The sequence below is a fragment of the Tetrao urogallus genome (assembly GCF_951394365.1).
Source record: "Tetrao urogallus genome assembly, chromosome: 1".
Classification (NCBI taxonomy): domain Eukaryota; kingdom Metazoa; phylum Chordata; class Aves; order Galliformes; family Phasianidae; genus Tetrao; species Tetrao urogallus.
The window spans coordinates 129,021,845-129,093,933 of record NC_136813.1 but is presented as its reverse complement, the minus strand read 5'-3'; the positions used below and the strand labels follow the sequence as shown (position 1 = coordinate 129,093,933).

The 72,089-nt window shown below is 39.8% G+C and overlaps 1 protein-coding gene across 6 annotated transcripts; it reads left to right on the top strand.

The window, feature by feature from the left end:
* Window positions 1-18,672: 18,672 nt before the first annotated feature.
* On the top strand, window positions 18,673-58,501 carry BCAT1 (branched chain amino acid transaminase 1; the record flags this gene model as incomplete). Of its 6 annotated transcripts, XM_079549312.1 has the most annotated exons (11): window positions 18,673-18,741; window positions 19,422-19,493; window positions 34,599-34,799; window positions 37,965-38,075; window positions 38,922-39,041; window positions 41,215-41,378; window positions 43,020-43,162; window positions 49,235-49,320; window positions 51,013-51,153; window positions 52,363-52,437; window positions 58,460-58,501. In XM_079549312.1, 11 exons carry the CDS (start codon window positions 18,673-18,675, stop codon window positions 58,499-58,501), a joined length of 1,224 nt encoding a protein of 407 aa, XP_079405438.1. The 6 variants fall into 6 exon arrangements, with proteins under 6 accessions (XP_079405438.1, XP_079405439.1, XP_079405440.1 ...); XM_079549313.1 differs by lacking the exons at window positions 18,673-18,741; window positions 19,422-19,493; window positions 37,965-38,075 and having other exon boundaries at window positions 34,611-34,799; XM_079549314.1 differs by lacking the exons at window positions 18,673-18,741; window positions 19,422-19,493; window positions 38,922-39,041 and having other exon boundaries at window positions 34,611-34,799.
* Between the last annotated feature and the right edge of the window lie 13,588 nt (window positions 58,502-72,089).

The following is a 72,089-nucleotide window of genomic DNA, read 5'->3' as shown; positions in this document are numbered from 1 at the left end:
CTGTTTCTATAATCTGTCTCCAGTGCCACACAAGAGAGAATTCCTATGCATCGCACCAGGCACAACCTGACACTTCTGACAGCAGAACTGAAACGAACAGCATTCTACAACTACTCTCAGGCAGATCAGAGGGAGAAAACGTTTATGAAAACAGTAATGGATGAAAAGACTGAACTGCAAGATCAGTAGAGATGAAAAGAAGCGCACTGTGAACATTATGCTAGGGTTTTCTCTCAAAAACTCCCTGTGGTACAGGTGTCCCAGCAGTAGGTTGGCCTCTGCCATTCGCTGCCCTGCCTGCAGCTGCTGGCGACCTGCCTGACGGGTGCCAGAGCAGAAAGGGCAGCGCTGGTAGAGCTGTAGTGAGGCACAGGGCGGCGGGAGGAGGCCGCAAGGCACACGCTGGGACGCGTGGCGATGCCGTCTGGCTGTAACCAAGGCGGGCCCGTGGGTCCTTGCGGGGTTCCCCGCCAGCGGGAAGCAGAAGGCCGGGGGAGCTGCCGTGCGGTGCCAGCTGCGAGGTGCTCGTCGTCAGCGAGAGCGGGAGGAAATGACTCAGAGCGCGAATTTCTCAATGCTTGCTGAGGGAGAGGGGACAAAACGACGGCACTGCCCGCGGCACACGCGTCCATCCAGCCGCTCGGCTGCCTGCTCTCGGTGAGCGCAGCAGGGCCGGGCCGGGCGGGGCGGCCGGGAGGTGTGCGCGCCTGAGGCGGCAGCGAGGCGGGGCGGTCGCGGCCCCTCGCCGCTCTCCAGCGCCCGCCGCCGCGCGCGCCTCCCTCCCTCCGCCCGCTGATGCAATCGGAGCCCGCGAGCGGCGGCGGCGGCCCCGGCAGCAGCAGTCCCAGCCTCGGCGGAGCTCGTGCGGGGATCGGGCGGCGCGCGGTCCGCACCGCATCGCATCGCGCGGGGAGCGGCGCCGTTCGGCAGCACCATGAAGGTAAGCGGGACCGCTTCTCCGCGATCCCTTCGTCCGTCCTGCGGGAGATACGGAGTGGCAGAGGGACTTTCCTCGGCGAACAAAGGAAGCGGTGGTTCACGTTTCTGACGCTCTGATGTTGCTTTGCGGAGCAGAATTCTGTCCCCGAGATTTATCGTTTGAGACTCGGAGGCAGGATGCGGTGTGGTTCGCTTTCCATGCTGTTTCATTGCAGGCAGCGTACGTGGAAAAGAAATAATGAGTAAGGAGGGGGGAGGGAGAGCGTATCATTCCCTCCGGGGGATTTCTTACACTTTATTCGTACTGTGGGACTCTTAATGACTGAAAATAAGAGAACCATCAAGGGCACGATCTGCCGGCAGGCACTGTGCCTTCTTATGCCCACGAGGTCTTTATAGGTCTCGGGGCTGCCCTGCTACTAAAATAGACCACGGGTAAAACCCGGTGACGTGTTCAGAGGTTTTGAGTAATTTCGGGGACAGCTTCAGATAACGGAAGAGCTGTTGGGAGCGAATGCTAACGTGAGAGATGAGAATCTGTGGGAACTCTTCTTTTACCAGTCATGCTTATGTTCTGCTTAGCGAGGCTGATCTGAGGATTAAATGGAAGCCTTGCTTGTCAAGGCAAACGGCATGGAGGTGGCAGGGTGCTTCCCACACCCAGGGAACATCACAGCTCCTTTATACCCTGTGGGGCAGCTTCATGAATGAAAGTCCTAGGGTTTTGAAGAAGGTCTATGCTGGGCTGACTGTGAACTTCACAGCTACAGCCTGCTCCCAAAGTTAGCAGGTGAGGAGAACAAGACTGGCTTATTTGCTATCCTTAGTTAGCTCTAACAGATGGAATGTGGGTACAACAGGTATGTGACTAGCAGGGATCTTCAGCTGTTTTGCTGCTGCTGACAAGCGTTACTCTCATCCCACCCGAGGGCTTGCTAGCATTTCTCTTCCCTGGGTGGGTCTGGCAGTGATGCAATGCTCCAACAATGGCAGGTCTGGAGCAGGTGAGTGCTTTGGAGGAGCGTGAGAAGCCCTGATGAGTCCCAGCTGCACTTTCTGCATTTGGAGAGAGTGGTGAACCAACGGTAGCAGAAAAGTGATCTGGAACTGCTCAGGGAAAACTACCAAGTAGCTTCTCCCTGCCAGTGTGTGCAGGGCCAGAATACAAGCCTGCCAAAGAGTGAGACATGTCACATTTTCTACCTCTTATGTTGTTGTACTTGCTGTGTGTTGAGGAAAGAGGGCTTGATCCTGGTTTCTTGGGGCATTATCCAGCACCTGACAGTAATGTTTTGGCATGCCCATGCAAAAAACAAGTAGCAAACAAGCCATTGACCTGCTTGCTTTCTCACAGCAGTGCTAACTGTGCTATATATTTTTACTGTGGAGAATACAATACGAAGCAACAGCCGCAGCAGAAAAAGATCTGTACAGTCCATCACTCTCAAGTCGTGTAGCCTTGGGCAAGTCAGCTCTGTCTGAGCCCTTTACCCTTTATTTGCCTTATCTGTTCAGACTGCAAGCTCTTCAGGGCTATGGCTGTCAGTGTGTATTTGTAAAGCATGCATCAAAGGTGCAGAAAATTACCATTTGATTATCAGTTCTTGAAAAAGAAAAATGAAAAAACCCAACCCAGTACATTTATAAAGGTACCAGTAAACAACAGCATTGTTAAACTGCTAATCCCTTCACCTCCTTATTTATCATTTCCTGTCTTTAGTCTCATCCATTCCTTGCTCCATTTCCACCCTTACCTCTCTTTTTCAGTCCTGCTTGAAGGAATCTTATGTATAAGAAATGAATTGTGCTGATGGTTTCTGCAGCCCTGCCTTGTCCACTTATTGCACTGATTGCTGCTGACAGGCCTAGTTCTCCTAGCACTGTGCAATCCAGTGGATGCTCTGATTTTTTCCATAGAAACTGAATGTTGAAATTTGCTAGAAAGTCACATGCAAAACAGAAGATTACAAAATTAGAGGACAGCTTTAACACAGTTAAAGCGAGGACCTCTACTGCTGATGATAGAATGAAGGAACTAAAGGGTTAGCTCTGTTCACAGAATTTGCACAATTTGCCTTCGTAGGCCGTGCTCCTGGGAACTGGCATCTTCATGTCACTACGGTGACATAGTGTGCACCCTACAATGTTAGATAGTCTCATAGAACCATAGAACAATTCAAGTTGGATGGGCCCTTAAAGACCATTCAGTTCCAACCCCCTGCCATGAGCAGGGCTGCCAACCACTAGACCAGGCTATCAGGAGACCCATCCAACCTGGCCTTTAATGCATGCAGGGAATGGACATCTGCAGCCTTTCTGGGCAACCTGTTCCAGTTCCTCACCACCCTCACAGTGAAGACTTTCCCACTAACATCTAACCTAAATCTCATGTCTTTCTTAAAACCACTCCCCCTTGTCCTGTCACTGTGTGCCATTGTCAAAAGTTGGTCTCCATATAGTTCCTAAGATCCCTGTAGGTAGTGGAAGGCTGCCACGAAACATCCTTAAAGCCTTCTCCAGACTGAACAAGCCCAGCTCCTTCAGCCATTCTTCACAGGATAGGTGCTCCAGCCCTCTGATCATCTTTGCGGCCTCCCCAGGACCTGCTCTAAAAGCTCCACGGCTTTCTTGTGCTGAGTGCCCCAGGCCTGAATGCAGTACTCCAGATGAGGACAGAGCAGACAGCAACAATCACCTCCATCTCCCTGCTGGCCACCCCTCTTTTGATGCAGCCTAGGACACAGTTGGCCTTCTGTGATGCAGGTGTGCACTGCTGGCTCATGTCCAACTTTTTGACCACCAGGACCCCCAAGTCCTTCTTCTCAGGGCTGCCTGAATGAGTTTTTCTCCCAGTCTATACGCATGGATGGAATTGTAGCAACCCAAGTGCAGTATCTTGCACTTGGCCTTTTTGAACCTCATTAGGTTCTCCTGGGCTCACTTCTCAAGCTTGTCGATGTCCCTTTGGATGTCATCCCTTCCTTCTTTGGTAAAAAAAAAAAAAAGAAAATAAATTATATGTATATATTTAGTCCACATGTGAGCCACACACAGGCCACGAGCCAGCCGCATGCAAGCCATGCACCAGGCATTCAAGCCACTCCATACTGATTGTGACATCTGATAATAAATCATGGGTTCTCAACTGTCTCGATGCCTGTGATGCAGAGATTAATTGTGTGACCTTTTCCTTAAATGTCTAAATTCTGGCGACACTTGGGCATAAATCAAAGTAGTGTGTGACCATAATTTGTTAGTCACTGATACGCCTGCAATTTGATATCTCCACGTTTTACATTGCGATTAAATGAATGGGTGGTCCCATTTACCTTGGAAACAATTTTATTACTTTATGACTTTGTCCATTAAAGGGGCAGGTAGTGTTACCTCGTAGAAAAGAGCACCTGTTGTAGAATGACAATTTAGCAAACATTACCGTATGCTCCTGCAAATGAAAATCCAGTGTTATGCTTATGGAAAGGCATTTAATGTTGCCCGTTGGTGTGTACTAAACAATCCAAATGAGTTAGTTTCAATTGCTTAATTCATGTTGCCTTTAACGCAATCAAGTTTTACCTATCTGCTTTTTGTACATCTTGGCCCATAGTTTATTATTGTTTCCACAAATTAATGCCGTAATGCCCTACAAGAGAGTTGCTCATTTACTTATCTTCCCTTGAGGACTGAAATTTGATCCAAGTTTTATTTTGGAATATACCCCATGCATTAATGAAGTGCACCATGTGACTTCTAGTTAGGTACACAGCTCCTGCTTGTTCAGTTTCCTTGGTAGACCATTTCAAACACCATTTGATAAAAGGGCTCACTGTAAGCACAGAAGATAGACTGCTTTTTTCTGGCTTATGAGCTGAGGTTTAATTCCATCAGGTACTAACGTTCACTGAGATCAGGGCCACACAAACTATGTATGCTTGTTTAATTATTAAGTTATTGTCTTACACGTCATCACTTCTGGAATAAATACTTGAATTTGTGTTATCCTTACAGAGAATTACCTTTTTTAAACTTTGATGTTGAAGGGCTGAGAGAACTGAACTTCTTCAATCAGAAGAAGAGACTTTGGGAAGACCTAACAGCTGCCTTTCAGAATCTCTAGGGAAGTAGAGAGATGAAGCTGGGCTCAGCAATGATACGTGGCAGGAAAACAAGCAACTACAGCTTAAACTGAAACAAAAGAGACTCAGGGTAGAAAATACTGTGCCCATAATGAGAGTCAAGCAGTAGAATGGGTTGCCAAGAGAAATTGTGGTCTCCATCCTTGGATCTCTCAAAACCCAGCTGGCTAAAGCCCTGAGAAGGCTCATGTGAGCTCAGAGCAGAGTCAACTCTGGGAGCATTGGACTGGAGACCTCTGCAATCAGGTCTTGCTGTGATCTTGGGCTCTGGAAGGAGTTCCTCAGTAGAAAAGCTTATCAACTATACATCGACTATGTATATTTTTTAATCCAGTCTTAGTCTTTCACACAGTAGTTTAGGTCAGTACATGTTTCTCCAGGGCTCTACTTGCTAGCCTTTTCACAGTTTACAATGAACTCTGCCCATAGATGGTCTTGAAAGTCACCAATATAGAGACTTTTTTTTTCAGAAGGTCATTTCTTTAACATGTCAACACAGTAGTAATAATTCGTTCTTCTGTAATACTTCTCTTCACAAGATTACTACCTTATTTCGACCTTTTTTTCCCCTCTTGGGTCTTATTAGCTTAATTACCGTTTTAGGACCCGTGGTACAGTTGATAAGTACTCCCAGAAGTGTGCCTGCCACTGAGGCAGGGAAGAGGAACGTACCTCTCTCTTACATTGCTAACACCTTTCCTCGAATTGCTTGTGATTTTTTCTCCCATCAACTTTCAGTAGCCAAGGTGGTACTTTTTCATAGAAGCAGAATAAATTCTGTTTTTGCTAGATGCTTTTTTATTGCAGTAATTCTGTAAAGAAGAATCATTGTAGGAAATGGCCATAAGAAGGGAAGAAGTATAACAAAACTTCCAAGAAAGCTGGTACTGACTTTATGGGAATAGCTAAGAGATTCAAAGGTCTTCCTCTTAGGGCTGATTGATTGATTTATTGCTGCTGGCTTTTTAAATGTAACTTCTTGTTGAAATAAATTATTGACCAAATTATATGAAGCACCTAAAAGATTAAGATACCTTCTTGGATTCTTCAGAGTATGAAATATAAACTATTAGATCCTAAATATAATACACAAATATGCCATATAAAATTGCATTATTTTCAATAAAATAATTGACAAGGCTTTATATAACTGCCCATCATTATACAATATATAGAAAATTGTATGAAGTTCACTTGAAATTAGCAACAATAGTATAATTCCTGTTGAAGTGTGCAGCTTCTCACTCTAATCTAAGCAGTAAAACAATAGCTAGCTTTAGTCAAAAGTCAGTCTTTCTGAATCCAGCCCTATGCTGTGGCATTAAACTTGGAGAACAAAACCAAAAAAACCCTTAAAACTGCAAAAAAGTATTGCCTGAAGCATAGTGGTGAAAGGAATACTGTGGTTGTGTAATATTGTGAGTGTAATGTGAGCCAAGTTTACTTCTTCCCTAGAATGCAGCAGTTGCCGCATAGGGCGTTACAGCACACAGTGACTGCATGGGTCTGGTTTCTGCCACAGCTGTACAGATCCATGCACGCAGAAAAAAAATGATGCTGTATTCACGTGCTTATGTATTAGAGACACTTATGTGTCATTGTTAAGCATTTGCTTTCTAAGCAAGGAGATATGCTAGTTACCTATTTATATGTACATGGGAACTAAATTGCAGACTACCGTAAACTGGATTAACCGTCTTTAGAAACAGCAGCGCAGTTTGTGAGACAAGCAGAAGTAATTTTTCCATCCTAGGAAGTCTCTTGTTTTTGTAACTGTAAGGGAAGTCTGTTCCGTTGCTCAGCTGTATTGGGTTTGGTTCAACTCTTCCTGTATCTTCCTAACTTTTTCTGAATCAGTGTTTTTTTCTAAATCTGATCCTGTGCTATGGCCCAGTCTGTGGCCATAGCTTAGTTCTCAGCATTTCACAGGGCTTTGTTGAATACAAAGCCAACTTCTGCAGTCTGTGCCTTTTTCGTATTAACAGGTGCCTGTGCCAGTAGATGATTTGAACATTTATAGGTTGATGCTCTTCTTGAACCCAGAAACAGCTCAGTAACATCGGCGTTCATTTCTAGTTCTCCAGTGAAGTGAAAATGCTGCATTTACAATTGTTTCCTTTCAGTTCTTCTTGTAAGTGGTTCTCACACAGCCAGTGATGTTTTCCTCTTGTCAGTTGGCCAAAACACTTATTGTGAAAGATGCATGAAATTAATGTTCTGTTCTGCCATTCCTAAGTGAGTTGGATTCCAGCAGGACAAATCAGACCCCATCTGAGAGTGTTTTAAGATACCTTTTAGTTCCGTAAGTTCAGAAGTAATGGAGACATTCCAAGTCAAGAGCACTGATACTCATGTAGGTTGGACAAAATCCTTGGTTCCTGGAGTTGTTTTAAGTCATTTATCAATTTATAGCATGGGAAGTTGATTGTTGATACAGATGTTGAATCATAAGAGGACAAGCTTAAAAGAATTCCAATAAAAAGAATAAGTCTTCTTACCTTTGAAATATTAAGAAATGGAACTAGTCCTAAAGTTATTTTTTCTAATAGAAGCTTTATCACTCTTAACTTGTGATGACCATGCCATAGTTTTGGCAAAGGGCTGGTTTCCTAATGTGAGCTTAATGCTGACACCTCTACAAATACCTCATCTGTGACCAGACTGTTTCAAGGACACTTTTAATGTGCTGAGTGTTATTTTGTTCTTGAGTTTCTCTGGGCACAATCCAGTTTGCTCCGGGCACTGTCAAAAAATAATAAGTGATTTCAGATAAAGTACTTGCTTAGAGAGTGTTTAGAAAGGACATGTAGGGTAACCTTATTGCTAAAGCATGACAGCTAGAATTTTGGAGTGCTATGAAGCATGATTCTTCCATATCTTTGAGTTGTTACACAGAGGAACATGCGCTAAACAGGTGGAGTGTCTGACTTTTCTCTAGTCGAGAAGATTTTTACTTCTTTTGAGCTGACATCATCAATGAAATCATCTTTTTGTGGCTTTTTTATGTTGTTCATGCTGTGTTTTTCCACGTTCAAGCAGTACTGTAGTTTTGCCTTTTTTGGATTGCTATAATCTTCTGTATGACAGTTTACATTTGCTTAATGTGGTGGGCTAGACTTACTGCCTCTTACTGAACTCAAAGGCTGTAGAACAAGAGAAGTTCCGAGCATGTTCTGAGCTGGGTGACTATGGTGCAAACATACATTCCCACTCTGCAGGTTGTTGTTGATTTGAGTAAGAAAGCAAACATCAGCATGGATACCGTCTTTAAGCATGTTCCCAGGACTTCTCTGCAGGTTAACTCTGTTCCTAATGCCCTTCATGCAAAGAGAAAGGCTTCAACTTTCTTCCCATTTTGTTTTGTCCTGTTAATTGAAAATTTAGTCAGTGTTTGAACACACAGCAAAGGACAATCACAAAGATATAACCCGGGCTTTGTTAATAGCCAAGGAGAGATCTCCCATTCCTACAAACCAGTTATGCTCTGTTTAAAACCCAGCTGTGCTAGTAGAGACAGGACGTCAGCCGCCATTACCTGTGTGCTCTTACACAAGAAGCATTAGCTTCAAGTGAGGAGTGCACAGCCAAAACCACATCAATAACTGCTGCTTGTTCTTCCCTGGGAAGAGCTGCAATGGATGTGATGGGTATGTCTGCTTAAGGAAGAGGAGCTGTGGATTCAGTTCCTGGGGAGCTGTGCACGCCCTGTGCCGTCATCTGTCAGCCTCCCCAGGAATTCTCTGAAGCAACTGCCAGCACGTGTTGAGGTGTGCCAACAGGGCAAGCTATGTCTAATTTTTCTACCTGTATAAGAGTTCCTTCATTTAAGCGTTCTGGCTATGAAACCACTATTCATTTGTTAGGCTGCATTTTTTATCTGGAACAAGCATAGAATGATTGCAGGCATTGTGGAGACTAGCCCACCATCAGAATTCAAGAAAAAGCACAGTATTTGCAACACCTTAAGCCAAAGTCTGCTGGATTTCTCTTTTTCAGTTTTTTGGGGGTTGTGAGGTTTAGCTTTCATTGTGCATCTCATGTACCTCAGTCTACTGCAAGCTTTGGAAGTTCAACCCAGGGTCTTCCTGCAGCATGTGGCAGCCTTCTAGGCAGAGCAGAGATGTAGGTGTTTGCAGTTCTGCCTGCAAGCCCAAAGCAGGGACTCTGCTCAGCTATTTCAAAAGACCACTCAGGTGCCTGAGGAGGCAGATAATAACAAATTCTCCTCTGAGTAGATGTGTGGTTTTGAACTCATTCAGATCCTAGGTGAGATAGCTGCTGCTATGCTTTATCAACTTCATCTGCTGGACACATAACAGCTAAACAAACTGCTTGGGGAGCAAGGAATGGGCAACACTGCACCACAGGGTTAATGCAATTCAGAAATCATCCTTCTCATGCTTTTGCACTGGTGGTATTCGATACTTGGTGATGAATTAAATAGGCTGTGCAAAGTTATCAGGGCAAGATGTGATATCAAGCCATCATATGTCTGCCCTTTACAGACCAGCAAGCACATGCACTGTTGCATAACATTTTATTGTGCTTAGAGTTACTCGAAAGCCAGCTGCATAAGTTACTGGTTTATTATTTCTAGTGGGAGTGTATGCTGGATTTAAAAAGTTGCTCCAAGAGTTTTGTTTGTGGTTTTTTTTTTTTAATTATTTCCCCAGAGCTTCTGTTTTCAGTGTGGTATTCAGCATTGCTCTGTGTCTTACATAAACCTTTATTCCAGTGCAAAATGGACTTAAATGGGACACGGTCTAAGCACTCAGAGAATAGCTACAAATGACCCTTACACAGGCCAGAGATTTAGGCCAGACCCTGTATTTCTTTTGATTCCTCAGTAGTTATAAGCAAGCTAAGCAAGCCTGGAAAAACAGTATTGTGACCTTAAGAACAGGATTTCATCTGCTGGATTTTTCTTTAATCATGTCAGTTCTCATATTGGAATTCATTGCTGTATCTGCTGTATTGTTTTTTTTTTTCTTTTTTTTTTCTTATTGGTTTTTTTTGTTGCTTGTTTGTTTTTCCACCCTTACAGTCTACAGTGATTTATTTTCAAGATACAGAAGCCTTGGTTTCCCCCACTAAATTATCTGCTTCCAGTTCTGTACCCTCAGTAGCTCTTCAGACAATGAATTTGTTTGTTTCCTCTGTGAATGCATTCATCTTATTCACATTATCGTTTGGTAATTACATCAAGCCACTTGCTCTGGTAATCAGCTGCAAATCTGTGTGTGTTTTCTACCATCAGAGAACTCATAAATAAATTTTAAACTGTATTTCATGCATCTTTAAATCAGAGCTGTACTTGACCTTTTCAGCTGTACCAGAATACAAAATGTGGGCAGTACAATTTATGCTGAATCCCTGAGGAAAATAAGCAGAATAAATTTCATTGTGCTTAGGCTCATCTTTGCTAGTCTAACAGTGTAGTTAATATATCCCATAGATCTGATCAGTATTACTATTAAATCTTATGGCGCTAATTTAATACCTGGCGGTGTGGAAAGATGATGAAAGGAGAATACTAGAGAAAAGGTAATGAACACAAGTTTCTTCATGGTTAACAGCAAAGCTCTTCAACTGTGGTAGCGAAGAGTATAAGGTAGCATTTATGCTCTTTCCTGTTGACAGTATGATGTGAAAGATCCCCTATCAATGGGAATGGGGCCTGAACACCATAAAACCATGATGACTTTGAGGATTTTTGTTTTGTTTGAGCAGTAACCGTATCGCATAGCCATAAGATGCTATCCGTTTAGAAAACAGATGCATTAATTTATAGGCCAAAAAGATCCAGCTAGCTGCTTTAATATGCTTTTCTCTATGCCATTCTAGCAAACAATGCACTCGTTAAAAACCTAATTAATGCTAGAGCAGGCAAACAAACCAACAAAAGAGGCACTTAGAGGCACTGTTCATAGGAGTTAGAGATGGAAGAGATCCATTAGGTCATCTGCCTATTCTCATAACAGGAGAACAGGGCTGTTTTCTGCAATCAGAAGAGGGTAGTGAACTGAGCAAGGGGGTGAGGAGACGGAGAGGAGGAAATGGTCCTGAAGACCGATAGCAACAGGAGGGTCATAAGAAGGAAAACCAGCAAGGATGGGATGGGATGGGCTTAGAAAACAAGGTTAAAGCAGATTGCATTTGGAGGTTATTTGCAAAGAGGATTTCTTTAGAGTGCTTACCTGTTTCTGTAAAGAAAGTAGGATTGTTATGATTGTGCAGAAGATGTATCAGGACAGCACTAACCACGGAAAAAGGGTCACTGAACACAGATGTACAGCAGCTTTGTGTTCTGTACTGACCTGTGTTGATGGTAAGCTTTCTGTACTTTCCAAACAGGAATGATCACGCCGTATTGCATAATTTACAGCTCATTTTGTTAATTTTCTGAAGTATCTGGTAATTTTATCCTGAAGATTAATAGATTCCTACTCAGGTTCTGCTATCTAAGCTGTGAGTTAATAGACTATATTAATTTACAAGTTAGTTTGTATTTCTGTTGAGCTCTTTTCTCTCCACTAGCCTTCTTGATAAACCAGTTTGTCCAGTGTGCATTTTTTTGGAGTTGCAGAAGTAGTTCTCCTTCACCTTGGGTAGTCTTCCTGCCTTTCAGGTAAACAGATGCAGACTTTCTTGTACAATGAACTGGGCATTACTGAGCTCATGCAAATATTAATTTCAGCACTGAGTCAAAGAACTGGCATTCTCTCCTGGACAGGTTTCTCCCTAAAGTGCTGACAGCAGTGACTCTACATTGGCAACATACTCTTGCTTTTATTTAATCTCATGACACCAAATTAATCTGCTTTTAAAATTGTGACGTAACTAGTAATGTTACTAAATATGACTCTTGGGCAGATTATCCAAATATTTCCATTGTTTTCTGGTCACTGTTTATAGGTTTTTCTAGCCAATAAGTTGTGTTCAAACAATCTCAATTATTTTATTTAAACATAATAAAAACAGTGGTGCTTGTTTTGAGAGAAACACTTTTCAGTTTATTTAAGCTACTTAAAATGCTTTCTATTAAAGCAAACAAACTACTCAAGCCAGAAGATAAGCCTGCATAGTCTTTTGGAGTACTTCAATGATAATCTATTTAAATTCAACTTTAATTTATATAGTGCAGCTGTCTTGATTAAAAAAAAAAAATTCTTGTGAGTTCTAAATTCTGATACTCTCACACTAATGCAAAATCATAAAGATCATCATTAAATTGTGTGGAAGCTTTATTCTTCTGCTCTGCTGGATGCCTCATATCCAATGTTATTACATTGTGTTACCAACATTAGTGCCAGCTCAAAGAGTAGGATTGAAAGCAGCCATGGTAAGGTGATAACGCTCAGCTATCAGAAGACATCAGTGCAGATATGTCAGATAAGAGTACTCCTTTTCCATTCCTTTCCTTGGAAGTGCAGAAAGCAACGCAAACAAGAATTCTTGGTGAACTAAGTAAAAAGCTAAGCACCAAAGTTGCTCATGCTGAATTGTCTGTTTTTTTCTTTGGTTGGATTTTGGTGTTTTTTTTTGTTTATTTGTTTGTTTGTTTGCTTATTTTTTTGCTTTCCCGTGATGCTGAACTGTGTGTATATTGAGGCGTACCAATGGAGCTGCTCTGGGATTTGTGCTGTGTGTGTTGTTTGAATACATTATTGAAGACTGTCAAGCCAAGAATGCTCCAACCTAAGATACCTCAAAGGTATCAGTTTGGCTAAATAAGTGGTTAGAAATACAAGTTAAGAATTAGTCTTCTTGCTCCTTCTGTCTTGTTGATTTTGAAAAGTGTAGATTTAAAAGAAGTGAGAGGAAGCTTCTCTGTGATAGTGTGTAGTAAGACATGCTAACATGTAAATGACTCAGCCTGATGAACCTACATGGTGATACTGGCTTAGTAACAAATGCCTGTGTGTGCATGTTCATGTACATGCATGAGACAGAAATACACTTAAAAATATTTTTATATCGTGCAACTGTCTATGACGGCTGAGGTAAAAATGCCTGTCTGTTAGATTCCATGAATGAGCTTCCCCAAGCTCTGGAAGTCTTTAATCATGGTCATTAAGTAAATATCTTTTTAGTTGGTATTAAAAATGGTATGATGTGACTCAGTCCTACAGTATCCAGAATTTCTCTCAGACAGTGAATGGATCTTATTTTTAGAGCTATGAACATCGTTAATGTTGTTTGTTGTTGTTTTTGTTTTTTTTTCCCCTGCAAATTCATCTTCTGTGTGTTGTGGCTGCCAAATCATGTTAGCATTTTCTGGGGGTAGATGAAAACTGTTTTAAAGACACAGAGACACACTGTATGACTGTAGCAGTACACAGAATGGGTGTCATTTCTCTGTGTTGGACTCTTTTACATCTGGAACAGAAGGACAACTCCAATGTTTATGGCTTGGAATGCAGGGGTACCTGTCATCAGACACTTGATTTGGCTTGCCTTAGGCAGTACTATACTGTAAGATGTATATTAAATTTATTGATCTACTAGATTTCTGGAATCTGATAAGTATTTTAATTTCACTGTTCTCACTGTGTAAATCAGAGCATGAAAGATTTCTTAGACGCTTAATAACCAGAAGCAAGCAAGGGGAAAAGCAGTCAGACTATGTTTTAGCTTGGAGAAATGTCTCAGAAAGGTCTTTATTGACAACTGTTTTTCATATGACATTTGACTGAGAAGAATTTTCTTTTCCATCTTCACTGGGCCTGATGACTGTACAGGACATTCTTGCTTCTCAGTTTCCCTGCATGGCAGGAGATGGGGCCACCTTTGCAGAAGGAACCAGACACAACTGCAGCTGTGTATCTCTGGCTTATTTGCTTCTTCGTGTTCTTGCCTTCCATGATGAGCCAAGAACTGCCAACGAATGCTTACCTCCAGTTCCTTCCTAGGCAGCAGCATGTTCAGTTTTTGGTGTCCCTGTCCCTGGCACTCCTCTGTCCTGGATGCTGGTGCTGTTGATGAAATTCTGACCCTGCAGAGATGTTGGAGCTGCTCGTGGTTTGTCGATATTTACAGTGGTTTTTGCACAGAATTTGAGATTAAATACTTACAATCAGTTTATCAAGAAAGCTGATCTAATACTTGCAGTCTTCCATTTTGTAATTCTGGAGAAAATACCTGAGAACACTGCCAAAAACAGAACGAACAATGATGAAGATTGGCAACACATGAGCTCAGTGGGAAGGTGGAACCGAAAAGACTATGAAGGAATTCGTGAAAGTGCAGATCTTAGATATTAGAGCTGTTTGGAAAAGCTGCCAGTAACAATTTCCTAGCTGAAAATGTGAACTCTATGGAAGTTACATGCAATATATTTATTTGCTCCTGCCTTCCACTCGGGAAAGTTTTCTGTTCCCCAGTGGTGAGTAGAGTTAGCAAACATCATGGGAAAATAAGCACAGTACTGATAAAAGAATCCTGTTTCTTTGAAAAAAAAAAAAAGATAAAGTACATATTGAGGCAACTGTAATTTTTTTTTTTTTTTTTTTTTTGGTGAACCAGTGCCAGTTTTTTTATTAAATGATGTGTAATACACTGCAGGCTAAGGAAGTGCAATTTGCAGCTTGAGTTGAAATCATCTTCAGTTCGTATTTCATAAGTGAGAACTAGCCTATGGGATAATGGGGTAGCTAAATCCTAAGAACAACAGTTTGACACAATCACAGTTTATAGATTAAGTGATCCTAAATGAGAATGTTGTCATTGGTTCTACCACTGGGTCTCAAAAGCCACCTAGTGTGAGGGCGTAGGAGGAACTTGGACTCATGTGGTCTGGCTCTAGGAGTATTTAGGCAGTATATCCTTTCAGGTAGGGGTTTGGTGACCTGACTGCATAAAAAAAGTAGGTTCTCAGATTTGAAGAAGCCATGAGCAGCAGGAGGACACCATAAAAGATGAGCATAACTAGAGGTGTGGAAAAATTGAAATAGTGAAGTTGATTGCAAGTCAGTATTTTGGTTACAGGGTCTCATGTCTGTAACAGCCGAGAAGCATCGATTGGAACATCCTAATACTAAAAGATATTGGAAACTCTTATGTCTGATGGACCAAATGCAAGGAGTGAATGTTTGGGTTTGGAGACAATCTAATGGATGAAAACTTTAAAGTATGAAAAATGCTGGTAAGTGTTACACAGGAACAGCAGTCCTTTGCATGTTGGGATGAGACTAATGCCTATAATCATGGAATCATGCAATGGCTTCTGTTGGAAGGGACCACTAAGATCATCCAGTTCAACCTCCCTGCCATGGGCAGGGCTGCCATCCACCAGTTCAAGCTGCCCAGGACCCCATCCAACCTGGCCTTGAACACCTCCAGGGATGGGACATCCACAGCTTTGCTGAGCAGCCTGTGCCAGGATTTCACCACCCTCTGAGTAAAAAATTTCTTCCCAACATTCAACCTAAATATCCCTTTTTTTTTAGTTTAAAAGAACAACTACATATGCTATGAAATGTTGCTAGCTCTGTACAACTTCATGTGACACCTTAGGAGCTACCTTCATCCTTATGTAATGCCTTGATACTTCGGGCTGACACAGGTTTTAGACAGCTGAATCATTTTGAGGAGACATTGACCCAGTGGTTTAAATGTATCTTTAGGATAACATCAGTGTTGTAATGGATGCAGTTTTAAATCTACCATGCTATTAAACACAGAGGGCATATTTATGCTTGGCACATCTCTCTTGGCAATGTTGGCACTAAACCAGGGAGCAATTTTCTCTATTGTATTTAACAACATGTTTCATATTTAAAAGCCATGCATGGAGCCATTAAAATATGACTCCAACTATTAGAAAGCAATTGTGGTATGCCTTTCTACTACTGTGGGATTAACTCAACATAATCTCAGTGTGGTTAACAAAGGCAATTAGCTACTTGCTTTAAATGTAAGTTAAATCTGTGAAACTGAATGACTTAATGGAGAACGGGATTGGCCCCATGGCACATGCTCAAAAAATGAGCTGTTGACTTCATTGAGTTCAGTGAGAGCTGTGAACTAAATGGCTGAGCCCCTAAAGACCATTCCCATAGGCAATCCACACTTGAAATTCACCTACAAGCTTTAAAGATGGAAGAGAAGATGAAACAACATCCAGCTGCTGTCTCTTCTGTCAGACACTTTCTTTACGATGACTTTGTGAAGCAGAGATGGGAAGAAACTGAAGAATCAGGACTGAGTACTTATTTTAATGGCGTACCACGAGTACCATGATTGCTATTGCCGGTAATTATTAGAAAATCCAATTTTATGTTCTAGATATTAGACAGATGTCACAAATGGAGCTAAGGCTGCTTGAGAAGTCTGTGCTTATCCTGCTGGCAGTTGATGTAAACACAGCCTCCATTCTGATTCACTGCAGCACAAATAAAATTCAGTTGGCTTAATTAGTCCTATCTTAGTAATAAGTACCATCTTAATAGTTTGATCTCCTTCTATGATAAGGTCACTGCTTAATGGATTAAGTGAAGGCTGTAGATGTAATCTTTCTGGATGTTAATGAGGTCTTTGATAGTGTCCATGCATCCTTCCTGACAAACTGTCCAGCTAGGAGAGCTCATGAACAAGCTCACACTATGCTGGGTGATCAGCTGGCTGAATGGCAGAGCTCGGAGGATTGTAGTGAATGGGGCTGCATCTGCTTGGTGATGGTTCACCAAATGTTCTAGAGCCAGTCCTGTTCAGCATTTTTATCAGTGATCTGGATGCACAAGTGGAGTGCATTCTCAGCAAATTGGATGATGACACGGATCTGGGAGGTGCTGTTGAATTCCTGGAGGAACAAGAGGGTATTTCTTGAAATTAATAGTTGATATTTTGCTGTTATTTATTTGTGTATCTCTACAGATAGAAGTCTAGAGATCTAGAGCTTGGTTCTTACCGAAGATCATTAAATTGATATTAGAACCATTGCTTCTACTTTCTTTTGAGAGATAAAATTTGATCTGAGATTTCACCATTAAAATAAGTGAATGAATGACGAAAAGAACATGACAACTAAAAAGATTTATTATTAAACCATTTAATTTCCAGAGCCATTAAATAAATAAAAAACTAGACAACAGAGAAGGTTTATTACTTAAACATCTTTTCAGAACTATCTATGACCTCTCAACTTATGAATCCTGTGAGTGATGCTGCTGTTCCCACTGTCTGCAGTGGGTTCTGTGCTAGGGTGTCCAGCCCGTCATCTGCACGTGCCCTGTGAGAGCTGCAGGTGCAATTTGGGCAGTATGGGACTGCCCATAAGGTGACATCGGCATGGCTGCCACCAGTGTTGCTGTTGCAAGGGATGAGGTAAGGAGAGGCAGGGCTCAAGGAGCCTGCAGCTTTGGTGCTTGTGGGTGCCAGGAGGTTTCTGCTGCAGTAAGCCAGTTGTAGAACTGGGTACTGTGTAAGATGGAGGAGCACAAAATGGCACCCGAGGTCTGGCTGCTGCTTGGTGGCAGCAGGGAGTGGGCCAAAGTGTGGCACTTTATCCTCCCTGCTGCTGCAGCAGGGTATGGCAGGGTTGGAGCCGTGCTGGATTGGGTGGTGGCTTCCTTATGGTGCTTCACTGCCGCTGTCTCTGTGCCTTCTTCCTTTGCCACTGCCAGTAGGCTTTTCTCTTGCCCTCTTTTAAGGTAAGGTTTTAGCAGAAATTATGTTGGTGCATCATAAAGACATTTATGATTTCTTTCAGCAGATCCTCCTTTAGTTAATGAGGAGAAGTCTGTAGTTGTGATTGCATGCCTCCCTATAGAAGGTTGAGCGGGAAGAACAAAAAAGAAGAACAACAGAGGAACAGAAGGGCTGAAGCTGATGGAATGAAAAGTCTGGAGGGTCATGATGGCCTCTCTGGGATTTTGGGAACAGAGAGAGAAGGAAGTGAGATCTGTAGCTGGGTGTTTGCTTTATCTTCTGTTGGTAGCAAGCCTGCTATCCATTAAAGGCCCGATGGAGATACCACTCTTTTCTCCTGTCTGCCGTACTCCTATGGTCTGCAGAAAGGGGGAAAATCATGCAGTTTGCTTTGTGTGCGTCCTGCTTTGCATCCCATGCAGCTCCAGCTCCTAGGATGTGGTGGCTGCTACAGATTCTGGGGGCCAGGTCTCCCTGGCACTGCCACCCACCTTGCATCCTTGGAGTGAAGTCTGCTCCCTGGAAAGCCCTTGAGGTACCAATATCAGACTGACCACAGGTTTCCAGTGTGCTTTTCCTTTAAAGAAATGAACTTTCGACATGGGGCTTCCTGGGCTGGGGCTTCCCAGCTGAGGCACAACACAGCTGATCAATGAGCCTGTCAGAGGCAGCTACCAAGTGATGAGGAGCCCAGACCCTTTTCTTGCACAGCTGATGCCTTTCAGCCTTGGCATCATCATCCCTTAGTGCCTCTGTCCTTCCTCACTGTTTCAGGCAGCCCTGTGACCAGTCTGACTGTCCCCGTGCCCACCCATCCCCTGCCACATCTCAGCATCTAGCTCACCCTTCCTCCACCCTCTCTCAGCAGTGGCTCTTCCCTCTAGTCATTCTCCACCTTCCCTTTGTGGCCCATCCCCCAGACATCAAAGATGCTGCTCAGAAACAAGAAATGCTGTCAAGCTTTTTTTGTCTCCTTCCATGCATGCTGTTGGTTTTAATATCACTGGCAAGGAAGGTGGTCCTCAAGCAGGAGGACCCACAAAGGCTGATGCTTTGAAAACAGGATTTTTGTTGTAGATAGATGGCTTGCACCTGTGCTTTTTGACCTTCTGTTGCTGAACAGAACAACTGTCACTTCTTTTCTTGTAGTTTTTTATTTTAATGTGATCAGTGGCAGGACAGTGAAGTTCAACATAATAGGTAATTCAAAATACTTTGAGTATGTATTTTTATAGATGAGTGTTCCTTATCACTGCCTTTGTTTAATAAAATCTTCCTCTCTCTTCTGTTCTGTTAGTCAGGCATTTCTGAGAAAAAGGAAAACCAAATCTTCTGGGATGAATGCCTTAGTAGAGGCAATGCGATCTGATGAAAATGTGTAAAAACATAATGTATTTACTCAGCTTTGAATAAAAGGTGTGTGATGCTGTCTATAGCCTTACTGCACTTCAGATTAATAATCCAGTCTAAGATGTTGTCACTCCTGCTAAAACTCAGCTATGCAAAGTAATGCAACTGAAGTAATACTGGAAGACGTAAGCCTGGAAGGCGGAAAATTATGCTAAGAAACTACCAAGAATGATCTTTCCAATATATTTACTGATAATTCATTCTATACAGTCTCTCTTAAAAATAATTAATTGAATGTGTATCAACCTTTCTGCAACACACATTGAATTCTATTTGTATTCCTTCTAGGGCTGTCAGAACAAGTGCATGGCCGGAGGATGTTCAGAGGAAGCAACAAAGCACATGACTGAGTCTTTCAAGGTACGTTGTTTGCTAGAACTTGAGTGCCTGAGGGATTTCAGTTGGTGGTGTCAGAGAGCATCCACAATGTGGCTGTGACCGTTTTGCAGGTGTTCTTTGTGTTGGTTTCTTTAAATATTATAATTCTGTAAGAAATTCTGTAAGTTTTTTTGTGTTTTGTTTTTGTTTTTTTTTTTTCCCCCCAAAGTCTACGTAACACTTTATTATTTGATAAACTTTAGCATCATCAATGGTTTTCAAAAGTAGTTTTTTTCCATCTGGTCTCAAAATTGCAGACCTACAGATCTCAGGACAGTAAAGCGCACAACAGCTCTGGCACGTTTTCAGCACTCAGCTAGCAAACAGTGCTATGACAGTAAGGAATGCTGAGCAGCTGCCAGGAACTGATGTGAAAATGAATCTATTTTTCTTTAATTTTATGTTTCAAACTGGGCTCAGTTAAGATACCATGGTTTTCCTTTGCCTTCTTACTGAACGTAGTATGTTAACTAGCAATTAATTTCAGACAATGTATGGACACAGATGTCAACTTAAAATTTTCTGTTGGAAACATAAAGTCCATCAAAATGTGTCCTTCTAAATTCTGCCTTATGTTCTTATTCCTTTTTATTCTCCCCTCTCCTTTATACTTCTTGTCTTTATTCCTTGTGTCACGCACGTAATTTTTCGTCCCCTTGCTTTGCCTGCTCTACAGTCTTTTAAAAGCCTCATCTATCTCTTGCATGTGTTTAAAAATAATACTCCAAAACTGTTGACCTCTCTTGTGCTTTTTCAGCAGTTCCTTTCCTGTTATTCCTGTTATTGTCAGCAGTAAATGAGATGAAATTCTAACAATACACTTTGTAACTGTAAAGTTCTTCCTGATTTTTTGGGCAGTGTCATGTTGTGTAGTCTTCTGAATTATGCTTAAGTAGTTATTTCCTTTTTAGCTGTCATGCTTTAACCAGTATGGAAAATAAATGCTGCAGAGTATGTGTGACCTCCTTGATAAGATTTATTCTGCTGCTAATCTCATCAAAAACAGCAAAGAAAACTTTAGAGCCCATGACTACAGGATTAAGACATGCAGCAACACGCCATCTAATTTTTTTCCCCTATTCTCAACCTTTCCCAGTTCCTCACTTCCTCATTTGTTTGTATTGTGTCTCTCTGGGAGTTTTGCACAAGGTTAGTTTTTTTTGTTTGTTTTTTTTTGTTTGTTTTTTTAGCATGACTTTTTAGCCCAAATATCTGCTTTGGCAAGTGGAACATAAACAGGCATCCATCTAGTTTCGAAACCCCAAGATTGCGCCTGTATAGACTGCAGAATTTTGTGGATTTGCCTTTAGCAAACAGACAAGATAGATCTCAATAGGTTCATTCAGTAGAGTGTACTAGTGTATTTAAAAGACAGAAGTTGCTTTACAGAAAGGAGAGTCTTGTGTAACTCTACTGTTTCCTCTCAGTTGTTGGCGGAGTCCAGAAGGAGCATAGGCAGAGTGACAACAATCTCTGTTAGTGTTTGGGTCATAGGTGAAGTGGGCATAAATTGAAGTAGACTTGAGACAGATTTAAATTTTACTGGCAGTCAAAAAGGTCCTTTTCCAAAGCTCCAAATATTGAGTGGCACAAGGTTGGATTTAATCCAGTTCATTTTCCATCTATGCTCGTATGTCAGCCAGCACAGCAAATCATTTTAGTATCCTGTGTGAGGGGAAGTATATACTAGCAGGTGGGACAGATGGTCATAAAGGGAATAAAGCTAGAAAAACAGCTGGCCTAGGCTGAAGTCTAATTTGTAAGTCCATTCCTGCCTTCTGACTGTGTTTCTGCAGATTAGCTGCAGTCACCAGAAAGGGGTGCAGCTTTTCAGAAAATATTGTACCGCAGGGCACGTGTGTGTGAAAGTTAGGGACTATTGCAGCTGCTTGCTGTGTCATACGGAATTGTTTGCAGACTGTTTAGCTTCATTATCAGATTATAAAGAAAAAAGCTTCATAAAGGAAAAGTAACATCAGACAAAAACAAAATAGCCTGGATTAATTCTAGGGAATTTCACAAGCACATCTGGGAAAGAAGGTTGTTTACAACTTAAACGATACATAGCGGTATTTCAAAAGAATCAAGTTGGCCCATGAAGCTGACTGTGCTAAAGCAAGCATCCAGTAACTGAGATAATCCAAGTTTCTGAGAATGGAAATGCAGTTAAAAGGGTATGGTATTGTTTTATGCTTGTATAAAACATACTATTTAAAGTGGATGATGTGAGTGTTGGAATGCCACGTTACCTCTCATTTCTTTTTAGAATGCAGTGCTGTGCTTTCTATGTAGAGAGAGCTTTCTTGACTTTTATTGTAGTTTCTATCTGACTTTAAAAGATGGAATCACAGTGTCCCTATATATTTGCAAAGGAAGGAAGGAATGTAACATACAGGATCTAGGGAGCAGTGAGTCACTATGCCAGTGGATTGCTGTTTTCAATTCTCATGGACTTCTGTTAAGTCAGTAGGTCAGAACTGGCTTTGTTTGTATTAACTGTGACAGTAATTCCTTAAGTTGACTCACTTTTCTAGTTAAAAGTCTAATCTGGACTGCTCTGTGATTTCCAAGATACTGACGTATTAGAGTTAACATATGACCAGTGATCCTGGAACAGATAAAAAATGTTGAAAAAAACAGCATTTGCTCTACAGTTTCCTGTATTGTATAAAACGTTCAATCTCCAGGAGTTACCTACCCAGCGCTTTCCTTCCACTAGGGTGAAATCTTCCTCTCTCCTTTCACATGTATGAAAATGCATACAAATGTGAAAGTACATATATAAACTGGTTGTGGTTTGTGACTGTAATCTAAGAAGCTATACTTGAAGCTTTTGTGCATTGTGAGCACTTCTAGGAGGAGCATTGAAGCCTCTAACTGAACATGTAGTCATCCTTTGTACCACTGAATGTATTTCAGAATGTTGAACTGAAAAATGCACGTATCTGATTTTGCTATTGTACATCATTTTGTGTTCAGTAGTACTTTGAAACAGCCATTTCTAAGGGACTTCACATCGACGATTCAAAATTTGATAAGCTCTTCAGTGCATTCATTCTTCTCATTGTATTACCACAAGGCAGAGGATGTTGTATGAGTAACGCAATGCTGTGTTTCCACATTCGTTCTAATTTGCTTTCTCTCAATGTGTGTATGAGCTCTGATTTTGAATTCATAATACCAAAGGCATCTTTGGTTGCCTTTTCTTTCTCTCATGTTGTCAATCCCTACAACGGAAAGATAATTTTTGTTTTTATGCAACTGTCATGGGATGCCTTTTCTCTTTTGGGAAACTGATATGTGAAATACGGTAAGGATGTATTATATAGTCTGGTTTTCCTTGTTTTGATTATCTGAAGCAATTTAAAATTAGCTGGAAATCTAATTAGCTTTTCATTGTGTTGCAGTTGTTAATGGTGCAAATCAGCTCTTCTAATTTTTAAAAGCAAAATGGTGCAGACCTTCCAGGGAATACTGGCTGTGCCAAAGCAGAATGAAGTAGCTGTACTTCATGAGTGGATCTGGATTGATTTGCTAATCTTATGAGTTGTGGCAGTGTAATGAAATATGTGTATGTGGAGTTTCTGTGTGTGAATGAATGGCTCCTCATGCTATTCCAAGTAACTACGAGCGTTCATGCACGGTCCCTGCAGGCAGAGCCAGTCCCAGGCTCCATGCCAGTGGGATGTGAGTCCGTGGCAGACTGAAGCTATGTGGGCCAGCCAGGACAGTGCTGGGCTCAAATAATCTCTGCTGAGATCTTGGACTTGCTAGGCTGAGAGCAGTGCTATGCTAATATGTTTGCACGGCTTCCAGTTTGACACGAGCTGGTGTCTAACTATGCAAGACAGCAGATAGAGTAAATTTGCTGTAATGATGTATGTCTTAGTATTTATTCCTTGTATTGCTGTGGCATTTTAGAGCCCAAGCTGTGATCTAACTGTTGTTGTGCTAAATATTTCACAACTTACAGCATGAAGATTATTTCCTCACTGTAGGTATAGCCTGCAGATAAATAGCCAAAATCATTGACAGTTTTTTCCACCGAGATCTAAAGCTGTAATGTATTTTACCTTTGAAATATGAAGAAAATGAAAATGTAATTCCACAGAAGGCAGACACTGCCAATTAAAGCTTTATGTACACTGATTTTTTTTTTACAGGGCTCTTAACACAGATGTAGCTGTTCCTTGTAACAGGACCTTCAGCTGCATGTTTTGAAACACGTAGCCTTTCACTGAATGACTGTGAGCTTGGATGGCTTTGTGCAAAACATTGTGCTGATTCTGTTTCTCTGCCTTGTTTCCCATTCTTGACAAATAATGTAATAGCACTGAAGATAAAGGTTGTATCTTCGTCTGGAAATATATTAAAATTGTAAATAAAGTCATATTACAGGACTAATCTAGGCGGTTGAGATTTAAGTTATATATTACTGCATTATGCCGCTTTTCTTGTTAAGTACTATATGTTAGAAAGAGTTGGAAACATTCTTCTTTTTTCCTGCAGAGGAAGATATCCCTATTTTCAAAACTGTATTTCAGTGGAAACCTCCCTAACAGTAGCATTTCCTACGTTTGTATTAATTAGACTTCGTTATTTATTGTGATTCACTGCCATGATTACACCACTCACTGAAACTCAAGTGACCCATCCATTCTGACATACCAAGCAGCTCAGCTTTTTTTTTCTTTCTTTTTTTTTTTTTTTTTTAGAAAAACATGGCCCTTATGAAACTGTTGCTGACAAATAAAGAATAAACAGTTCTCCAAGGCCGTTGTTGTTTAAAGAAAAATGTTTCCCTGCCGAATGTGCTTCCTTCCCTTCCAATGCAGCAATTACAAGCATAAAATGTAACATTTAAAATTGTCGTTTGATGAAACATCTATATAAATTCTGAACTAATTGGCTGTGTCATGGTGGCATAGCACTGGGATGTTGTGAGAGTTCCACTTCTTCAAGAGGTTGGGAAGAACATAGCACTTTTGTTCTCTTGTTTTGTTTTTTTTTAATTTGATCATATGGATCAAGAGAATGCTGAAATGTTTTTGGACACAAGATGTACATGCACTGTAGTTAGCAAATCCTGTATAAGGCTAACAAATATAAAGCAGTTTTACATGGTGTATATATTTTCATTTCTCTTCCTCTCTCCTTTGTTCTCAATTTGTCATGTTCTGCCAAAATCAATTAATTATTTACCTGTCAAAGCATATGGGCACTCAGTGAGGCTTTTCATCATGTTGCAGTTGTTGATTCTTCTGTTCCTTTTTTTTTTTTAAATGCCCCGTGTTTCCATTTTAAATACTCTATTAGACCTCATTTTGAATGTTAATTGATCAGATGAAACCCAATGTGTTGTTTCTTAGAACGACATGTCAGCTAGTCCATTTTCCTTCCCACTCACAGTGGGACTGTCACTGGCACCTGATAAGGTCAGCTGTGATTTATCTGCTTAGTGCCCTGCTGCCCTTCTCTGAGAAAATGTGTTTTTTTTCATGACCAGTCTGAACCTCCTAAGCTGAAGCTCTATCAGTTATTGTAGGCTGGGTCACGTTTGTGTAATTTCTGTGGCAGTGCACAGCTTTAGCCACTGTTGGCCAGGTTAGCAAGCTAAATGCCAAATCTGTTGTTGTAGCAGTCTTTAGGTTTGTAGCAGTATTTAGTGTTTGTGACGTGGCCGTTGGTTTAGAAAAGGTCCATCTGATTTTATCTTGAATCTGCTGACTTAGCTTTCCATCACTGGAAATAATGTTTGCCTTTTTTCATGTGTTGGATTGAAATGATTGGAGTGTAATAATATTATTAGACTGCAGTTTCTGAATGCATGCACCCTAGCAGAGGTTATACGTGCTGCAGAATTTCTTCAGGAGATTTACGATCAAATATATGTCCTTCACTTTCACCTGCCAAGCAGGAAACCAGCTACAGCAGAGAGAAAATTAAGTACCAAATGGTTTCTGACATTCTGCATCCACACAGACATTGCACAGAGCTGAGCAGCGCAGACTCTGTGCACAGGTGGAGGATGCACTGATGTTGGTCAGTATTGCTGTTGTCATTTGAAGGCAGATTGATTTTTCTAAATCAAGACTGTTGTCATCCAGTAGTAGCAGTAGATAGTGTCACCAGAGTAGCCAAGAAGTGCTGCTGAGCAATGGCAAGTATAATTCACCAAGATTTCTTCGTGGTAGGCTGAGGAATGATTTCCCAGCAGTCTACAGTTAGGTTTCTTTTGCTATGGGGCACCTCATCTCTACAGCAGCATTTGACAGCTGCCACAGCTTTATTCAGTTTTGGCTTGAATGGAGTTGGTGGCATGAAGGAGTTCTGTATTTGTCTCCAGATGACTAACAGCCCCCTAATCGCTACAGGCAAAAGCAAATAGGTTTTCTGAGCTGTAATAGAGAAACGGATATTCCCATTATCTGAAGTTGTAGGATTTGCAAATAAAGCTAATTGTCATCAGCAAAGAACTGGAGCTTTTAGCAAAGATAAAAGAAAAATGCTGGAAAAACAGCCAGAGAACAGTTATGCTCAGTTAAGTTATAGCACAAAGAAAGAGATACTTTATCTTCTTTTAAGTAGGAGCTTAAGAGCACGGAGATTGTGCAAGGCTCTTAGATAATTCTTTTTGTTTGTGTACTTATTTTTTCCCAAGGTGTGAAAAATAGTTTTTAAAATGCAAAATTTTAGCAGGGATTCCTTACATATAACTATGAAATGCATACAATGTGTGTTGTTTGTACTCATTTCCAAGAAGTCTTTATTTTCCCCAAATCTCATTGTGTTATGAAGTCCCAGGTCTAACATTAAATCTTTTCATTGTTGAACACATATAAACAGGAACTGAGATTTAGGAAGAGAATTTATTTTTTGGGTTTTTCTTTTCTATCAGGCTCCACTGGCCTTTCTGCTTGCTTCTGAAATCATCCCTGTCATCTACCTTTCGTGAACTAATGGCCTACAAGGCTAAAAGAATTTTATCTTAATCTCATATGTAGTACCTGTTTGTAGGGAACTACTGAATAGAAGGAATTTGCAAAACAGGGCAGTTTCTGTGGCAGATCAAACTGTGAAATTTATGGCAATTTATAAAACTTTCCTTCTGCCTACCAGCATGAGAAAGATGGAGTAAGAGAAAAAGACAGGTATGGTTAACTGAGATTTTAAAATTATTCCTTTAATCTCTGCAGAAGAGACTGTATGTGAAAGTACTTTATATTCCCAAAGGAGTTTTTTATTTTGAAATTCCATAGGAAATGATCCTTGTAGTTCCTTTTCAGCTTAGGATATTCCATGGAATGCCTCCTTTCCATAAATCCACCTTCCTGCATGTTTGCAATCTTATTAAACTAGGGGTAAGAAGATTTAATTGTAACTGCCCATTACTTGGGCATATGAGATTATGATTCTATTCTTGGCTGTCCACATAACATGTTTGTGAGTGGCCAGGTCACTTAGGCCAAATATTTACAATTTCTTTGTCTGAAATTTAGGTTTACAATTCATTTCTTCTATCAGTAAGGCTTCTTAAAACTAATGATGTGTGAAATAGAAATTACAGTATTTTCAGAACCCAGGAACAGTAGCATCTCTAATTTTTGTGCACCAAATTTATACTTCTGTATTTTTCATGCAGCATTATTCAAACATCTGAAGCACTGCACTGCTCTACAAAATTGTGGTATAAGTGAAATATCACAGATCTTGCTATTCCAGTTATGTGTCACAGGCCTCAGCTTGTGTTAGACTCAAACCTTCTTCTAGGCAAATGTTCTAAAAATGGAACATTGTGTTTATGCTACAATGGAGAAATACAGCAGTTGTAAGCAAGCAAAAGCACAGCAGCAGTAATAATGTTAACCAAAGTGCCAGAGGTTTTGAGGGAGCAGTATATACTAATAGTAAATAACATGAATAGTGTAAGTAGTTAATGTGCTCTTTTAGTAGGAAAGGGCCCTAGTCATGTATTTGTGGGAATGTTTGAATATGAATCTGAGAGGACTTCCTGTGGAAGGAATCGAGCTATTACAGAATTGCTGACTGTGATTTCACTTATCATTCTATATGGAATTGCTTCTTTCTGAGCAAAAGCTCCAGTATATCTACATTGTAGACATGAAGTGCTTTAAGTGCCAAAGAGGATTTTATGTAACTAAGCTGACCAGCAGTAGCAGAGAGCTGCAGCAAGTGGTCTTTCAGCCTAGACTGCATTAAAGCCTGCTCATACTCCCTTCCTGCCACCTGACAAGTGTTAGTAAACAGTAATAGTTAACATGACCAAAATGTAATAAGGCGTCACTGTCTCATTTTTGTTACCATGAGTAATGGTCCAACGTTGTGGTTTACTTTTTAGGTACTAGTCATATTTTAAATGTTTTATGTAATTCTTTGAAAAATGAGATACTAGATGACTGTTTTTAGTAGATCCAAAAATACCATTGGCTGGAGATAGACCCAGTTAAAATGAAATTAGAGTTTTCTTTAAGATTACCTTGATATCAAGCAGAAGATTTCCTTGTGATCTGCAGAAGTTCCTTTTCTTCATCTTTCTTTAAAGATATAGTAGATTTATAATAGATTTCTATATAGTATATAGAAATAGTTGACTTCTGAAACTTGTATCAGTGGAGAACAAACTAATGAGCAAGGGACAAAGACTGTAACAAAAACTACAATGAACAAACAACAACAACAAAAAAAACAAGAAAGGATTCCTAATCCATTTAAGTTAACCAAAGGAATAGAAATGCGTGTGGCTGTTAAGATTCAGGTAGTTTTGCCTCCCTTACAATCCAAACTTTTGCAAAGATGGAGGAAAGGGCCTTGATTAGCTTAAATGACCTTTGGATCAGATCAAGGGAGTTGGTGCAGGACAACATTTGAGTAAATATGGAAAAACTCAAAATGTAGTTAGTGCCATTGAAATCAATTGCATTTTGCTGTATCCATGTGCTTGTGTGTTTTGTAGGCCTTTTTTTTCTTGTGCTTTCTCTACAAGCTAGCCTGACTGTAGCTTTCCAGCCCTTTAATGTAACTTCTGATGCATTGTGGGAGCTTCAGATTGCATTTTAAGCGTGCCCTTTTCATCCTCCAAGGCAAGAAGTTTAAGTCAGTTCCAACCAAATATCTGTTACATCATTAGAGCAAGACAGTTTTTTGTGCTGCCTGCCTACTATTGCAAATCAAACATTCCTGCATCAGAGATGGAGCATCCATCAGGTGAGGGGAAAGGTTATAGAAGTCAATAATGTGCTTCTTTCCCTCCTCCCTTTCTTCCTGTTGCTTGAGGGGCGCAGCAGAAGTTCATCCTTTAGTTTGACAAATATTTGATAAATATCTCTTATGAATAGTTTAGATACATGCCTTGCAGAGGATGGCGTCCAGACAAAGCTAGACAAAGTCCTTCTGGCCATATTTTTGGTTGCTTCCATGATTGATTCACAAGTGATTCAGAGCCTTGCCTCCCTTTTGGTTTGTCACTTGTTCTGTTTTTTATTACGCAGTGTACTGTCAACCTGATGCAATATTTCCAGGCCCTAGTCCAATTACATGTGCTAACAAGTATTCCCAAATGGAGTTTCATGGAAACCTTATGTTGAAAAATTTCTGGGTATTCTCCCTGAGGCTGCAGAATATAGTTTTATATTTTGGTTCTTTCTCTCTCTCTCTCTCTCTCTTTTTATAATAGGAAAATTAGAATTTTCTTCCTGCTTGGCATAAGTTCCATTTTCAAGCCTCAGGCTCTGCAATAATTTAAAATAGTAATGACAATAAAGTGATTGTAGGATAGTTTATTTTACTGTTTATACTTGTAAACTAGTAATAAATTCCTAAGAATTTATTTAACTGTCTTATTCTGTTTAGAGTTAACATAATCATTATTGATCTTATTGTTTATGCTTAGACTTTATTACTGTGATCAGTCGTACCTGTCTTAGCTCTGTGCAGAAAGTGATGGTCTCTGCCCCAGAAAACAAGCAGTCTTTTTTAAAGAATGTGACATGAGAAAATAAACAAAAGCAAAGGGCAGTGGTTTGCCCAAGATCAGCACAGAAATCTCTCATTTTTTGCTTAAATAGACTGTACTGCTGTCATGTCTGCTAATGACTAGTGGATAGAGCTGAGAGATAGTAAGTCAGGCAAATTGAGAGCAAAATAAGAACTGCAAGAAGAGGTTGCCTCCACTGGAGCAGTATTCAGTGTTTCTATTTCTAAGGCAAGACGTAGGAATAGGCAAACAACTTAGTGTTTGTTTTCTCCCAGTGGAGGAGAAAATAACTGGTTACCCTAAAAAGATGCACAGCCCTTGTGACCTTTTCCCACTTCCTGCAGCAGCACTGCGGCTGTCTGGTCTGATGCCCTGATGGAGGAGCTGGCGTGTCATCCCTGATTTCTCAAGTTTGGCAATAGCTTGGTACAAGCTATGCTCGTTTGTTCGGTACTGGCTGTTAAACATGATTCACAACATCAGCCTACAGAAAGTAGGACTATGTGATGAGCACTCTTCTGGATCAGGTTGCTGTTCTCTGTGGCAGCTCAGAATAGCTGCTCTGTGGAAGCACTTCTGTGTTTCCATGCTAGCCTGAACCCTGCCACAGGAGGCTGCTGGCCTGGTGCCCAGTGACAGAACAAGAGGCAGTGGGTACAAACTGGAAGATAGGAAGTTCCATCTGAACACAAGGACGATATCATTACTGTGAGGGTGACAGAGCACTAGAACAGTGCCCAGGGAGGCTGTGGGCTCTTCTCTGGAGATATTCAGAACCTGCTTGGACACTTTCCTGTACAGCCTACTGTAGGGAATCTGGCTTTAGCAGGGGAGTTGTGCTGGATGATCTCCAGAGGTCCCTTCTAAACCCTACCACTCTGTGATTCTGCAAGTATCCATAGGATGAGCTTTCTCAGCCTGCTGAGAAAATTGCTTAGGTCAGCAAGAAATAGGGGCAACATTCCGCCACCTGCACCTTGACATATGGAAGGAGATATGGAAGAGCCTCTCTAGTCGGCTCTTGTGAGGCCCCATCTGGAGTACTGTGTCCAGGTGTGGAGCCCTCAGTACAAGAAAGACATGGAGATTTTGGAAAGGGTCCAGAGGAGGGCGACTAAGATGATCAGGGGGCTGGAGCACCTCCCCTATGAGGACAGGCTGAGGGAGTTGGGCTTGTTCAGCCTGGAGAAGAGAAGGCTGCGGGGTGACCTCATTGCAGCCTATCAATACCTGAAGGGAACCTACACCCAGGAGGGGAGTAAACTCTTCAAAAGGGCTGACAATAGCAGGACTAGGGGAAATGGATCCAAGTTGAAGGAGGGAAGATTTAGGTTGGACGTTAGGGGGAAGTTCTTTACAAGGAGAGTGGTTAGGCCCTGGAACGGGCTGCCCAGGGAGGTTGTGGATGCCCCGTCCTTGGACGTGTTCAAGGCCAGGTTGGACGGGGTCCTGGGCAACCTGATCTAAATGTATATGTTTGGCCCTGCTAGGCAGGGGGGTTGGAACTACATGATCCTTGAGGTCCCTTCCAACCCGGGTGATTCTGTGATTCTGTGAGAAGGAGCTAAATGAGCTACAGAAGAAAGGTGGCGATCCGCTCCTTGACACAGCAAGGCCAAAAAAAAACCCAACTTGCTAAGATAAGAGAGCATTTCAGATTCCAGAGGCTGTGGAAAGTGGCTTGTTGCTTCGCCTAGTTAGTATCCCAGCCTGCTTCCCCAGCACTGCTTCTCCATGCAGTACACATGTCCTCTCCTTAGCCTGCCACACAGAGGCAGCCTCATGTTAAGGTGGACAGGCAGAAGGTGTTGAGGGAGGTAGCTCTTCCAGCAGGAAGAATGGATTCCTGAAACAGGGTTGTGTGTCTTGGGAAGCATCCAAGAGAAGGCAATGATGAAGATGCAGCAGCCAGAAGGGCTGAAGGGCAGGAAAACAACATCCTCAGCTCTGGTGCTCTCCTCCTCATAACTATCTCGTTTTGTCCCCTGATCTGAACCCCTGAGCCTGGTTCTGCTCAGCTCCTCCAGCTACACTTTGTTGCCTCTCCCCTCTACAGTAACTCCTTGTGTTCTTTGTAATCTCTTCCTCAAAATCTGCTCTGTGTCTGCAATCACATTCACAGGAGCATAGCCAAAACAAGTTACTCAATTTTGTCTATGCTTCCTTATCTGTTACTGCATCAGAAGGCCCTAATCTTTCCTAAGATATGCTTAAAAACTCAGCATAACTAATTAATAATTAAAGTTGCTTTGTGATCTTAAATGATTCACTTTGACTAGCAGTCAGGGAGGTTACCCGTTTCACAAGAGATTAGTCTTATGGTGTGACGTTGGTGTTTTGAGGATGTCTGCTGAAACTTGCTATTAGGGTTAGGTACCGTGTAAGGCTGCATTACAGCTGAGACTGTTAGTTCTGTTTGTACATACAAGTAAATGACCGAAATGTTTGGCCCAGAATAGTGCTTTGAAAAATTCAGGTGTGTGAAGTGAGTTACCCATTATACTCAGTACAACTGCTCCTCAATATACTGCTTATGGTCTAGTAGTTTCTGTGTGGTGAAAACAGCCACACCTAATGACATTTGGGAAAGAGCAGGATGAAATAAATAATCTCTCAACCTGGACATCTCTGTAGGGTTTAGTAATGGGCATAACAGCTCGGACTGTCCAGAGGCTACTGTCAGCTCCAAATCCCCTTATGCCTATTGCAGAGGCTGGATAGAATGAACACCAAAGTGACATCTTGGCTACGGGCACAAGAATATCTTGCTACGGCTTTGGGTAAAATTGACACTGATCAGCATGTCAAGTTAATTTGACTTAGTTCATAATTTGCAAGATGTGTTTTGATCAAATGATGAATTTTAGTTTCAGGAGGTCATAATACATCTTCATTGTTTGGGCTGGTTAAAGCTTTGCTCTGGAAGTCATGTTGGTATCAGCAGGCGCTTCTCAGATAAGAGGCCAAGGCTGCACTGTGCGAGGAAGGGATACCCCTAAGGATGGGCTCTCCAACCACTCCCAGCCTCACTGGTTTGATTGCTTGGCATGATGTTATTATCACTCACATAACAGAGACTCTTTCCGAGGATCTTTTGAACTCCAGGTCCGTCAAGCTGGAGGAATACCTTTGGTGACAAAACTGGGTCAAATAAATACCAAATGCACCCACAAAAGGATATTTGTGCTTATGGCTGCAGCTTGCTGTTCCCTCTGTGTGCACTTGTGGGCCTGTTAGAAGAGCCACTTTAAAATCCTTCATTGCCCTTAAAGGATATTTGTTAATAGTTAAGCTTATCAAGCTGTATAAAAAGCTGTCTTACAACTAGCTGTGGTGCTGCAAATGAGGATGAAAGAAACTGGTAAAAATCAGCACATGGATGGGATTTGTAAAGGGTCAAGACTGCATACGATAATTCCCATCCTCAAACCAGTTCAGTGTAAAGGTAATCACCTTAATGAAAGTGACCTGAGCTTAGACAGGAGTCCTGACTTCAGGGAGTGCCGTTAATTCCACTGGCAGTATGAATTCTTTAGAAGCTGAGATTGAAGCATCTTTGCCCTGAGATGAAGCCAATGATGTAATTGTGTTCTAATTTCTTACTTAAGCCCCATCAACAGCCTACTCCTCCATAAGTGTTTTCCTCAACACAAAATTGCATTGTGTAGAACTCCAAACACTCCTTTGTGGCTTTAATTTTCATTCACAGTCTTCTGTGATATTTTTTTCAGAGTGCATAATAAGAGGTTATAAGGTAAGATTCATTTTTATTTTCAAGACATCGTTATTTCCTGCTTTTTCCATTGGAGCATTGACTGTCTGCAGGATAAAGGGTTTTAAGAGTATTTATATACTCTTGTAAAACTCAAGAGTTTTAAGAGAATTTGTTGTTTCCTCAGTTTATGCATTAGTTCAGCCAGGCTAATGCACTGTAATATCCACACAAGTCCTGTAATTGGAGATAGTTTGAAACAAGCTTTTAGCTACTCATGTGCTCCGGCTCTAAGTTAATTTCACATCTAAGCTATTAGAGAGAACAACAGCAACAAATACTGCCAATATGAAACAGGCCACTGTTCATTAAAGACCTCTCGAAAACCAGGTTATTTACAGAGACGAGTGTGTGTGTGCTCTTTATCAAAAGTTTGAGACTGATCTTTTTGCGTTTTGTAAAGTGCATGCTGGGTCTGAAAAGTCAAAATCAGTGGTACCTCTGGCAGACCTGTTTATTAGTGCTCATGCAAGTACTTGAACAAGTATCTGGTTACTTGCATTCTAGTCTATTCTTTATGAGCACAGAAGAGTAAGGTTTCTCGTGGGGGTCTGCAATGTGTTGTGAGTCTTGTTAGAAAAGAACATGGAGCTTCACATGGGATTGCTTTTTGAGTTCTCCCTTGCTCTCTGACTGGAACAGCTTAAATGTTTAGATACTGTAGAAAGGAGAAAGTGGATTGAGCTCTGTGCACTTCATAGCCTTCTCCAATTGTTTTACTCCTTTATGTGTATGAGGGAGAGTGACTTGCTAGAGATCTTGCTTTCCTTCTTCCCGTTGTTCTCAACAATGACAAACACCATCCAAGCTTCTATAAAAAACTTTACCTGTTTCCCCGCCTAAACCAGTTACAAAAATCTATGGTGTATTTCTGCGGCTAATCTCTGCAGCTTGCAAGGGAAAGTTGCTACTGTTCATGCAGGGAAACATACAGCCTTCTTTCTAGGAAAATACAAATGTGGCAGACGTGCTAACATGACCCAAGTAATCTGCTGACTCTGATCTCTGTCGTAGAAATTTTTGTCTGGTAATTTTCTGTTTATCTGTGTGTTTTGTTGTTTTTTCTTCACCTTGTACTGCTTCCTCTACTTAAGAGTGCTTCAGATAATGCTAACACCTTCCAGTCTAAGCAGCGCTCTACATGTACACGCACAGAAATACCTTACCAGTTACCTAGAGGTAGCCACCGTTAACAGTTCTGTCAATTAATATATTTGCAGATTTGAAATATTATATTTGTCCATGTTCACTGATGTGGGCTCATTTTTAAATAAGTCTGATTTCATTATTTTGTGTACATTTTGGTTTCATGTTCCTCCAGGCTTCAGACTTGATTATCACCCCAGCTACGACTCTCAAGGAAAAACCAGACCCAAGTGGTTTGGTATTTGGAACTGTGTTCACTGATAATATGCTGACAATTGAATGGTCCTCGGCTTCAGGATGGGAGAAACCTTGTATTAAACCACTTCAGAACCTCTCCTTGCATCCAGCCTGTTCATCTCTGCATTATGCTACTGAAGTGAGTACTGAGTCCTTTTGGAAACCTCGACTTTGTTTCATTAGCTTCTGAAACCATCGCTTTGTAATACACGGACAGTTAATGCCTTAGTATCCAGGTACTTTTTGAGCTGTTAGTGATGTCCTTCCAGAATATTTCCCTTATTTATAATAGGATTATGTTTATGTTGATAAAACTCAGATTTGACTCTGGTGTGTGGAGTCCAGCTCAATTTCATAGCCTGCTTGAAAGTGAGCACTTTCTTATATGGTGTCGAATTCATTTGATGAGGCATTCAATCTCACTGTCAGAGGATCAGTCTAGTTGCTGTCGTTGATGTAACTTAGTGAAGCCCTGGATAAAACTGTTGAGATTCTAAGAGCAGCTTTAATTTGGGGACTGAATGTGCACTTTGTGAAGCTAATTTTAAGTTGTTTTGAAGGTCCATGGCTTGGATTGTAGGATAGACTAGGCAGATGCTTGTTTCCAAACAAGTCTGGAGAGCTCCAGACAAGATCTGAGGCATTCAGCATATCCAGCTATATTCAAGCAGAAAATATTCAACAAGGAACTTTGGAAAATGAAATGTTGAGTCGGAAACCAGCGTGGTTAATAGTTTCCATGCCTAGCTGCTTTCTGTCTAAAGCTGCTTTTTGTGTCTCCAGAGCAGCTTTGGCTGTACTCACATCTATGTGAGAGCCTTGCTAGGATACACTGAACTACATGTGAGCGTAGAGTGGAAATGGAAGCCTGCTTCTCCTTCCACCTATGAGTAGGTGGGGGTCTGATGTTAGTGGAGATGATTATGCATCTTTATTATTTTGTCTTTTTTTTTTTTTAATTATTATTATTATTTTTTGGTAATGGAAGGGAAGGATCAAGCATTTCCCTTCTTTCCCTTCTTATTTGAGCTCCTACCTTCACCGTTTTTTGCGTTTGCTGTTTTTTCTCACCTAGTCACCAAGCCTCCAAAAGTCCTGTGTCAATTATAATAGGCCCTTGTCATTAATGGTGCAGCTCTTGATCTGCCCAAGGAGCAAGAAACCACGCTGGAGTCCCAAATCTATATTTCACTCTTAGTAGCATATTACTTTAATGCTTGGCCTCTGGCCCAGTTTGAAATCATTGCTAATATGAATATGCTCTTATTTTTTTCCATTTTTTTATTCTTTTACCCTTACTGCATCACGTTTCCTCTAGACAAGAGGACAGACAGAGGAGAATCTGGTGCCAATGCTGTGGCTCAATGAATACGCAGTGGGTATAATAAAAATGATGAATTTGGCATTCCCTCCCCTTTTTCCTTGCCCTTCATGATGCAGTGTGATAGACTGGATCTGCTGAACTTCAGATCCAGCTCCTGTGATGTACAGATGCCAGACAGTATTGTTTGCACACTACTGTAGTGACTAACCATCAAGCAACTGTAACAGTTGCTTTTATTCACGTTAGGCATTTCTGGAGCACATCACTGTCTCCCTTTGTAATGAGCAAGAGGTTTTGCTGAGCTCTGGAAGGTTAAAACTTTTTGGAACAAAAGATTTAACAGCTTGAGAAGACTTTGTGTTTCAGTACTGAAGTAATTCTTATTTCTCTCAAACCATTGATCAAATCTTAGTAGTAACATTCCTTCCTTTTCCCTTTCATTAAAAGTTCTATAAATGTTTTTGGGAGAAGGGTGGGGGGAAACAACTGTTCTGTGATAAGAACATGTAGCATTATGGAAATGTGGTATTAGCTAATAACACAATAAAAATCATATCCAGGTATCAACCGTTACACCAGCTATGCCATTGCTTACTAAGATAGATATTTGTTTTATTTATTATTTTTCTTGTAGCTGCAATCTTAGGAACTGTTTAAATTTCAAAACAATGTACAAAACTTTTAGTAAGGTTGGCATTAAGATAGAAATATGGTACAGATTGAAGACAAAAAGTGCTGGGTTCTAATTCTAGTTCTGCTGCATAACTGTATGTATCTAAGGAAAATTGCCGGGATTCCTGCAACCCAGTTACAACCCAATTAAAATTTGTCATGTGGAAAGACCTAACTCTGTCAAGGGACCATACAAAAGCGTTCTGAACACTGCATTTCAGTGATCCTAATGGGAAAAGGTTGTAGAATTTGATAATAATGAAGAGTGTTGTATTAAAAGCACTATACAAAAATACAGAGTTCTTTTTCCAGAATCAAAAATCTGCATATGCAGTCTTCTAACCATATAGAATGTATTTCCAGACATTTTGGGGGAAGCAAAAGAATAGAAGTGATGCAATTGAATTTATGGGACTTCTAGAGAAATTTACTGTACAAAGAAATGCTTCAGAAAATAGGCTCTAAAAATCTAAAATCTGTAAGCATGAATGACCCTTCAATACTTAACCTAAATAGTAATTTTACATAAGTATGTATCAGTGTGAAATTATGTAATACATGGGTGATCTACCTATAATTAAAACTGAAAATTATCAGTCTATAACTGCAAATAACTGGATATTCTGTGGGCATTTGGGTGCCTTTGCTGTTGCTTGTATACACTGTAGAGTATTCTACTGGGAGGGCACTTTTGGGACGAGTTTCTGGTGAACTTTCTGTCAATGCTAACCACCTACATTCTTACCGTTTGATGGGGTAATTGTGACAAAGTTTCCTTTAATGTAGAGAAAAACCATTCACCTGCATTCTTCCTCTAGTACAAAGCTGGTGCACCTATCTCACAAGCTAACTAAACCCCATTCTACAGCATAGGGACATATGGGGGAAATGAATGACCAAGATTTTGCTGCAGCTACACTAAAATCTGCAACAGAACTTTTCTATAAGAAAGAATATTGTTTTACTTCAGCCTTTGATATCAGTCAAGATATGAGGGCACAGTTAAGTCAAACACATGCTACAAATTTTAATGGTGGTAACCAAATTACGAATTATCAGTAAGTTCCCTGACAGGAATATGTATGAGAAGCATGGATAACTCATCTTTTTTATACAAACATCATAATGCTGCTTTACAGGAGTGTGTTGCAAAGATTAAGTGGTTAGCATTTATGCTTTGAGTACTGTGAGCAGGAAAGTGAAGTTCGTTCGTTTCCAAAAAGCATGTCCTACTTTTACTCGGGTCATCATGGGATAGCATGCCTCAATTACTATTTGATTTCTTTTCCCTCCTTTTTGGCTTGGTAGTTGTTTGAAGGATTGAAGGCCTACCGTGGAGTGGATGGCAAAATCCGCCTGTTCCGGCCAGGCCTCAACATGGACAGGATGGCACGATCAGCAAGACGAATGACTCTGCCAGTACGTAGCTAAGGCATCTTACTCTCCTTAAATCAGAGCATATGTTTATTTTCAGAGTGCAAATCTCCGAAATTTTATGGTAGTACACTTCTGAACTACACTAACTCTTGAATAGTTCTCTTAAACTTTAAGAGATCCTATTCAGTGAATGGTTTGAAATTATTTTTTCTGTTAAAAATGGTGTTTTCCTTTCTCCATTGTGCCTCAAATAAATACAGTCTTTTTTCTGCGGGATGACCATTGTTCTGTAGGTACTTGCATACAGACTATGATTAAATTGCCTCTGTCATGACTGTTGTTACTTTTCTTTTTACCTCAGTTAAACCCTTTCACATCTGAGTGCCTTTTTTGTTTGTGCTGGAACTTGATGCTGCTTTTAGAAGTTGTATATTGGCCAATTAATTTCCTCCTATGCTTACTTGCTTTGCAGTAAATCTGGGAGTCTTAGTGTGCCCATTGGAGCCATAACCAAAAGGATTCTTCTGCTTTTTGCAGAAGAGTGGGTTCTGGAGCTCACAGCACCCCCTGGGAAGTGAAGGAGTTGGCTGCACAGGGAGTTCTCTCCGTGTGCTTTGAAGGCAAGAAGTATCAGTGGCTGCTTTTTTCTACCTCAGGAGGATGTTTTGTAGCATCAGGAAAACATTAAGGATAGTGTATAAAAAGGAACAGAGTCAAAGACAGTGGGATCTTAAATCTTTTAAGAAATTAATTTGAGGAAGTTATTGTTGTCCTGTAAAAACCTATGGGCTGATGAGTTGTTCAACATAACATATGGATCTATCAAGATGACAGTGTTTGGGTTGTATTCTTTAATTATATTTTTTTGCTTTCTCTTTTCCTTCTTAGTGCTTTGACCAGAATGAGCTGTTAGAGTGCATCCGGAAACTTGTGGAAGTGGAAAAGGAGTGGGTCCCATACTCAACTGCTGCTAGCCTGTATATCCGTCCTACCTTAATTGGAACTGAGGTTTAAACTTTCTTTTTTTTTTTTTTTAATTTTTAAATTGAGTGTATTTAATCATTGGGCAGAAGCCTTCATCCATATAGGAAAATACACAGCAGTCACTAGGCAAGAGTATGACAGTTGGGGCACAAATTATTCTATGTTTCACCTGAGTTAGTCGCCTGTAGCACTAAGCAAATTTATGTTGACCACACCACCACCTAGTGGACATACTGGTTCAGAACACAGAGCAAAGTGTTTCAATTGCCTATTCTAAGCAATTACAGTAAAATTTAAATAAACTTCGTTTTTATACTAAAAGAACAAATGCCTTTTAAATTTTAAATGTTAATGTATGCCTTTAAAATGCTGATAGCCCGGGGAATATGTGAGAGAACAGAAATTTGCTCTGTAGAGTTTTGGAAGATTTTATACGCTAAATTATGATTCTTCTACAAGAAACTCGTAGCAGAACTAACAGTGTTAATTTGTTCTTGAATCCAGACTTTAGCTGAGACTTCTTATCAGCTTGATATTAGCATGTGCTCTGTGAGCTGCATGTGAATATAAGTGAAGCGTGTGGTATTTATGAAGTTAATTAGAAACAATTTATTTTAGTTAAAACTTTACGGTTTTTCTTAGTAGAAAGAGAGAAAGCTATAACAGAAGAGTATAGGACAAAGCTACTAAAGAATATATGATTCCTAGTTAAGCAGGTCACTCCTCTGTGATATCTGTATCTATACACGGCTAGCCTACTTTAGCATTATGCATTTCACACGTGCTTTAAGACTTCATTAGTTTAATCTCTGTAAAGTAATTGCAAATTTTCACATAGATCACCATTCAGCAACTGTGTAAAGTATTAATGTTATTTTTTTTTTTTCCTGTTTTGTTTTGGAAGTTCTTTTGCTGTTGAGCTTTCTTTCAGGTTAGCCAACTGGTCTTTCTACAGTGTCATGTTATACTTCGCTAAATATTTTTCAGATTAACCCACCTAGGAAAACTAATCGTTACAGCTACTGAATAGTTGCATTAGAATGAGGCAGTTCTCCATTGTTTAATATTTGCCTTGTTAAAACTTTTGCTGGAAGAGTAAGTTGGACAGAAATCAAAAGCACCCTCTTTACAACTGAGGAAGGCTTACTTGAATTTTCCAGTAGTTCCATGTTTACACTATTATTTCACCTCCCAGACTAGCTTCATGTACTTTGTGCAGAATATTTGCCTAGAGTTTTGGTCCTGTTAAATAACATTTTTTGTTTTAGTGGAGACCTAACCTAAGAAACCAAAGATGAGCTTGTAGTTTTCAGTGGACTAGTTCCTATGAGAGGAGAGAAAATAGTAAGTAGCCCATTTAGCTGCATACAATAACCCAAGAATTGCTTGTAGTGCAGAACCTCCACAGGTTCACTCCAACCTAAACCATTTTGTAGTCAGTAAGTAGCAAAACTTTTTTTTTTTTTTTTTTTTATAACCTGCAACAAGAATAGAAAATTAAGTGGGTTAGATACATGATCTAGAGCTTTGCTCTAGAATCACACAGCTAAAGAGAATTTTGACTTTGACCTATGTCAGACTTTTCACTTTCATCTTTAAATGTTGCTGATGATGACCTCAAGTGTGAGAAGCCATCAGAGGGGGCGCAGGAAACAGGTTATTTCCTGTCCTGTGTGAACCATTTACAACAGACAAATCATTTTAGGCTGTCACTCTGCACAGAGACATCACTTGACTCTCCAGCAGTTCCAGTTCTAATAGGCATTGGCTAATTCTTGTCACTAATGCTGACTGTGGTTTCTCCATTGTTGTTATTGCTAGTGGTAGTCTTTCCATCTGTCCTCACATGGCTTCACATGTCTCTACTTTGATTAATTCATAGAATTACAAGTGTTTTTTTGAGGTAATTTCTGAATTCTTAAATAGCTTCAAGATTAATATATAAATAAGTAAAAAAGCCATAAGTGAATGGAATAAGAGAATGGAATTCTCAGCATGTAAAATCAGGTCTATATTACGTCGACTGGGAAGGAATTTAGGTAAATATTTCCTCTTCATTGCAGAACTTCACATTGTTCTGGTAAAAGCACTCCCTGTTGTGGTTCATTGAAAGTGTTTCCAAAGCTAATTATACATCATCTAATGTTTGGAGTGAAGTTCTCCAGTAACTTGCCTTGCTTATATTCCTTATTTTTAGCCTTCTCTTGGAGTGAAGAAGCCAACTAAAGCCCTACTGTATGTCATACTGAGTCCTGTGGGTGCTTACTTTTCAAGTGAATGCTTTGATCCAATATCATTATGGGCAGATCCGAAATATGTAAGAGCCTGGAAAGGAGGAACAGGAGATTGCAAACTGGGAGGGTAAGTAAACCTGATTCTGCATTTGTGTGGAATCTTCATATACTTCAAAAAAGAGATTCATTTTTTTAAGCGATGAATCTAAGCCAGCAAAAATAGAAGTATTAGATATAGTAGTTAAGCAAATAACGTACTATGACAAGCATTTCAAAACTGTATTTTCTTAATACTTCTTACACAATTCAATTGCATATTTTTTCTCTGGACTTTTTGGAGAGAGAATTATACATCACCTCAAGTTGAGAAATGGGGCCTGGAAAATGTCCATGCAATACTCTGACTGCTTTCCTTGCAGAAGTTGACACTGCAGATACAACTTCTGTGACACAGCATTCAGTATAGCAACCTGCTGCCAGCTGGTTGAACTTCTGCCTTAGCAGACAGTCTTTGACAAGCCATCTGCAGTAAGCTGGGGGTATACAAGTGTCTGTGGAAAATCAGGAGACAATTATCTGTGTGTACGTGAGCATGGTCTGGAAGTTTTCTGCTGAACTAAGCCAAAGCACCACTTACATAGTGGTTACTGTCCAGGTACTTGAGTTGTCTGAATGAAGCTGCTTAGGACCTGACCAGAGCAAGCAACTTGGATGTTGTTAGATAATGTGATTTCATTATGTGTACTTGGGCATCGGTTTAAACAAAGATTCTATTACCTTCCCAAGAGGTTTCTTTCTAGGCAAGATGTTAGTATTTGTCAAATGCTGCCTAGCTGAGCTAGTAGAATAATCAAGTGGCAAGAAAATTGCTTTCCTTTACATTCATTCTGATGTTTTGAGATTTTTAATGTCTACTTGTGGGGTTTTGTTTTGTTTTGGAAATGTATTATTTCCTGTACACTATTTTATCAGCTGTTTACAATGGGAATGCTCTGGAATCACTGCTGACTTGATTTGCAATTGTAGCCCACAGGGGAGATGTGAATTCAAGAGCAGTCAGAACTTCAGAGCTGCTGTCTTGAGCTTGTGATAGCCATTGAAGATCAGAAGTGATAGGGTTTGTGTTTTTTTCCCCTTTAGAGCAGGTACAGGGTAAACAGTAATTATGAAGTCAGGTTCACCAGGTAGGCAGCATTTTACAAAAACATTTGCCCCTCCAGGATAGAATTCATCAAGTCCAGTCTATAGCTTCTGGAGCTACTAGTTCAGTAAATGTCTTTTACTAGACAGGAAACTGCTCACCTTTGAAGACTGTGTATTCCAAGAGATCTAACTACCCATCTATTCACCTGACATGTTAGATGAGGTGGATAGTTTGAGTTTTGCTTTTTAAAAGCCATGAGCTGGATGGAAATTGTTCTCTCTCCAGGATCCCAACTGCTACATAAGGATAAATTATTTGCTAAGCTATCTTCTTGCAATGACTGAAGCATCTAGAAAATGGATAAAGATTGGTTTTTGAGAAAATTTGAATGAGTGTGTTTCAGCTGTTGATGCTGCTTAGCTCTTCACAGTTTTTGACTTGTAGATGCAAAATGATTTAGTAAAATACCAGGAAAGTACTTCCAATAAAGTATCTCAGGGAGAAGCAGTGATTAAGTAGAGCACTTGCTCATAAAGGACATGTGTACTGAACCATCCATAGAAATAAACAAATACTCATCCAGACACTCATTATCTGTTTGCTCTTTCTTTTTGTTTCTGAAAGGAATTATGGTTCTTCTATTTGTGCTCAGCAAGAAGCCCTGGAGTTAGGCTGCCAGCAGGTTCTGTGGCTGTATGGAGAAGATCACCAAATAACCGAAGTTGGAACAATGAATCTATTTCTCTACTGGATAAATGAGGATGGAGGTACAGTAACACACAAAATGAAAACTCTAATACAATAGACAGTTGGGACAAGAGTGCAGTTATTCATACTATGTGTACAAGGATTCTAGAAGCGAATTTGACCCCACAAATACTGTCACAAATATTTTTTGTGGTAGTGGGATAGTTACCTTCTCCCGTAATTCATGAAATGATGGTTACGAGTGCAGATCATAAAATTTTTAATGAAAATGGCTTAACAAAATGAATGTCTATTCTGTTCTGAAAACTGGTAGGTGACTGTTAATCATACCATTATAAAAGAGATGACCTCAGAGCAGCTGTGAGCAAAGCATGTTGATAACGTACTAATCTGCTGAAGCAGTCCACATGTTCAGGGTGTAGTCATACAAAGGATCACACTGCAATTCGCTGCCAATTTTAGATGATGTTTCATCTTGGTGTCGTGTCAGAAACAATGCAGCCATGCTAAAGATGCCTTATGGTTGTGCAACTCTCCAGATCCTGTCCCTTTCACATGAATGGTTCCAACTGTCACTTTCCAGCAAGTGATATGTTCCTGAAGCACGACCAAAAGTGCTTCAGCATCTGACTGATAAAGCAGTAATCTCTTTCTTTGAAGAATTTGAAATCTAGTGGAGGCAGACAGAAATACATCAATCAGCATTCCACATCACTAGTGTTCTGTTGATACTTTGAAGATATGCTATCATTCTTAAATATATTTTTACCTTTTTGCATCCCCAGTCACCTGTGAGTATTGTACATGTTGCTTAGAAAACTATCTAGTTAATGAAGAGCCATTTATTTTGGTGTCTGAGAGTTCAGCATCTCAGAAACACCCACAGTGGTTCAGAAGTGCTGGTTCAGAAGACTGCATGAGTTTGAGTATTTGGAGAACTGAGCCAATTTATCTGGTAGTGAATGGAAGAATGCCTCCTGACTTTTGAGTTCTTGCCCTCCATGAAAATTGCTAATTTTTGCATGGCACCATATGCGGAGTTTAATTTCTGGTTTAGCCAGAGTGCCATGGCTACCTTTGAAAATTGACGCTTTTCTGACTGTGCTCATGGGAATACTGCTACCTGACTCTCATGCCCAGTTTCTTTTCTTGTTCTTCTACAAAATCTTTAGCATTTCTTTAAGAAGAGAAATTATGTTCCCTCCATGCTGAATGAGCCTGTGAAGTCTTGTGAATGAACCTTTAAATATGAGAAATCTTGTTGTTATAGCAGCAGTGGACTTGTCAGTGTATTTAGATGCCTTGTGTAACTTTGCTAGAGAGACATGAAAATAGATTCTGGCTCATTCTAGCCAGGGAAAGGACAGTGAAGGGGGTGCATGATTAGAATTCAGTGTTCTTATTGTACTTAAACCAGGAATATGCTGGAATTACCCAGCTGCAGCACCGTTCTTTTCCAAAGATCTGCCAATCACTGTGTTACCAGTGTACAACTGAATAGTGCCATTGTGAGATGGCTGTAACAAACAACTTGTAATTCATGCCACCCAAGCTAACTGTATACTGGCAAACCTGCCATTTCACAGGACATGGTCATTAGCATTGTTGGAGCACTTCAGAGTCTTTCAGTGTGGTGACTAATGCTTAATTTGTGATATCTTTGGTTGAAAAATCATTCCTGCTGACAATGTGTGCCATCATATACCTGCTTATAGCCTTACATTGTGATTTAAAGAGCATTTGCTATTATTTTCTCTTACTTTGCAACAGATACTTAGGCAGTGCATTTGTTTTGTTATGCAAATTCTGCAGCTGAGAGAGTGATCTAACACAAAAATAGCGAGGCAGAAATTGCAAATGATCACCAAAAGGAAAATGCTCTTGTTTGTGTGTTCAAGGGTCACTGCAGGATAGTCCGAATGTGCTCTATGTGGTGTTGTAACAAACCAAGTTTCTAACTCAGTAAAGTCCAAACTAAGGAACGTCCATACTTCCAATGACAGCAGGCTTTTCTTCTTTCTTTTCTTTTCTTGTTTTTCTTGTTTCTTCTTTGCTGTATATTTTCAGTTACAGCATTGCCTCTAAACATGACAAGCTGGTTTGGAGACAAAACAACAGAGGAACCTGAAAAAAAAGTCTCATTTATAACATCATGGAGGTAGTTGGAGGAAACTACTCAATTTCTTGTAAAATTATATGCCATGCTCTGTGCTATTTATATGCCCACTGCTCCTCTGGCTGAGGCTTTCTACTGTTTCATAAATAAAGGAGCATGATATTCCATTCATCAATGACTGTTTACAGTTTATGCTCACAAAATGAAAATTTTAGTCACCCAACCGTGCTTTCCACCTGTCTTTTCAGAGCACATATCAATCCCAAGAAGCTGTCGACATTGAAACTCCTGTTTCCTTTAATAATATCGGTTCTTCTGCCTAGAATTTAGGCTTGACTTTGTGAAAAAAATGTAGAATTTAAATATATGTCTAATCTGAAGGTTGCTAATTAGAAAAGTTCTGCATTTTCCCAAAATTGAATTTCTTAAGAATGATTTGGAACCGTCTGGGCTCTACTTCTAGATTTACTGATAAGACATAAATAGCATTCAAGTATTATTTAATGTTCTTGTGCTGTTATTAAAATTGGGAGAAACAGTGCTCACTTCAAAATAGCACACATTAAGTTAAACTTTCTAAAGAATTCTCTTGTACATTCAGTTAAAATACCAGGCAACTTGATTTTTATTTTTAGTGGTTAAAGGATTATTTCTACTGCTTGAACGTGTTAGAATCATATAATTTTTTGAGTTGGAAGGGACACTGAAATGTCCTTTAGACCAACTCCCTTGCAGTGAGCAGGGACACCTACAGCTCAGTCAGCTTGCACAGAGGCCTGTCCTTGAATGTCTCTAAGGATGGGGAATCCACCAGCTCTCTGGGCAACCTATTCCCATTATCAGGTAGGCTATAAAGAAGGTAATTATTGTGGCTTCTGCTGCATTAGAAGCTCATAGCAAAAGCATAGTGGAGAGAGCAGCTTGATCAAGGTGCTAGACAGAGAAAAGGAAGGAGAAGTAATTGAAGAATGTAAATCAGCTGAGAAGCAAAGATGAAGTGATTTCACGAGGGGAGAGTAGAAGAAAAGCCTAAGGGAAAAACAAGGAGGAGACAGAAATAGAAAGGGCCAGAACAAATTGGGAACAGAAATCAGCCATTTGTAATAGTGAAATTAGGGTTTCCTGGGTTCTCTTTGACCCTGAAGATCACATGGTATCTGTTATGATTTTGGTAAAATATAGTATATTTCTCTGCATTGTTATGGTATGACTAGTACTGAAATCATATTATCTCATATGTTCATAAATGAAAGTGTATAAAAATGGAAGCTTTGTAAAATGAAAGTCTTCATTTTAAAAGTACCTGTAAGCCCTCTGAGGGAGTTTCTTAGTTATGGCATTCTGTAGTAATTGGGCACATCAATATGACAGGAGGATTGGTGTGATAGAAAGGTGCTGTAAGGGAAGGGAAAAAGATTGCTTATTCATATCAGAAAATTCCAGGTTTGCAGAGGAAAGCTCCACCAGAGAAGGATCACCAGAAAGAGAGCCTTCCCCAGTGGCAGTCAGTCCTTAAATGAGTTCTAAGAGAGGTGCAGCCAGGCTCCACCCCTTCTGGTCACACAGCTGAATTGTCTTCATCTGTGCTCCCTGGGCTGACCAGGTCCTTTCCCCAGTGCTCAATCAGTGGTTCAGGCCATGACACAACAGTTCCCATACGGATGCCTATACCATACCTGGTGCAATGGGACACCAGACTGAGAAGTGCTATTACTTGTGATACTATAACGAGTAATAACAGTAGTCAAATGAAGAGAAACCTCAGCGTTTTCCTTCAGATGCCTTTTTTCCCTTTTCTTGTTGCTATAATTTTTTAGGCGTTTAGCCCATCAAAATAACTCAGAAGGTGAATTGAGCCTGTGAGCTCACAGTCTGTTTTCCTGGAGATGGACAATCTGATGTCATATGGAGACTGCTTTGGCATCAATTCACAGAGAGAACGAGCTTTTTGGCATGAGATGTTGTTTAGTATTATTATCTCTGCTGGGTACCAGGGGGAGCAGATGTTCCTTGCGTGGCCCCAGGCTGGTGGGCATCATATGTGGGCTTGACAAAATTAGGCAGAGCAGACTATCTGAAACATTAAGACTTCTGCATCCTGTCTGCTCAGTGCTGTTTAGGGGCTAGTTTGTCCTGGCATCTTTTCAAAATAGCTCATATCACTGAGTATATATTGTTGAGCTTAAACAGGCTAAGATTTGTGGCAAAGTCACCACAAACAGAATGTTATCAGGTGTGTAGGTACAAACTTTGGCATTAAGGTCCATGCTATTTTAAGCTTATTGCTAGAGGAATGCTCATATGTGGCTTGTGTCTGCAGAGTCCATAGCTGGTGAGGTACAGAGCATCAGCTTTCTAGGGTTCAGAACTGTGTCTCATTGAGAGTTTTAAATGTCTTCTTCACTTGATAGCTGTGTCAAAATAGGACCTGATAGGCATTGTGATTAGGAGTGAAGAACTTTGTATTGCTCTTGACTGTGTGGTAAATAAGAGACAGCTGCTATACTTATGAATTTGGGATAGGCTGGGGAATGATACTATTGGTGAGTCAAACCGGAGTAGAATATATAGCTCATTTTAGAGCAGCTCACTTAGACATTTTGGCATGATAGTTTGTCTATTACATGTGTGCGTATAAGGGACATGGAAACATTGGTCAGAGAATCTTGCAGTTATAATAAATCCATGACTGGTTGCATTAAAACTAACAGATATTTCCAAGAGAACGCGCAGTAAGTAACAAATTCAGTGAACAATTGTATTTATTATCCTTTGTTTCTCCTATTTCACCCCAGCTCCTGAAGTCTTGAGAAGGAGAGAGCCCATGCTGTAGTTGCCTTTAATCTGTATATGCAGTGGCTGCCAGGCAACGTTTGTGCAGATTATCTACCTGACAGTTGAAAACAGAGTCCTCAGCTGCTAAGTTCAGCTTGGTCTCTCTCAGTGCAAGGATGAACAGCATGTTTCTTCCTTCTCATTTCCCCGACCTACAGAAATTTTTTAAGACTGCTGCTTCTTCAATCTTGGTTCAAACAGCCTGGATTCAATGATTGTTTGTTGGGAGGAGTAAGGGTCATAATGGCAACATAAAGATGCATATCTTCTTTGATTTGATCTCACCTAGGTGATGTAAAAAGCCTTCATGGCTTGTAAATTCTATAAAGAGCTTAATATCTTTAAGAGAATAGAAAAGATAGTGGATTCTTATTGGGAAGAAAAAATGGTTAGAAAAAAAATTATGAAGAGAATTACTGAAAGACCCACTGACTGTGAATTTAAGTATTTACCAAGTATGGATCACTGTATATTACTGCTAGTAATTAGCAAGTGTTGGATCAACATTTATGTAATGTTCTTTTTCTTGAAAGCAAAAACAAGCTAACAAGCCAAACTAGCTGAACAGTTTTAGTTGTTGGTGATTTTGGAATTTTACTGGGTCTGCTCTTTTTGAGTAAAGACAAAATTAGGAGAAAAAAAAAGACATCTAGACCAAGAGGAAAGATCATTAAGGTGTCTTCTCAAGAAGCATTTACCAAAGTTTTTACTGGTTTGCTAGTTCAGTAAATAAGCGTCAAAATTCCCTGCAAATGTTTCGTTTTAATGTTTGGAAGTAGAAATACTGAACCCCATATACCTAAATAAAGTAAAGCAGTTCAGAGAGAGTCGTCATCTGCCCTGGCATTATTAAGTATGACTTTCTTTTGTGTCTCTGTAGTCTGAATTTGAAGACTGAGCTGTTCCGGTAACTGCACAGTGAATTCATAATATGCTGAGGAATAAATTTTGCTACCAGGCTTTAGCCATATATTTATTAATTAATTAAATATATTTATTCACCATCCAGTCAGGTATATTTGAAAGGTTCCAAACACTCAACAACTTACTGTAGCTGAATTTGTGCGATTTGTGTTCATACAGAACTCTGAGAATTTTTCATATGACAGAGTTAAGATTTTAATTTTGATTTTTTGTTGTTGTTGTTTATTTTGCTTTTTATTTCTCTTGTACGTAACAGAAAATGAACTGGCAACTCCACCTTTAGATGGCATCATCCTTCCAGGAGTGACAAGACAAAGCATTTTGGATTTGGCATGCAACTGGGTGAGTGCTTTGGCCATGCCAGAAATGGTTTCAACTCTCGTAAAATCTACTAAAGTGAGCATTCGTGCTGCTCTTTATCCAAAAGTTCTATCTATCACATGGAACAATACTGAACTTGTTAGCTCTGTATAGTATTTAACATGAACTTTCTCCTTAAGTCTACTATCACCACTAACATAAAGCAAGGATATAAATGATTACCATGTATGATCACAGCTGTATTTTATTCATCAGCACCCTGTATCTCCACTAATTTCTCATGGTTTCATTCAAAGTTGTGTTCGGGAAAGAATAACAGGAATAAGGCATGTTGTGATACTTTTGCTCTGGTTTTCTCTAAGCTTCCAACCACATGTAAGCTGAAGGACTTCCTGAAACACAGTTCATAGCTAAGTCATTTAAATCCAACTCACAATGAAGAGAGTTAAGCATAGAATACACAGACATACATAGAATCACCAAGGTTGGAAAAAACCCACGGGATCACCCATTACCAATAGTTCTCACTAAACCATGTCCCTCAACACAACGTCCAAACATTTCTTGAGCACCTTCAGAGTTGGTGACTCCACCACCTCCATGGGCAGCTCATTCTAGTGCCTGCAGCCCATTCCAGTGCCTATGCTGCACAGGGTAGGTACATTTTCCACTTGTTCATCTGCATTGAACTGTTATGCATCTTTACTCTTACTAGTACTCCTGCGGTCTGGAATAAACCTAGTGTAGATACGCATATGCAATTCTCAGTCATGTCTCCTTACAAGATAGACAGTTGTTCCCAGTTGCTAGAACTCTTGAATAGTTTCTTGTCTCCTTGTTTTTCTACTTTCTTCCTGACTTGTATTTCCTCACCCACCTGAGACCCTTCTTACATGGTGTCTGGTGTCCCAGCCCTTCTCTCCAAATGCTCTTCTATCCAGCACTAATAATATTTTTTTGTTCTCTTAAGCTCCTCTGTTCCATATTTAAAAGCATGCATTTAAATAGGGGCTAAGCTTTAGTTTGGCCTGCTAGGACAATGAAGTCTAAATAAAACCATGAAATTGAAAGTTCAGTGTTTATTATTGTTCTTTAAAAGCTTCCCATCAGTAAGTTGCTATTCATTCTTCAGCCCTTACAGAAAGCAAAACATTTCCTTTCTGGAGACTGTGTCCCACATGAATTGCTTTACTAATACCTGCTATACAGTTAATTTTTGTGGATGACAGCTGCATACAAGCATGCATCTAGTTGGCATTACAGGTAGAATTAAAAAATGTATGTTGCTTAGGAATTGTCCAAGAGTATAATGCCAAGTTCTCACACAAAACCGAGTCAAACCTCACAATGTTTGAGATCAGAAGTTGTCAGGTCCTGTGTGACGTAATCCATGACAAATTAAGCTGTATTATTCCCTAATACAGTATTGATATTCTGTATCAAGTCAGTGGAAAGTGCTGCTTAATCGTCAGCGCTGTGCCTAGCAAACCACTGGCTTTCTTGAAGGCCATTTTTTTCATTAGTCTATCTTGAATGATACTGTGAGCTTTGAAAAGATCAGAAGATCACAGCCAAAATCTGACTGATTGCAATTGGGCTAAGTAAAAATAATAGATAGTTCTGTTAGAGATGTTTCAGCAATGAGAAACAAACAAAAATACGTTTATTTTTTAAACACTTAAGGTTTCTTTTTGTTTGATTCTTCTTGTGCAGGGAGAATTTAAAGTGTCTGAGCGTTACATCACTATGAGTGACCTGACATCTGCCTTGGAAGAGAACAGAGTGAAGGAGATGTTTGGGGCTGGAACAGCTTGCATTGTATGTCCTATCTCCAAAATTTTGTATAAGGGCAAGGTAAGATGATATCACTTTCCTTTCCTCTCTAGAATTTTTCTCATAATTGTTTGCTGCTGGAAAAACAGACAAACAAACAGCAATAACAGCAAAAACCACCATACAGGTGAGATAGAAAAGCAGTACTGTCTGAGGATCGTGGTAAGGCACAAGTATGTTGTTTGCTAAGTGAGTTGCTGGTATGTTGTCAGAAGAGAAGACTCCCTCTCATCTTCTGGTCTTTTTTTGTGTTTTTTTTCCTGCTTATAACTAAGCAAAGTCACAGAATCTCAGTTCCTGAAAATGTGTGTAATAGTTCCCAGTCTGATGTGAAATACAGAAAAATACATTTTTCTACCTTTCTTTTGTTGAAAGTTTTTTTCAAAAATACAAGGCTTCTAGAATAGGTAAGAGGAGAAAGACTTCTGTCTGGAGCCAAATTTCTGACCCACTGCATTCATTCTTCCTTAGATATATCTGTTTTTCACCCCTCAATGCAGGGAATCCAGCTGTGGTACAGGAGTTGTGTCAGGAGAACGGACATCTGCTTCTACGTATTGTGCATCATATGGGAGATTTCTCTTGTAGAGATGAAAGTTCACAGGCATTTCTTTAGCCTGTTAGGCAGAGTTGATGCTATTAAATCAGCACAAAATTAATTCATAAGCCTGGAGAATTTCAGATGCATACATAGGTGCTTTGTTGCATCAAATATGACATGTACAGCAAAACTATGTAAAGTGATAGTTCTTGAATTAATAAGATGGAATAAATGTACTGATATTATGTGCTAAGATAATTTGAAAGACATCCAAGTGCTAATCTTATCAACTATAAATGTACTTGTTGCATTTCTGCACAATATACTCTGAAATGAAATACTATGTATAGGAGTTCTGTTCCAGCTTGTACAATTTATTGTCCATTTTGGACAGATCTTTTGGAAAGCTTGTATTGGCCTTTGTTTGAAAGCAGCAAAACAGTACAACTAATTTAACTTTTCACTGGCTGAGCATGCTCTCCTATAAAATCATTACAACAAACTTGTAAGTAGGACTAGAAAACTTGATAAATACTTACTAAAATCCCTGTTGTCTCTAAGGTATTTATGTGTATATAAAGTTATATGTTAGTTCATCTCTCTGTCTCTCTCTTTCTTTCTCTCTCTTGCTCTCTCTTTCTCTTTTCATCCCCGCTCCCCCTGACCCCCTCTCCTTCATTCAATGTCAGCATTTGCACATTCCAACTATGGAAAATGGACCTCAGTTAACCACCCGAATCCTGAATAAGCTGACTGATATCCAGGTAAGATATTTTATCTTCTTTAATCAGATAAAATGGTAAATGGTGACAATGTGAAAACCTTGAAACCTTGAAAATAAGTATTTTTTTTTTAAAATGTTTCTGTAGACATAGTATTATGTCTTTGCTTGGTGTGGTTATTCTATCCATTTTTTTCATTATCTTGAAAAAATATGACGCAGATTTTTTCCTTGTTCATCTTCCAAACTGGATAACACTGTTACAAGTTTCTTTTTAAGGGAAATAAATAAGTAAATAGATGAAATGTTATTATAACCACAATCATGAATGAATGTGGGCTAATCAGTAAAGATAAACAAAAACATTCAGTAGGCACAATACTGTCTTCCTCATCATAGAATCATAGAATGATGTAGGTGGAAGGAACCTTAAAGACCACCTAGTTCCAATCTCCCTGCTTGTGGGCAGGTTTGTCAACCACTAAACTGGAGAAAGGTTGTTGCCCAGGGCCGCATCCAACCTGATCTTGAACACCTCCAGGGATGGGGCATCCATAACTTTTCTGGGCAGCACGTGCCAGTGCCACAGCACTCTCTGAATGGTGATATCTAATCTCAATCTCCCCTTTTTTAGTTTAAAACCTTTCCCCCTTACCCTGTCATTATCAGACTATGTAAAGAGTCTGTCTGCCTCCTATTTCTAAGCTCCTTTTAGGTACTGGAAGGCCACGGTTGGGTCTCCCCAGAGCTTTCTCTTCTCCAAGCCGAACAAGCCCAGCTCCCTCAGTCTTTCTTCATAAGTGAGTTGCTCCAGCCCTCCAATAGTCTTTGTGACCTCCTGTGGACCCACTTCAACAGCTCCACCATGTCTTTCTTGTGCTGAGTGCCCCAGGCCTGGATCCAGTACTCCAGATGGAACCTCGCAAAAAGAGAGCAGGGGGGGACAAACACCTCCCTCTCCTTGCTGGCCGCCCTCTGTTGATGCAGTCCAGGTTACAGTTGGCCTTCTGGACTACAGGCGCACACTGCTGGTTCATGTCCAGCTTTTCAACCTCCAGGACTCCCAAGTCTTTCTCCTCAGGGCTGCTCTCAATTAGTTCTTCTCCCAGTCTGTACACCCTGTTACCATCAAACAGGAAGGAGATGAAGAGATGGGGAGGAATGGAAATAAGTCTCAGCTCGACTTCCTGGTCCGGTTCCACCCTCTGATTATTACCTTCTACTGAGAGTTCAGGCTGATGTTCAAAAAACGTGCAAATGTGGTACTAAGGAACATGGTTTACTGGGCAGTATTGGCAGTAGGTGAATGGTTGGACTAGGTGATCTCAGAGGCCTTTTCCAACCTTAATGATTCTGTGGTTCTACATATTTTGCTTTTCTACATATTTTTAACATTCATAAGTGTTGGTCTCCAGCACAACCATATTTTAACTTATATAATACTTTTTTTCCTAATACTGGTAACTCAAATTGTGCAGCAAGACCAGCTGACTATTCTTCACTAGGAGGATAAGACAAGATCAGTGTCCCTTATTCATTAGGATAATATTGGACATTACAGGCTGCAACTCAGGGAGAAAATGAGTCTAAATGTTCTTCTGTTACCTTTGTGTTGGTGGCAGAGTCAACTTTCACAGAGGCAGAAAGCAGCAGTACTCCTGCACATTCGTCTTTCAGCTGTGCTGACTTAGTGGCTTGAGATCTGGATCTTTGTCTAGGAAAAAACATAGAGATCTTTGGTTCTAAATTCTATTATTTGTTGAGGGGAGGGCTTAGTACTCCATATTCCCAGGTAAATTACATGAAATTTTATCATCTTACTACATGAGATACATAATAGTTATGCTCTAGAATCCCATATGTACCACAGTTCTGTTTCCTCTTTCTTATCCCCAAGTGCCAGATACATCACATCTAAAATCTCTGTTGATGTCCATCGCTTTATGTATTGTCATTTGTCCAGTTTTATGTCAAGGACAGGCTATCTATCAGTTCTATCAATATACTTTTCACTGTGATTCAAAGCAATCACTGTTTCCATAGTGCTGTGCTCTGTGTTAAAGACATCTTTGTTAGTATGTCAAGGATATATCTTTAAAAGCACTCGTATAACTCTTGTGTTACCTTCTGATATCTAAGTGATGCTTCTGAAATCTGTGTTAGGGCCTTGAGCAATGCATGGTTAGTTTGAATCACCACAGAAATATTTCTAATTGCAGTCCTGAAACAGCATCAAAAAGAGTTGAAGTCAGTACTACCACATTCTTGGATGTCTTATGTGACAGGCTAGGTACTGTTGGTATTACAAGACTAGTAAGTGCCTTCAGTAGAAAAATGGCTTTTGAAAATCCAGAATTGTTTTGTAAGACTGCACTGGAATGTGGGTCTTTCTCCCTTGGCCAATAGATAGTGAGTGGACTATCAAGACATATTTATGCAGCCTGTTCCCAGAGGCTGCCTTCCTTCTCTACTCCTCCTCTTCCCACACCTGTCCCGCCTTCCCTCAAGATTCGGGAGGAGGCTGCAGTGTATATTGCTTCTAACCATTATGTTCCTTAGATCTTTATACCTTATAGCTGTGCATGCAAAATTGAGTGTATTTACATGTGTTCATTAGTTGCAGATGAACAGTAAATCGATCACTCCTGAAATCTGCTGGGTTGTTACATGCAGAGATATACTTGTGTTTCTGTGTCTGCTTCTTTAAAAAGCTGAGGAGAATCTGAACACTTCATTGTTAGAAACTTTGTTTTAAAGGGCATCACAGCTGCTTCCCTCTAAGAGTCGATCATTATTTGCTGGTTACATATCTGCACTTCCCTATTTGTGAAGAGATTAATTATATCCAAGTGGACCTCAGATTCTCATTCAGAAAACATTTCTGTAACACACAGAATGGAGTATATCATATTCCTAAAATCTCAAGAGATTTTTCAGGATTCTTGTGAAAGATATTTTATATATTCCACTAGGAAGGGGGAAACAAAAAGCTCTTTGCAACATCACAGGACTATTGTCATATCATTTGGCTCTTATTCCAAAGAATGTGCAGGTTCAGAAAAATAAAATGCTATGGAAATTACAGCCAGACAGAACTTTGGTCTCTGTACCATGGTCTTGCCTAAACTAAGGCAAAGTATCCATTTCATGTTGGACAATGGGCATTTGTCAGACAGTGCTAACTATCAGTGCCAACACTGTCGTGCATTTGCAAATGGCCAGGAGGTGCAGGAATCCATATCCAATGTCATTTTACTGATTGTCTTGTATACAATGCATGCTTGTTCAACATTTTCAGATAATCTCAATTATTGTGTTTTTAAGTCTGTTTTCGTGCTGCTCATTGTTCATTTGTAAGTCTCCCATGTTCAACAGGATTTCTCTGGATATGCCCAGCTGTTCAGTGGGAACTAGAGTAGAGTGACAAATTAGAAACTCATGGGCAGAACTGATTTCATTTCTCATGCCAGTTGAGAGAGACAGTAGTCATACTGTGATATACATTTACTTTCCTGTCATCAAGTGGAAATAGTGATTACTTAGGCTGATAAAGATTTTGGATTAAATAATTACGTTGTCTGCAGTAATAGTGTGTTTATAAATCATTTTGTCGTAGAACACTGTCTTCTGCAACTGGTTGAGTTAGAAGATGTAGAGATGAGATTCTTTTCTCTAGGAATAAACTCACTGAAGTACCAGTCCAGTGTTTTTTGTGATTTTGCATTCCATACTTTGAGAATAAACAAATGTTCTGTGTAGTCTTTAAAGCAGAGATCATGATGTAACTTGGAAGGAGTGGAGAGAAGATAAAGTGTACTGTTTATACTACTGTGAGATATAATGCAATTAAACACCATAGTCAAACATAGCAGTGAAGTAAGATTTAGTTAAAAAACATAATCTTTTTCAAGTTGCATCATCTAAATGGATAGGCCAGAGGAAAACAGCCAAAGAAGAGTTATGGATGTGTTAATTTCCATCTTTAACAGCGTCAGAAAAGGAAATTAAATCTTCTTTTGTTTTGAAAATGAAAGCATCTTGACAGTGATCTGAGCATCTTCATTCTCTATTTCATTCTGGAATTGTGTTGAAACTATTGTCAAATGGCAACTTAGACCACCCCTTGCAATTTCTGAAATTTTCATCAGAGCAAGATATGGTAGTACCTAAAGCTATCAAAACTTCCAAAATAATCTGCTAGCCTTTCTCTGCTTTCTGATTTATGAGGGCTAGGAGAGTGACTGAGAAGGAGTGTTGTGAAGGTCAAAGACATCTCTTTTTTTTCTCCATTTACTGTCATCCACATCAAAATTGCCTCACATTAGGATAATGCAGTGCTTTGTGGTTAAACTAGTGATACGTCTACTTCTTCTTAAGTACAGTTTACAGGGCTACCACACTGTTACCTGGGAACATAAGCTGGTGATCCTTTCAGCAAGTAATTTTAAATAAGGTCCTCAGTAGCACCATAGGCGTGTTTAATCAACTGCATCACAGACTGCAAAACTACAAAAGCAGTATTAGTGATGTAAAGAAGAAGTAGATATGATACATGCAGAGGTCTTTTAGAAGGTTTACTTGCTGGACTAACGAATAAAACACAAGTAAGCTGAATGTCATTTCTTTGTGGATCTAGAATTGTTTTTTTCTGACTCGTTTTGATTTGGAGATGTTCTCCTTTGTCTGCTCTAATATGCCTTTTATCTCCTTTCCTGTTGATACACAACATGGATTTGAAGGAAATTCCTCTTGTTCTTGCTTGGAGGGATTATCATCAAGTGGTATTCTCAGCATACGTGAAGCCTTTAGAAGCAGTACTTTATTCTTTGCTTGGAAGTGTTTTCAAGCTCACTGAACATGGTACTGTAAAAGGTGAAGGGCTCCCAACCTACGTCTGCCACTAGTCTGTCCACCTCTGCTTTACTCAAAGACATGAGCCATATGTGCATTTTTGGGGCTCTCTGGAGTGTTGTGTGTAGGACTGGTGACGAAGAGCTTTAGAACACAAAGCCAATTCTATGATTCAAAGTGCTTCCTTGGGACTGCATCCTTCCATGGAAGTGAAACAGCTTCATGTAGTATTCTATTCTGCCTGGTATATGGGAAGACAACTTGTTTTATTTGGGTTGCAATTCTCTCTAACTGCACTCTGTGGTATTTGTGATTGGTTTTATTTCACATTCAGTCAGAATGTAATAAAAAGCCACCTTAAAAATAGAAAGAAAGAAAAAACAAATGTGTCTGTTTACTGGAGCTTGAGCAGGAGCATAGTTAAGAATAAATTAGTGAACTGACCTCTGGGAATAACTGTATTAAATTGATAGAAAGCTTTAACAAAGCAGGACTATTCTGTGTCATCTCTAGTTGTGTATTTCTGGTTCACTCATTGGAAGATGTATAAAGCTGCAAGGTACCTTTAAGCTTTTCTGAAATAAAAGACAGAAGGCATACAAAATAATGTAAACTATTAGGGTGGTGGGTTTGGATCTTTCTGAAAGTAGATTTAAGAAATTCACAGAATCATGGAATGGCTTGGAGGGAAGAGACCCACCCAATTGCAACTCCTTGCAGTGGGCAGGGCTGCCATACAACATCTCAGGCTGCCCAGGGCCCCATCCAACCTGACCTTGAGTACTTCTGGGGATGGGGCATCCACAGCTTCTCTGGGCAGCCTGTGCCAGAGCGTCACCACCCTCTCTGAGTAAAGAATTTCCTCCTAAATTCTAATCTGAACTTTCCTTCTTTGTGTTTAAAATCAGTCCCCCTTTGTCCTATCACTATCTGCCTGTGTAAAAAGTCAGTCTTGTTCCTGTTTATAAGCTCCTTTTAGGTACTGCAGTGAGTTCTTCCCACAGCTTTCTCTTCTCTAGGCTGAACAAGCCCAGCTCCCTCAGCCTTTCTTCATAGGAGAGGTGCTCCAGTTCTCTGATAATCTTTGTGGCTTCTTCTAGACCTGCTCCAACAGTTCAATGTCTTTCATGTCCTGGAGGCCCAAATTATCATCATCATCATCATTGTGCACTACTACTTTTAACTTCTAAAACTCCTTTTTTGGTTTCTTTCAGTATGGAAGAGAAGACAGCGATTGGACAGTGCTGGTGTCATGAAGGTGGAAGAGTTCAGACCCTCCCAACAGAGTAAACACAAATAATGATAACTTCTGTAGCTGCCTGTGCGTAGCCTAGTTTCTGCATCAGTTTGCTCCCTGGGATGATTGTTTCCACAATCCAGTGAATATGAACACAATCATTTTGTTTTCTACTGTAATCTTGTTAGTAGAAACCTGTCTTCTTGGTAGAGGTGCTTAATGTTAGCAATAGATCTTTCCTGATGGTTTTCTTAGTGCCTCCTTGTGTCTTATGTACAGTCTAAAAACTTGTAAAATGCTCTTCAACTGCTCTTCAGTTTATTTGGTTTATTTTAATTGCCATCGCCAGCAGAGCAAGTTGTATAAAGCAGAGAAATTGCCTGTTAGTTGTCCACAGGGTTCTATTGCCATTATTCTGCCTTTTGCTCTGTGTTCAAAAAACAATTAAGTTTAACTACATGCTCTGTCCTTTTCTAACCTGCTTGTATGGGAATTCCTGAATTTTTGTAGCCTCGCAGATTCCGTCATCCATATTCTGTCAGATAATGACTCCATCCTGTAGCCCAGATGCTTAGCATGGATCTAGCATGCAGCATCTACTTGCTGGCCTGCTACTTTTACCTCTGTGGAGATAAGCAGAGACTGGTAGGGCAGGACATACCTCACTAGCAGTTGAATACATCCTTCAGTACATGATGTCCAGAGCTGAGCCAGACCATGCTGACACCAGAATTGCCCTTTGTCTGGCATAGCGGAGATCTGGGAGCTGCTGACATAGTGTCGCCTTCTGGGTGAGTGCGTTGAAAACACAATTAAACAACTGTGGTTGTAGAAGTTGAACCACTCTTCATTTGGTTGAAGGGAGAGCAACCAAGCCTTTGGATTGAGGATCGATTAAATGGATTTTCCTTCAACATCCAGCCAATGTGATTTAGATCAGCAAAAAGTTTTCTTGTTCCCTTCACCACTCACAGGACCTTTCTGTTTAAGGAACAAGCCATGTTGTCAGCAGAAATTATCTAGCTCAAGGAGGAAAGGGATTTAATTCAAACTCTGTTTTTCATTTTGATTAAGTATGAAGTTATTCGTATTCTGCTGCTATTTGGGCTACATGCTCTATATTACTTCTGCAGTGAGGGAATTAACTTCTGCAAGGGTTCACTAAGAAATAGCCTGTAATATTTATTAGCTTTCTTTTTTTGCACACAGATTTGTCAAATAGCTTTAGGATATCTCTAGTCAAAAAGATCGCTATATTCTGTACCAATATTCCAAAGTGCTACTTCAACGTAAAACTGGTGGAACTTCACTGATACTAACAGAGTTCTATAAGAAGTGAAAGCAAAACATTTATTTCCATACTTTGTAGTAGGGGTGCACCAGTACTAAGGGAAATTCTTAGCACTTTATTTTACTTTTTTTTTTAAAGAAGATTCAACAGTATTTCTCATGCTTTATAGGTTCTTTGTAATTACTGACATTCATTAACATAATTTAAAAAGGCAAAACATAATTTCTAATAGACCACCCATGCCTTATTACAGCTGTTGTAGGATCATAATGTATGGCTTTTATCTTTAGATTTTTTGGTGGGGGTTAAAGACAACCCATACTTAGCGATCAGTTACTTTGCTTCCTCAAATCATGACTTTTGCTGTCTTTCACTGTGACGCAATCTGATTTTTTTTAATGAAGAGCAGTTGGAGGTTCTCTCTGGTAATGTAACTACTGTTAAATTGTTGAACAGTTTTCTCTTTAGAATACAACTGCAAGCACAAAATTTTGTTTCACAGTAGCAATAGTACTGTGTGTTCACTTTTCTGACCATCCAAATCAGTATAGTGTGCTGGTCTTTGTTCAGTATCTTAATATGTGCTACAAGCTGCTAGTAGTTTTCCATTTTTCTTTAAGAAGATGGGTGGAAAAATATGTCCAGGTGCAGAGTGGGGTAGGGAGTTTTATCCAATGAGGCAAGTATCGTAACTAAAGAGTGCCTTTAACTAAAGCATGGCATGGAGCTTTCTGTTACTGAAGTATACAGTCCAAACCCTTACATTCATCTTGAATTCAGCAGCATAAGGAAAAGTTGTAATAATCTCACTTCAGATGTGTGGAAAAATGGATGTATGATACCTTCACATCACAAAATCTTGATAGAGTTGATGGGTATCTCGTATCAAAAATCCCCATGAAGGCATGAGTGTACCAGGGTCACTCTATTCACTAGTCAGAATGAGTAAGGACCAGTTTGAAGAATTATTTTACTGTGGTGCAGAACTTGAAAGTTAAGTAAAGCTATTCTTAAATTGGATGCAAATAATTTAATGTGAAGAAACAAAACAGTTTCATTTATTTGGTGTGCACTGCTGCCTGTACTGACCAGGGTGACATCACTCCTTTTGTTACACATACTGAACTGATGAAGACTTCAGAATAATAAAGTTGAACCTGGAATGACCCACAGAAATGCACAGGCTTTTCTAGCTGCAAGAATTGAAACACAGTGTATGTATAGTCAACTGTTCTTATCATTTGGTTACTTGCTTTATTCTGGCTGTCAACTCAGCATTGTGGTTGTTGCTAAATCCAAGTGGATAGATTCTAGATTTTAAACTTTAAAGCCTAAATAAAGGGAGATGTCAGGTCAGCATCATACAGGAAATTCTGATCTTGCATGCTGTCCTATCCCACATTCTGCCACTGTTTTTTATCCTGTTAACCAAAGGAAAGAAATAATACATGTAAATAATTGTGTTTAGTATTGTGTTCTTCCTATTTTTCCCTGTAAGATTTAGGAGGGAGCTGTGGAATTCCCTGAGCTAGTAATAGATTGTAAAAGAACATCTGCACATCTCTCTTCCATGTGCCCTATTTGTTTAATTGCAGCAAATTTACATAGAAAGTGAATAGTACATCATAACTAGGCAATTATCCATTCTTACTCAGTTAGTTATGGTTCTGTTAATTGATCATTTAAGATTTAAGATAATGTAACATTAGAATTTGAGATTGTTCAAAGAAGATCAACAAATTCATATTGTTGTCTGATACTTGCATAATTGGTTGCAATTATTTAATGTCTAGCTGGATTGATCAATTGAGACTCAGCCTTTTCACATTTGTGCTTTACAAATTCTGATCCTTTAAAATGATAATGATGAACTCTAATTTTCATCTTTCTTTCCCCCTTCATTGTTTTGATTATTATTTTCAGTCCTTAATTTTCGGTTTGATGAGTATGATTTAGGCTTGGGAAAGAAGTCCTTCAAATGAGAGAACATCTCATAAAATTGGCATTTCATGCAGGCCGTTCTGATGCCAAGAGTTATGGTATCAGCAACTGGTGTTACTTAACTAGAGCACTAATGAAGGTCCCGGCTTAGAATAGATAATCTGTTCAGCCCATAGTGGTGCAAAGCGAGCATGACTTTCTGGGATGTAGAAAGGAAATCTGACAAGACAAAAGCCAAGACAGTGAGAGATCTCTCCACCCACCTAGTTTACACCTGCCCGACTATTTCAATCCAAAAAGGAGTTGTCCTTCATTGCTCTTTCTTAGATAAACTCTTGTCTAGGGTGTACCTAATTCAGTAGGGATATATAAATTGATCGTTCCCATATACTTACTTTATACTTACTTTTCCACAGGCGTGAACACTGGTGGTTTGGAAAAAATGGGTATTTGCAAGGAGTGATTTGGAATGTGAGTTCTTTGAAATATCTGTGTAATACATAGATTTCCAAGGAGAGAGAGAAACAGCTGGGATCACAGAGTGATCCCTTAGCAGCCTGTTTAAAGGAGAAACTCTCTTGAATTCAGTGTCCTCTCCAAAACAACGTACAGAATCTCAGCAGATTGCTTAGAGTGAACTGTCTCTGGATGGTGCCCAGCTGCAAAATAGATCACTAAGATGGTATCCCAGTCTTTTCGACTATGGCTATGTCAGACTTTTCTCTCTGTATGGGAATCACTGTACTGTACACTGTGATACTGTGTACAGTATCACACTGTAGTTGTGATGTCCCAGTGGCGAGCTTGTATACTGAGAGGTGGGCAGGCATAAATGTTGGCTGAGTACATCCTGAAATCAACCATTCTTTTCTGTCTTTTTCTCCTTTCCACATAGATTTGCAAACCCTTTTCCCCTTACTGTCCTATTGTGCTGTCACATAATTTCATGGTTATAATGACCATTTAAGCAAATTGTGCATTAGTTTTGTTTTTAGCAGTGGTGACAATTTACTAACAAAAAAAAAAAAAAAAGTGTTGTATTGATCTTGCAGGTGTGATCAGGGATCAGAATTGCGCTTTACAATCTGAATGTGTAATGATTGAACAGACTGACACTGACTCTGTGACCCTGAACAAAGAAGTTCTAATTTCTTTGTAAGTGCAGAGTAGTAGTAATACCAGTCTTTTAACTTTTGCTTTTAACTCTAATCCAAAGTTATTTTATTATAGAACAAATAAGCTTCCCCAAAAGCTTTCTAAGCAGCAGAGAATGATGCAGTGTACAGTACAGTACTTCTAATGTAGAATCATTAAACTGCAGCTGTTCTGAAGGGACACCTTGTAGCATTGAGACAGACTTCTTTAATTATCTTGGCTACAAATTTTGTGAATTGCATTCTTCAGCAATTGGAAGATGTCAAGCCTCTGTTTTACTGTGTTTTATCGCTACCTTCAAAATTTGGAAAAATAATTTATAAGTCTTGAATCATTGTTGAGCTGAGTCACTTCTTAATTAAATATATCGGTAGTTGTAGTCATAATAGCAAAATAGATTACTAATACTGCATTGGTGGAAAACCATGTTGCTGCTGTCATTCTGCTTATGCCTTGCTTTCAGCCTAATAGTTATTTGAAACTGTTTTCTCTTAACGCAAAATCTCAGTGCTGTCTATGGCAAAATTAGCAAATATGTCTAACTCCATTAACAAAACTTCTGCTTTACTTTGAGCTTCATCAGTCAAGTACATTAGGACCTAGCAGGTGTGCAGCAATACTGAATTAGAGTAGTCAAGCCTTAGGCATGTAACAAAATTAGCATTAGTAGCTGAGATGGAAATAAATATCTTTGACCACACTAGCAAGGTTTACCATACCCAACATTTCTAAATAGTGATGTTTAAAGTTACTAGTAGAAATAGAAATAGAATAGTAGAAATAGCTAAATTTTTGTGCCTGTCTTTGAACACGAACTTACACTGTTTTTTTTGCTTATCACAAAACTTAATTTATTGTGTCTTATTTCTAGCACAATTCCTAATTCTCATGCCATGCTTTAAAAAAAAAAAAAGAAAAGAAATTTTCACGTGAACAGGAGGATGTTAAGGAGAATTTAAGACCTTTTGTAAAGAATTTTGAAACTCTTTAAAATATCTTCTGGGTAAAGTTAAGGTAGGAGAAGACAACTTTATAGAAATAAGTATACACTATAGTGTACCAAATGATTTTCCAGTGCTTTGTGGAGTCCTTCACATTATGTTTCATCCTCTTTTCCAGGATCTCTGTTGTTATTGACCAAAGAGGTGCGCAGGGAGAAGTAGATAAAGTAGGCTTAGTGCTTTTTTTCTTGCAAGCAAGAGTTGGGGAAGTTTCTAAGAGCTGGTTCTCTTGATATTGCTAACTCTTCAGGACTCGATTTTCTCATGCTTGTAGCAGTCATTTTAAGTGTGAGATGGAAGAGCACAGAAGTTATCTCAGGCAGTACTGTCGTGAGGGAGCAGATCTGTTTTCACTTTATGATCCCAGTGATCAAGATATGAACGGTAAGAATTTTGCACCTTTTTAATAAAAAATTTCATTTTAGGGCTGTGACACAGTGTTACTGAGCTATCTTACACTATTACTATTACTTACTATTATATTACTATACTTACACTATTACTGAGTTATCTTACACTATTATATCTCAAGAGATTACAAGAAGAATGCAAGTGTTCTTTATGTGATCACCTTCCTTTATGCCAAATCTCTTCTTTATTATGATTTGGTCTCTGCTAGAATTGTGGTCTTTTGAGTGAAATACCAGATTTGTGGTGTTTTTATTTTCTCTCTAATATCCAGTTTTAATGCCTGCTGGATTATTTTGATAAGTTTAAAGTACTGGCAGCAAATACCAGAGCAGAAAATGAAGTGGAAGTCTTCTGCCTCAGATTAGATGTGCTAGGAATTAGTAAAATTATCTGTCTCCTTACTTCAGTCAAAATAGGAGTTCAGAAGAATATAATTACCATTCTCATTGAGTCCAAAACAGAGACTACCCAGGTATACCAAATGCCTAGCAGCATGGTAGATTTCTGTTCATGAATGCTCCTATTCAGTTGCTTAAATGCTTACATCTGTGCCTCTATTTTCATAATTTTACCCCCTTGTAGCATAGCTGAAACCTGCAACACGCTTCTATATGCCATGAAACCATAAAATAATAGATTAAAACAAACAAGTATTGCTCCAGACCATATAAAACCGAGACACTGTTTTCTACATGTCAGTGGCCTATTTTGTTCCTGTAATTTCTGTTTATCTTCTAATGGCCTAATAGCTGACAAGACCTACAAGTAGGAGACGAGTATATTATTTCCCATAGATGAGGATGTTGACAAAGAATGAACCTATTCCTTCTGTCTCCTGGAAGATGGCTTTTACGCTATCTGTTGTCGACAGTAAAGAGTGGCAGAATGTCAGATGTTCTTTGCCACAATGGAGACTTGAAGCTATTTTAAACTATTTCTATCAGGCCAGTACATTTGGAAAGATAAAAATCCCAGTCTACCTGACCTTCAAGGCATTTAGAAGGATGCAGTAGTAGTTCTTGGAATGTAGCATGTAAGCAGTGGGAAATTAGCAACATAAGGGTGAGAAGTAAACACCTCTGAAGGGTCTCTGTTGTTTTAAATGTTAAAGTTAACGGGGTATTTTACAAGGATCTGAGCATATAAAAGCAGTAAAGGGCAGATGTGTGAGAAAATACTGGATAAACTAAAGGAAACTCTACCTCATTCTTCTCTAAAGGTTTTGTAGAAGCACAATTAAACACTCCTAACGGCATTGTTACATACAGACCATCTGGCATGAAAGAAACACTTTATATTTGTATGTCTATAAATCCTGTAATAACTGTATTTTGCTGGCAGTAGAAACAGTCTATACTATTTGCAGTTTTCCTCATCAAATCTGTAGTTATGCAATGTTTCTGTCTCCAATAAAGGAATTTAATGGGCACCTGTTTGTAGCATGTTATGAAATCATCATTGTTGAGAGCAGCTAACTAAGCATAATTATCTGGTAGACAGGAGCGGTTGCAGAATGCATCTCTTGAAGGCCGGATTGGAAGAAAAAAGGATTACTGAATGAAGTGTGGCCTTTAAGAACAGCTGAGCAAGATGCAAGTGGTGAGAGATAAGTCTACGGTCAAAATGCAAAGCCCATGTTCTGGCTTCTGGCTTCCACTGAAGTCCTTGGGTATGGCACTTAGAGGAAAGAATGAAGCCATAATAATGGCAGGCATCCACATAACCCTGCCAAGCCTTGAGGTTGAGACGGTTGTTTCACTAGAGTAAAATGTTGGACAAATCGAGTGGCAAATTACCTACCCACCAGCCATGTTGTCATGAAACAGCTTATAATGTGTCAGGACTATGTAGCAGTGATTGAATACAGCCCCCATTCTAAGGGTTTTGGGGCGTTGAACACAAGTGAGGGAAGAAAGCCAGAAAACAACTTAATACTTGGAGCACTTACTTCACAAGGCAGTTTTGATAGTCATTACTCTAAAGCATGTCAACCAGTGGGAAGCCCTTTGAAGGTGGAAAGCACTGAAAAGTGTGTCATTAAAATCTTGACATTTGCCATGTGTAGTAGCTATATTTACCAAAATACTTGACGTATTCCCCTCTTTTCAATGCAGGGAATACTGTGATTAAAGGTAGAACTGATCTATGCTGTGGTAAAATACACATCAGGGTACATTTTCCATCTGGCTGGTTCTGTGATTTCAAAGAAGGCTGGCATGGATACAGGACACTTTGAAGAAGCTGTAGACAGGTAAGTACTAAGAGTTGTTAATTACTGCTGGGAGAATAAGCCTAACATGTCAGAATCAAACTTTATTCCCATATTTTGACCTCTCCACTTCTATCCTAAGGGACCTTTTCATAACTATAAACTTGAGCTTCACTAAAATTTCAAAATTCACTTTTACCAAGTAGTAATAATTTGAGAACTGATCCTGAAAGGGGTTGAGTGGGTTTCAGGCACAGACAGACCCACATTTTTAGGTAAAACTTGGACAATCCCTTTTTCTTTCCCTTTTGAAAAGCCAAGTAATTGACAATTGTTTTATTTAATAAAACACTTATTGCAGTACCATCACCAGTACCGCACTCACACAGGTAGAGAGTATTGATTCTGAGGATGCTGTGATAGTCTCTTGTACAGCTGATGTGACTAAAAGAGGTTTAAAAGTATTACAGGGGAAGGGCGAAGCAAAAACTGCGTTCTCTATGTACAGAACAGGACAAAGAATTCAGGTGAGAGATTCCAGCAAGGGCAGACAATGTAATAAACAGGCTAATTTAAAGGGCATATCAATGAAAACCTATGCAACCTGGTCTAGGGTGGCTGCTTTGTCAGAAGGGTTGGACTATAGATGATCTCTAGAGGTCCCTTCCAGCCCCTACAATTCTGTGATAAATTTTAAATTTCAAGGTTGTGTTTTTTCCTTCCTTTTGCTCCTTTTTTTGATATCCTATAATTAGAATGCTGTTCCTGATGGAGCTGCTGAAGAATTACTCTGTTGCCACAAAGAGCAACATATTCTGTAGTAGTATCTTCGGTATACTGGGTTCTTCTCCAGAGAGGAATTAATAAAAGACAAAAATGTGGGAAGTGTCACACCCTCTAACCTGAGGGTGTGATTTGCAGTGCTAGGTAAGAAAATGTTTCTCCTGAATTCTACACATCTAGGACATTAATTTTAAGATACTAAGTTCTCAGCAGTGCAAGTGCCAGGCTATACAAGACAAAACCGTTTGTCGTAACTCATAAGTGTTGTCGTTCAAAGAAATTATGATTTGAAAATAACATCAGACAGCCTCTGCTTTGTGATTTTTTTTTCATCCTGCTCATGCAACAACTCTTTTCAAAGCTTAATTTCTTGACCAATTTGTACTATTAGTAATTTATAGGAAATGATTCTTTACTTTGGTGGCAGTGTAGGCCATTATTTTTGATGGAGTGAGGTACAGGGAATCCTATACAAGTAAAATATCTAGCTAAACTCAGTGTTCATGTGGTAAATACCTGACGTTAAAGGATAAGTAGAAAAGCAAATGTTTTAAATCTATCAGTTCTAACCACTGTGTTAAATACATCCTTTAATTTTAGACACTTAATGTATCAAAGGGACTTGATAATGACATATCTTAAATAATCTTCTGATTGAGTGAGAAATCAATCACATGTCCAAAGCACACGTGCATACTTGTGGTTTACAAAACGAGTGACTTTAGAAGAAGAAACTGCTCAAGTTGACACTGATGTGATACATGGCAATACTGACGAAGTAGGGATTTTTTATGTCCTTAGCAGGCAGGTCAGTCATCCTCAATACACAGCACAGTGAGGATGTACAAAGTAAATAACATGCTGGGAGGATGTCACCAGCAAAAACACTATCACCCATACAACAGCTAGGGCTGTTCTGACTTTCACTTTTTACAGGGAGGAAATTAATCTGATTTACTGCACGTGAGAAGAAAACCAAGACTGACTGACTTGCCTTTTAGTGAATTTTACGTAGCCCATCACCAGGCAAAGCCAGTGGAAACAGTACCATTCTATTCAACTGGCTCTGGCTCAGACCCTGACTTGAGGTGACTTTCATGCTTTGAGCTGCTGATGAGAATGGCTCTTCCTATTTCTTGCTGCTCAATGCCTGGTTTTCCCTCTGTGGCAGTATTGCTGCTGAAGCAGTTGCAGTCTGACCACAGAAAGGGAGGCATGTGCACAGAACCCACCTATGGGAAGAGCAGGACTGCCCTTTAGCCTTGGCTGAGTTTCTAAGGGGCCAAAGCCTGTTAAAAAGCCATACCCATATGAAATATTAGGACTTGATTATCTTCCAGGTGCAAGCTACTTTTATTATGGCTCTTAAACTTTTATGCACCAGACCTTGCTTAAGTCATTGCTGAATTCTGTGTTCGCTTTTTTTGTCTCGTTAGCTCATGCAAACCTTATTCCTGAGCAAGGACTGTAATATTTGCTTTACTGTAAGGTCCCAGGTTGGAAACTAAATGAAAATCTGAAGATGTTATGTCTTCATCATAAAGGTATGGATGAAAACTAATTAGAACAAACAGTGAAAAACACTTTAGTCTTTTTGGTAAATCTCAATGCCTGAAAATGTGAAGAAAAAAGCTACAGCTCAGACTGCTGGCCTGGTATTTGTTTGCTCTTGTGATGGAGCTGTGACCACTCTGTTTCTCAGATCCAGCCAGCTAGGACTCACATGGCTCCCAAGTGCTTATAAACATCATTACCTTCCTCCACAGCAGGGTATGTTGTTTCTAATATACCACGCAAATAATGGAAAACCCAAGTGCTTTATCAGCTGCTGCTATTCGTGTCTGAAAATGCCCTCCCACAGACATCAGCCACTAAGCATCACTCGTAGCAGAAGATCCCTTTGGTATTCTCTCCAATACATGTGGAATATTTTATGGCTCTTGAGGAAAACCTGTTGTGCTTGAACTTGAGCTTGACTCAGGGTTATAGATCCTCCCTAATCCCTGCTGCCAGTCATTTTTACAGAGCTTTCTGCCCCTGAAGGGGTAGGGTCAGTGACTCACAGTCGAGGAGAGGCCTTATCTGTAATGACCTTGTTGTACTAAAATATTTACTTAGTTATCAGGTGGCAGCAATCCTCTATTATACAGGCTTGCAAAGTCATTATGAGTATTGGGTAGGTGAGACGAGAGGTGGTTATCTATGATAAATTGCCTTGCTGAGAGAAATTACATTTTCTCTCGCTCTGTTTCAGTATCTTAATCTACCAGTGGTGATAGTGTTGGGCTGGGAAGTACTAATAGCTGCTATCAGGTGAGTCATTAATCTCAAGGTCTTCAGATTTATCAGTAGCTGTGCCAAGAGCTTTTCAGACTGCAGAGCTTGTTGCCTGTGTGTTGTGTTAAGGTGGAAAGCAGATAAAGATACTGGTACGTATGCTTTTCTGAAGGAGCAGACAGTTTGGGGAATGTGATTTTCATGGCAGGGATTCCTGAGTGATGACCCAACTTTCTGCAGTTTGGTCACACTTTGTTTTTAACAAATAAACAAAGTAAAGAAGTAATGTTACTTAATTGATTCCCCATTTTTTTACTATCATGGAAGGAATTTGGAGAGACCCCGAATGATGCTGGACTTTCACCCTTGGGCAGTATGAGCTCCAAGGAAGCAAAGAATTACTTTGTTTATTTACTTGTTTGACTTCAGGGAGAACTGACTACAACCCATCAGCCCAGGCAGTTTTATGGAATGGTATATGTGGGAAAGCCTTGCAACTGCTGCTGGCATTATCACACAGAGTGTAACCAATCAGCAGACTTTTCTAAGTCAGATGGATACTCTGTATTTTTAAGATCAGTGTTGCTGTGTCGCACCCTTACCACTCCTTACCTCTGCTAAGTTGAATCCTAAGAGCTCAGTTGCACTTTTTACAGCTGCTTGACTCTCAGAGTCCCTTGGAAGGATTCCCTTTGTTAATCCACGTGCTGCTTAATGAACCTGACACAAAAGAGGTATTATTCCATATTTAATTTCACATTTCAGCAGCAACAACAACAAAAACCAACATGTACTATTGGTAGGCTTCTCCAGTAGTAGGACAACATCAAATCAGCATCTGAGACAGATGTTGATAAGAACATTTGTCCAAAAGTCCAAATTTTGGGAACATCTTTATGGAAACTACCAACATTTTACAGTATAGAATAATATTTAAACACAAGTTTTATTTTCTGAACATGCACGTATCTCTGCCAGACCTTGCAGCCTCCTAGTGGAAACTTTTTCCTGGAAAGAGAGAGTGACATGAACAAGGGTTTATTATTATTATGTGATGGTGACTTAAGCAGCAGGAAGAAGAGCCAATATCATCTGACCCAGGGAGGCTATAATGAAGTCGTCTGTGAAGTTCAGGGCAAAATTCCTCTCTGCTGCGGAGATCCTTAACCTGCTTTAACTGCTATGTCATCGTCTTTTTCCTCTCTGATGATAAGACACATACTGTCAGGAAAAAATAGTTTTGTGATTTTGTGGGGAAAAAAAGAAAAGCAATTTTCCACGGAAAAAGGAGAATTATGACTCACAGATCATCAGTAATCAACCAAGACTGTTGTAACAATTACTGTTTCATTCACTCATAAGATTATTTTTGAGACCTTTTTGCAGGAAAACTGAAAATCAAACTGAATTATGGTGAATTGCTAAAACCATGTTGGCTTTTAACGATTTATTTTTAAATGACACTGCTGCTTTTGGTTTCCTCTGCAGTGCATAATGTAAGTTTATCAGATAAGAAGTGATTTTTCATTAGGGAAAAATTATAAGCAATCTGGAAAGGAAGAAAAGATTAGTGGTTATCCATGATCAATTCCTTTCAGTGCCTCTGAGCAAGGCAGGTAACTCTCTGATCTCCTATTTTCCAGCTGTAAGAAGGGGGTAATAGTTCTCAGCAAGTGAAGAGACTCCTGTGAGGATAAATGCATGAGAGCAGGCTGTGTGATCAATGAGCAGTGGAGGGCCATATGGAACCGAAGACAGATTCCACCATGGCTGCCTTCTCCACATTAATTTATAATAGCAAGCTTACTCTTTCAATTAAACCTTACAATCACATTTCTGCCAAGCTTGGTGTTGCTTCCAATTTCAGTGAAACTTCACAAGCTGGAACGCTGCCTACAGCTGACAGGGAAATTTAAATGCAAGAAAACCAAGCTTATGCGTGGCCAAACCTTGTACAATTCCAGGCCTTGTCAGTCTCTGGTATCGATTCTGGTTTAAACAAATAAGCACCCAGTTCCTTGTCACCTAACCCTGGAAGAGTCTGCTTCACCTAAGTGTTCTGCTCTGAATCCCAAGGGATTATGAGTGTCCAGTAGCAATTTATACTGACTAGGGGCATCCAAGCACAGTTGCTTGTCTTTGTGAAAGGGTGCTTTGCTTGGCCACCTCTTTTTCATGTAGAGCAAACATAACCTGGACCTCAGTGGACAGAAGCAGGTTGCAAGAGGAAAGTCTTTCTGTGCCTACTTGTTCAGTGGCTGTATATTTTTGCATGTACAGTTTTTAACTGAGGACCAGCTGTTTTGCAAGCATAGTTAACCAGCATAGAGTCAAAGGTTCTACACAGATGAGACTTGAAACGTTTACTGTGTTTATTTTTGTGATCTTCACCCAAGCCCACAGAACTCGGAAACCCCATGGCCATCTGTGGAAAAAACTGCTTATTGCTTAGGAGAGAAAAGATGGACTAAAGTTGCAGTTCAGTGACTTCACCAAGACCTTTCTGGTCCAAAATTGCCTGGCTGCATGTGCAGTCCAG